The following is a 72,089-nucleotide window of genomic DNA, read 5'->3' as shown; positions in this document are numbered from 1 at the left end:
CTTACCGGTTTGAGATTAACTTATTAAGCCCACGGATGTGTTCACCCTGAAATTATGATGTGGATGGTATCAAATGAAATAAGTTTTGCAGGATCGAAATCTGATTTGTGAGCATGATTGTGAAGTTTTTTTTTCCTTTAGTTATGAGGTGTAATGTCTGACGTTATATAGATCTAGGCCTAACCGCTAACGTTAAGTGTCTGAGGCTGGGATGGGCTAAAAATTGCAGGATATAGGCCTATTCTTTGCCTTCTAAAGGCTTAATTTTCCTGTAATGTTCGCTTTTTCGTATCTGTGGGCATGGCAGTGCTACTGCTCCTAAATAAAAGGCTAAGCCTTAGCCAGTCTGAGATAATTCCTCAATCTCTTTTAAAAATATTTTTTAAAGAAAAATAAAAACATTGCCAAGATAGTAATAATGTATCTATAATAAATACACTGATAGGTCTGCTGTTTTGGAGGAGTTTTTCAAAATTTTTTGATTTTTTTTGTCCCCACGGAGCCAGACAAAGTCTCAGCTGAGCATATCCCTGACAGAAGTAGACCTAGTTTGGTCTAATCTGTAAAGCTCCTAGACACTTTGTTCTGATGTATTGAGCACTATATAAATGTGGATTATTTTTATTATTAACAGTGAGTGGAATGTTAAGTGATACGTTACTGACCATTTATCAAAGCCTCTGATGGCTTATAATAGCTTGAAACCAATTAATATTCAATGCATGTGCAGTTTGAATCACAGAAATTCCTTTTTCTAATTTCAGTGACCATCTTTTGTTGGCCCAGCCATGACAAGTGGAGTGAAATCCCCCCGGAACGCCAACAACGATCCTGGCCCTATGGTAGATTTCTCCTTCGCAAACCTCACATCGCTTCTCGGTAAGTATTTCATTTGAAAGGTTGATTTTATTTCAGAGCACATCTCCAAGGCCAGTGGCGGACCCTGATCAGGAGGAGACAATCGACTGGAGGGGCACTGTATTGTTTTTTTAACAATGCTGTGCCCCTCCAATGCTTTGTCTCCTCCGGGTCACGGTCCGCCACTGTCCAGGGCCCATTAACATAAAGCTTGGTGATTGATCATAGAACTGGTTTCTATGATTGATTTAATTGATTATTGTGTGTGATCAATCGTAAAAAAATCAGCTAGACAATCAGTCACTATCTGGGGGTCTGTTTTAATCAAACTCGTGACAATAACAAATTTGCAGTAATAGTTAAAAGCTACTGAAATCCTTCAAACTGACTGGCTGATAGTAAATTTAATATAGAAATTGTGCCAAACAAGACCCAGAATTGCTTACCATCAATTACAAAGCTCCATTATAGGTGAAATTGCAAATATTTATGATAAAGAAAATCCTACTTTTTTGGGCTGGCAATGCTTGTTATACTATGCCTGTCCATTTTAGTAAGGGATGGGATGAGATGAGGGTGTTTTAGTAGCTATAGTTTAAAATCAAGGTTTTGACCAATTTTTTTGGGGGGTACAATTTCACTCATTGATATCTAGTCGATTGACCTGGGAAGTGTTTCACAGAAAGACTTGTAAGGCATTTTATCTGATAGCCCTGACTTATCAGCCAATCAACATCAAGGAATTTGTTTGATCAAAGGATTAAAAAAAAAATTTATCAAAATTAAAGAAATAGGGAAAAATGAAAAATAAGTCATCACTATTTTTAAAAATTGATATGCCCCCCCCCCAAAAAACAGAAAGGTCATTGCTCCAATTACATTGGATCTTATGGGAATTTCCAGGGATCTTCTTGGCATGTCAACGGCAAATTCGACCTGCCCTTGTATAACTTTTCCCCTTCATAGATGACAAAGTAAATCAGCCATGTTTTGCTTGTTTATATATATTATAAGAAAATTTTCACTTCAAAACTTTCTTGCCTCAATCCTTTTTGTGAAAGTAGATTCATCTCACCTTCTCTGCTTTTTAAATCTCTCTTTCAGAAATTGATGGTGAAGTGCCGAGGAACAAGACATCGTGCAAAACCTCGAATGGAAAGTTCAGAAGTACCTCACTCAAGTTTAATAATAACAAGTTGGCAGACTTGGAAGGGCTTGATAAAGCAGTGGATCTGCTAGAGAGTCCGTCGGATCTGGAGTTCCTGGACCTCTCATTCAATGAGATCTTAAAGCTGGATAATGTAAGTGATCACATTACATAGCCCAAGCAGTGAGTGACATTGGGTCTGATTACAATGTAGCCCATTCACCACTTTGTCTTTTTTTTCCAGTTATTGGACTATCACCAGTTTATATGGTTCATGATATGGGTATAAACAAAATTTTCACTTGACAAAGTGAACAAAATAATGAGTAAAAGAAGTTGAATTAGCTATCTGGGCATTTGAGTAGTAAGTTGATTAAGTGGGTATTGGACTTAGTGCTGTGTAGACCAAATGGCAATTAGACCAAATCAATAGTAGGCCAAATAGGTTTCTCTTGAGCCTGAGAAATATATTTAGACCAAGTGAATACAAACTTCTAATCTGCGGTTACATAAGTGATCCAGATCACATTATTGATAGCTCACCCCAGGTGAGATTTGTCCCAATTCAAGACTTATTTTCATTTTGCTGCTGTGCTGAAATAATTACCCACCCAACACAGTACCAAATTAACCCCAAACTTGAAAAGGATTTTGTTTTCTGTGCTCCAAATGCCTTGGCCTCATTGTGCCACCATCTTAAAGGCTGAAGCCATTCCCTTGTATGCATTGATCATCTTCAGTCAGCTCATGTCGGACAACTGTTAAATGCGTATTCCTATATCCTCCGAGGGAGGGCGCTATGAGATTAAGGGCTATATGCTTCCCATTTTTGTCCCCTCTCATTTCTCCTAAAAAAAATTTACATGTCATTATTCTTTCTCTCACTGTCTATCTCTCTCTAGGACATTCTGCAATATCCCAAATTAAAAATACTCTATCTCCATGGCAACATGATCAGCAACTTGGAGGAAATCAACAAGCTGGCTGCCCTACCGAACCTCTACAACCTGGCCATCCACGGGAATCCCATAGAAAACGAACCCGAGTTCCGTCCGTACATCCTCTCCCACTTGCCACACCTCAAGAAATTGAACTCCGCCCCAATCACCAAGGCAGACCACAAAGACGCGGAGAGGTGGAAAACTATTTGTGGATCCAAGAAGAAAAGGAGAAGACGGAAGGATACTGATTAGAGAATTTATTCAAATGTTTCTGTAACATTCACTCTAACACTGACACCTTGGCTATAGGAATGTACATATTATCAGGAATCTCACATTATTTTCATAATTATGAATATTTTTTTTTATTATCATTATTAAAGGCCAAGTCCACCCCAGAAAATTGTTGATTTGAATCAATAGAGAAAAATCAAACAAACGTAATGCTGCAAATTTCATCGAAATCGGATGTAGAATAAGAAAGTTATGACATATTTAAGTTTCGCTTATTTTTCACAAAACAGTTCAATGCACAACTCAGCGATATGCAAATGAGAGAGTTGATAATGTCCATCACCCACTATTTCTTTTGTTTTATTGTTTGAATAATACAATATTTCAATTTTGACAGATTTGACAATAAGGACCAACTTCACTTAACCATAAACTGTAGAAATAAAGGTCATTCCTCATGTTTAGAGAGAAATAGAACTTTGTTTCACTTGACAAGGAGGAGAAAATTAGAATATTTAATATTTCGTATCATAAAATACAAAAGAAATAGTGAGTGGGTGACATCATCAGTCTTCCAATTTGCATACCAACCAAGATGTGCATATAACTGTTTTGTTAAATTAAGTGATAAATGTCATAACTTTCTTATTTTACATCCGATTTTGATGAAATTTTTAGTGTTTTGCTTGTTGGATTTTCTCCTTTTTTCAAATCAACTTTTTGTTGGGGGTGTACTTATCCTTTAATTTAATTTGTTTGGAGTCACCTGTGCCTTGGGGGTGAAAAGCAAACTGAATCACTATGACTCACAGGTGTGTGTTATAAGGAGTGTCACTCATTGAAAAAAAATACATGTCCATCTATACTCCATGTAGGTTTCAGTTCGTGGGGCTAGTGGGAATGCAGGCATTTTGTGAATTTAAAACGTTGGGCAAAAAGCATTTGGCAATCCTCAGGGTTCTTGCACCATTGTAAAATACCTGCCAGCTCGCTGCATTGGCGCAGACACACTTACAACTGTGCATTATTTGTATGATAACATATTTTGTTGGCATAATTTAAATAAATTTTATTAGCCTCTGCACAATTATAGATTTCATTGTATTGCTTGGAAATGTATTCAAGTTTTTATAAACTTTTTTTTGTAGTTCTGTTTTATTTGTCTGTGTGTTAATTTTGCCAACTTGCACATGTATTTTTTTATGCTTGAGAGGAATTTGAATAAATGAACTGAGCTGAACTGAATTATTAGTCTGACATAATCACACTGGTAATGGTACATTGTTTTTTTTTTTTTACAGTAATAGTTATTCCTTCAACAATAAATTTTTCAACATTGTGCTGCACTCAACCCAGGTGAGCTGAATGGGTACCTGGCAGGATTAATTCCTTGAATGCACCAAGCACCTTAAGAAGCTGGAGCTATAGTCAGGGTAAAATATAGTGCACCATTGAATAGGCAACTAGATAATCAGTGCCTCATAAATGATATTATTATTATTATTTATACATTTGAAGTAATTGGCATCATTTGCATATTTTCTGTTAGCATCTACACAATATATAGATTTCATTATATTGCTTAGAAATACATTGTTCTTAGCCAGTTTTTTTTTGTCTTTGTGTATGCCATCTTGCACGTGTATGAATTGTAATTTTTTTTAATGCTTGAGAAGAATTTAGACAAATAAACGTAACCTAACTGTATTGTTTGTTTAAACATGCTGAATATATATATCAGTAGATGAACCATTAAGAAGAATCTTTGATAACATAATTAACATCATGTATACGGGATAAGCCCGTCAGTCATAAGGACCATAAGTCATAATACTAACTGGTCATAAGGACCGCTAGTCATAACGTGTAAAATCCTATACCCAAAAGCTCGCTAGTCATAATAGGCAAAAGGGGTCGCTAGTCATAAGGTCATAAGGACCATGGGTCATAAGGTCCGATTTTCATAATGCAAGATAAGGGTTGCTATTCATAATGGACCATAAGGGTAATTGATCATAAGGATCGCCAGTCATAATCAACAATGAGGGTCGGAATTCATAATACTAGATGAGGGTCGCTAGTCATAAAAAGGAAGAGGCTACATTGATCATAAGGGTCGCCAGTCATAATAGGGGATGAGGGTCGCCAGTCATAATGGTAGAAGGGGTTCGCCAGTCATAATAATGGATGAGGGTCGCCAGTCATAATAGGAGAAGGGGTTCGCCAGTCATAATGATAGATGAGGGTCGCCAGTCATAATAGTAGAAGGGGTTCGCTAGTCATAATGGTAGATAAGGGTCGCTATTCATAATAGTAGAAAGGGTTCGCCAGTCATAATGATAGATGAGGGTCGCCAGTCATAATAGTGGATGAGGGTCGCTATTCATAATAGTAGAAGGGGTTCGCCAGTCATAATAATGGATGAGGGTCGCTAGTCATAATAATAGATGAGGTTCGCCAGTCATAATAGTGGATGAGGGTCGCTATTCATAATAGTAGGCAGGGGTTCGCCAGTCATAATGATAGATGAGGGTCGCCAGTCATAATAGTAGAAGGGGTTTGCCAGTCATAATGGTAGATGAGGGTCCCTATTCATAATAGTAGAAAGGGTTCGCCAGTCATAATGATAGATGAGGGTCGCCAGTCATAATAGTAGAAGGGGTTCGCCAGTCATAATAATGGATGAGGGTCGCCAGTCATAATAGTAGATGGGGTTCGCCAGTCATAATACTGGATGAGGGTCGCCAGTCATAATAGTAGAAGGGGTTCGCCAGTCATAATAATGGGTGAGGGTCGCTATTCATAATAATGGATGAGGGTCGCCAGTCATAATAGTGGAAGAGGGTCGCCAGTCATAATAGTAGAAGGGGTTCGCCAGTCATAATAATGGATGAGGGTCGTCAGTCATAATAATGGATGAGGGTCGCCAGTCATAACAATGGATGAGGGTCGCCAGTCATAATGGTAGAAGGGGTTCGCCAGTCATAATAGTGGATGAAGGTCGCTATTCATAATAGAACAAAGGGTTCGCCAGTCATAATAATGGATGAGGGTCGCCAGTCATAATAGTAGAAGGGGTTCGCCAGTCATAATGGTAGATAAGGGTCGCTATTCATAATAGTAGAAAGGGTTCGCCAGTCATAATGATAGATGAGGGTCGCCAGTCATAATAGCAGAAGGGGTTCGCCAGTCATAATGGTAGATGAGGGTCGCTATTCATAATAGTAGAAAGGGTTCGCCAGTCATAATGATAGATGAGGGTCGCCAGTCATAATAGTGGATGAGGGTCGCTATTCATAATAGGAGAAGGGGTTCGCCAGTCATAATAATGGATGAGGGTCGCTAGTCATAATAATAGATGAGGTTCGCCAGTCATAATAGTGGATGAGGGTCGCTATTCATAATAGTAGAAAGGGTTCGCCAGTCATAATGATAGATGAGGGTCGCCAGTCATAATAGTGGATGAGGGTCGCTATTCATAATAGTAGAAGGGGTTCGCCAGTCATAATAATGGATGAGGGTCGCTAGTCATAATAATAGATGAGGGTCGCCAGTCATAATAGTAGAAGGGGTTCACCAGTCATAATGGTAGATAAGGGTCGCTATTCATAATAGTAGAAAGGGTTCGCCAGTCATAATGATAGATGAGGGTCGCCAGTCATAATAGCAGAAGGGGTTCGCCAGTCATAATGGTAGATGAGGGTCGCTATTCATAATAGTAGAAAGGGTTCGCCAGTCATAATGATAGATGAGGGTCGCCAGTCATAATAGTGGATGAGGGTCGCTATTCATAATAGTAGAAGGGGTTCGCCAGTCATAATGGTAGATAAGGGTCGCTATTCATAATAGTAGAAAGGGTTCGCCAGTCATAATGATAGATGAGGGTCGCCAGTCATAATAGCAGAAGGGGTTCGCCAGTCATAATGGTAGATGAGGGTCGCTATTCATAATAGTAGAAAGGGTTCGCCAGTCATAATGATAGATGAGGGTCGCCAGTCATAATAGTGGATGAGGGTCGCTATTCATAATAGTAGAAGGGGTTCGCCAGTCATAATAATGGATGAGGGTCGCTAGTCATAATAATAGATGAGGGTCGCCAGTCATAATAGTAGAAGGGGTTCGCCAGTCATAATGGTAGATAAGGGTCGCTAGTCATAATAGTAGAAAGGGTTCGCCAGTCATAATGATAGATGAGGGTCGCCAGTCATAATAGCAGAAGGGGTTTGCCAGTCATAATGGTAGATGAGGGTCGCTATTCATAATAGTAGAAAGGGTTCGCCAGTCATAATGATAGATGAGGGTCGCCAGTCATAATAGTGGATGAGGGTCGCTATTCATAATAGTAGAAGGGGTTCGCCAGTCATAATAATGGATGAGGGTCGCTAGTCATAATAATAGATGAGGTTCGCCAGTCATAATAATTGGTGAGGGTCGCTATTCATAATAATGGATGAGGGTCGCCAGTCATAATAGTGGAAGAGGGTCGCCAGTCATAATAGTAGAAGGGGTTCGCCAGTCATAATAATGGATGAGGGTCGTCAGTCATAATAATGGATGAGGGTCGCCAGTCATAACAATGGATGAGGGTCGCCAGTCATAATAGTGGATGAGGGTCGCTATTCATAATAGTAGCAGGGGTTCGCCAGTCATAATGATAGATGAGGATCGCCAGTCATAATAGTAGAAGGGGTTCGCCAGTCATAATGGTAGATGAGGGTCCCTATTCATAATAGTAGAAAGGGTTCGCCAGTCATAATGATAGATGAGGGTCGCCAGTCATAATAGTAGAAGGGGTTCGCCAGTCATAATAATGGATGTGGGTCGCCAGTCATAATAGTAGAAGGGGTTCGCCAGTCATAATAATGGGTGAGGGTCGCTATTCATAATAATGGATGAGGGTCGCCAGTCATAATAGTGGAAGAGGGTCGCTAGTCATAATAGTAGATAGGGTTCGCCAGCCATAATAATGGATGAGGGCCGCTATTCATAATTATGGATGAGGGTCGCCAGTCATAATAGTGGAAGAGGGTCGCCAGTCATAATAGTAGAAGGGGTTCGCCAGTCATAATGATAGATGAGGGTCGCCAGTCATAATAGTGGATGAGGGTCGCTATTCATAATAGTAGAAGGGGTTCGCCAGTCATAACAATGGATGAGGGTCGCTAGTCATAATAATAGATGAGGTTCGCCAGTCATAATAGTGGATGAGGGTCGCCAGTCATAATAGTAGAAGGGGTTCGCCAGTCATAATAATGGATGAGGGTCGCCAGTCATAATAGCAGATGGGGTTCGCCAGTCCTAATACTGGATGAGGGTCGCCAGTCATAATAGTAGAAGGGGTTCGCCAGTCATAATAATGGGTGAGGGTCGCTATTCATAATAGTTGATGGGGTTCGCCAGTCATAATGATAGATGAGGGTCGCCAGTCATAATAGTAGAAGGGGTTCGCCAGTCATAATGGTAGATGAGGGTCCCTATTCATAATAGTAGAAAGGGTTCGCCAGTCATAATGATAGATGAGGGTCGCCAGTCATAATAGTAGAAGGGGTTCGCCAGTCATAATAATGGATGAGGGTCGCCAGTCATAATAGTAGATGGGGTTCGCCAGTCATAATACTGGATGAGGGTCGCCAGTCATAATAGTAGAAGGGGTTCGCCAGTCATAATAATGGGTGAGGGTCGCTATTCATAATAGTTGATGGGGTTCGCCAGTCATAATAGTGGAAGAGGGTCGCCAGTCATAATAGTAGAAGGGGTTCGCCAGTCATAATAATGGATGAGGGTCGTCAGTCATAATAATGGATGAGGGTCGCCAGTCATAACAATGGATGAGGGTCGCCAGTCATAATGGTAGAAGGGGTTCGCCAGTCATAATAGTGGATGAAGGTCGCTATTCATAATAGAACAAAGGGTTCGCCAGTCATAATAATGGATGAGGGTCGCCAGTCATAATAGTAGAAGGGGTTCGCCAGTCATAATGGTAGATAAGGGTCGCTATTCATAATAGTAGAAAGGGTTCGCCAGTCATAATAATAGATGAGGGTCGCAAGTCATAATAATGGATGAGGGTCGCCAGATATAATAGGATTTATTTATTGGAAACATTTCTTAATAACTTTGGCGCAATCTCAAAATGTATCACTGCAAGGAAAAGACTCCCTGCAGATTATTCAAATCCAAACGTTAACATATATATATCTCAATTAATTATGATATGAAATTATTTGGGATAAGATGAGATAGGCCTATCCAGCCATAATGATTATGCATTCTCCTTTGGCGACTTGCTGTTTTGAAATTGACTGCGGTATGGTTTCGAATTGGGAGGGGGGACTCGGGTTAGGTAAGTTCGAAATGTTTGTGTGTGTTTGTGGGGGGGGGGGTTAACATTGTACTGGTTTATTGAAAAGGACGGCAAGGGGAGGGATTGAGCCTCTCATGGTCCCGGTTTCCTGGGTCAGTCAGAATATCAAGGAAAAGTAATATTACATTTCAAGATATTGAAGGTCAAGTCGCAAGAAAAATGTTGACTTAACGTTAAAAATTTCTTATAGATTTATTTATTTAATCATTTATTAAAACATCTTTATACAGGATAAAATGTTCAAATAAAACACTGTTTTTCAACACGGTCCTGTTACATCAAGAATATGAAATAACAATAAAAATGCATACAAACTTAATTAAGTTAAAATACTGAATATGCTTAATTTAAAATAAAAGTTGCAAAAAATAGAGAGAGCAGGAAGAGAAATAGTGTGGTTTAGTATATGGCAGAAGTAGAGAGAGAGAGAGAAAGAGAGAGAGGGGAAAGAAAGGAGTACAACAGCATAATACAGAATTAACTAGACAGTTAAGTATACAATAAAATATGGATAAAAGGTCAGTCTACTGTTAATTTAAAAATACTTGTTTTTGTACGACCTCTTGAAATGTAGGAGGTTAGAAATATTCTGGAGTTCATTTGACAAGGAGTTCCATGTCTTTATTGCACTAAATTTAAAGGATTGCTTGAAACTTTCAATATTTGGCTTATAGGTAATACAGCATTCAGTGAATCAGCATTACGTGTATCCATGTCTATCAGTAAATAGTTCAATATCATTACAGAGTCTAATAGGGGCAAGTCCATATATACATTGGTAGAAGCTAAAATACATAAAAAAATCCCTCCTTGTATCAAAAGATTGTCACAATTTCAGTTAAATCTGTACAACTAATAGAAAATCATATTCTTTCATTACAATACGTGCCGCTCGCCTTTGCAGTCTATTAAGTTCCCTGTTTTTCAATGAACAATTACCCCAAACGGAACGAGCATGATCTATACATGACTGATTATTTTTTTCAATAAAGTATTATGTAAGTCTGGTTTAAGAGTTTTACTTAAATGTCGTAAAGCATTTAACTTATTGATCTACATAGATGTTTGACATGAACATTTCATATGAGATTATTATTAACTTCAACACCTAAATATCTTACAGAATTAACTTGTTTGAGTTGCCATTAAGCTTTATATAAAATTTTCCTTTGTTTTTTTAATAACGAGTTGAAATAAGCATAATACTTATTCTAGTAACATTGATCTTTAAACAATTGTTTATATACCACTTATCAATTTCATGTAAACATACCTGTAAATCGCATTGAATTGTTATGTAGTATTTTATGTAGTATGTATTTAAGTTCCTGTTATCCTTTCAGTCATTCACATTCACTTGTTTACAAACTCCCCCAATGTCATCTAAGAATCCAAAAACCCCAATGCCATTTAAATCCTAAACCTTGACCATTAATGACCAACCTCCAGTGATGTCAGCTAACTTCAAGGAAGAAGTAGGACTCACACTTCCAGCCCGAGTCACTTGCACAGAGCATCACCACACCCCTTATACCAGAGAAAGTTTGATAGACAGTTAATACCTATAGACCAATCAGAACAAGTTAACATCCCCCACCTTGAATTGTTACACCCCAAAACTAATGATATAAATAAGACTGCTTGATTATTGAAGAATAGAATACAGAAGAATACTAGACCCACGCTCATCCAGATAGAGAATCGGAAATGTACACAATTACATAATCAGCAAAAATATTACAAACATGCAGCAGCACTGGCGTAAATCCCGGGGGATGGGGATATACCCCCCCCTTCAAGGAGGGGGAGATGGCCCGAACAAACACCCCCCACACACACACACATACACACACTTTCTACGAAAGAAATGAAAAAAGTATCACAAGAGATAATTGTTCTATTGGTGAAAATTCTTCCTAAAATACCGCTAAACAAATAAAACAATATTATTTAATCATAAAATGCAAATAAAGAGCCAGTTCACCATTTCCAAACGAAATACTAATGTCATTGAAGAGAAACCCCGGTTTCTTCAAATTCATCAATGTTGGGTCTTTGGGAAGGGATTAAGATGGAATGTCAAAAAAATTGAAACATATAATAAATCCATTAAACCATCATCATGATGGGATAAAAAAAGATAATATTGGAGGGGGTTGCCGTATGGACACACAGTGGCGTAACTAAGGGGGGCATGGGGGGCAGGCCCCCCCCCCTCCAATCAGCTGAACAAAAAAACAAACGGGGAAAATGAGAAAAGAGGGAGAATGGAAGAGAAACGTAGCGGTGAAGAGGAAAATATTATTCATTATAATGTTATATTATATGATAATTGTTACATTACATAAGAAACATTGTAATCATACCTTTATGAAACATAATTTGCCCAGGGCCTACGTCTTCATTGTTCCTGGTGCTCGCATTGTCTGTTTCACGAGATATATAATCCTGTTGTACTAAAACATCCCGTTTTCAAGTCAATATAAACCAAATATGTTTCCTAGCACTTGAGTTATCACTGTTTTATTTAGTGACATAGCTTCTTTTTCATGACTCAAAAAGTGATTGCCCCATGTTAAGGTCTTCGTATCTATGAAACATTTCCTTCCATTATTACGTTCGCTTTAGTGGATTGGTGAGATATGACAGCTCTTCATGAATTTCTAAAATCTGTCTTTAAAATATCCCTTCTCCTAATCTGAATAACAAAAAAATTCAGCTCTCGCTCGCATGATTTGGTTAATGAAATACGTATATGGTCCTAGTTAATTCCTACAAAGAAACCTTAGAATGCCCCACTATAGGTCTATATTATTTAAATTTTCAGCTCGCGCTTCGCGCTCGCAATATTTGTCAGATGCGTTTGATAATCAAAATTGCAATGACTGCAAAAAGTGTTTCATGTGTTCAGATGTAATTCTAATAAATCAGCAAGCGCTTAGCACTTGCATAAGATGACTATGGTGAGATATGCATACTCTAAGTGGATTCCTAAAATATATTTCTTAAAATCTCGCTGTTTGTGGTCTAATTGTGGTCAGTATAACCATGATAACTGGCAATCACTCAGTGATTCAAATATTTTGCTGGCGCCCCCCCCCCATGCCGTGACCCACGGTACGCCACTGTGAAAGTTATCAAACCATTGTCCTCATCCACTATTATGACTGGCGACCCTCATCCATTATTATGACTGGCGAACCCTTTCTACTATTATGACTGGCGACCCTCATCCATTATTATGACTGGCGAACCCCTTCTACTATTATGACTGGCGACCCTCATCCATTACTATGAATAGCGACCCTCATCCATTATTATGACTGGCGAACCCCTTCTACTATTATGACTGGCGACCCTCATCCATTATTATGACTGGCGAACCCCTTCTACTATTATGACTGGCGACCCTCATCCACTATTATGACTGGCGATCCCCATCCATTATTATGAATAGCGACACTCATCCATTATTATGACTGGCGAACCTCATCCATTATCATGAATAGCGACCCTCATCCATTATTATGACTGGCGAACCCCTTCTACTATTATGACTGGCGACCCTCATCCACTATTATGACTGGCGATCCCCTTCTACTATTATGACTGGCGACCCTCATCCATTATTATGACTGGCGATCCCCATCCATTATTATGAATAGCGACCCTCATCCATTATTATGACTGGCGAACCCCTTCTACTATTATGACTGGCGACCCTCATCCATTACTATGAATAGCGACCCTCATCCATTATTATGACTGGCGAACCCCTTCTACTATTATGACTGGCGACCCTCATCCATTATTATGAATAGCGACCCTCATCCATTATTATGACTGGCGACCCTCATCCATTATTATGACTGGCGAACCCCTTCTACTATTATGACTGGCGATCCCCATCCATTATTATGAATAGCGACCCTCATCCATTATTATTACTGGCGACCCTCATCCATTATTATGAATAGCGACCCTCATCCATTATTATGAATAGCGACCCTCATCCATTATTATGACTGGCGAACCCTTTCTACTATTATGACTGGCGACCCTCATCCACTATTATGACTGGTGACCCTCATCCATTATTATGACTGGCGAACCCCTTCTACTTTTATGACTGGCGACCCTCATCCATTATTATGACTGGCGAACCCCTTCTACTATTATGACTGGCGACCCTCATCCATTATTATGACTGGCGAACCCCTTCTACTATTATGACTGGCGACCCTCATCCATTATTATGACTGGCGAGCCCCTTCTACTATTATGACTGGCGACCCTCATCCATTATTATGACTGGCGAACCCCTTCTACTATTATGACTGGCGACCCTCATCCATTATTATGACTGGCGAACCCCTTCTACTATTATGACTGGCGACCCTCATCCATTATTATGACTGGCGAACCCTTTCTACTATTATGACTGGCGACCCTCATCCATTATTATGAATAGCAACCCTCATTCATTGTTATGAATAGCGACCCTCATCCATTATTATGACTGGCGAACCCTTTCTACTATTATGACTGGCGACCCTCATCCACTATTATGACTGGCGACCCTCATCCATTATTATGACTGGCGACCCTCATCCACTATTATGACTGGCGACCCTCATCCATTATTATGACTGGCGACCCTCATCCATTATTATGACTGGCGAACCCTTCTACTATTATGACTGGCGACCCTCATCCATTATTATGACTGGCGAACCCCTTCTACTATTATGACTGGCGACCCTCATCCATTATTATGACTGGCGAACCCCTTCTACTATTATGACTGGCGAACCCCTTCTACTATTATGACTGGCGACCCTCATCCACTATTATGACTGGCGATCCCTATCCATTATTATGAATAGCGACCCTCATCCATTATTATGAATAGCAACCCTCATTCATTGTTATGAATAGCGACCCTCATCCATTATTATGACTGGCGAACCCTTTCTACTATTATGACTGGCGACCCTCATCCACTATTATGACTGGCGACCCTCATCCATTATTATGACTGGCGACCCTCATCCACTATTATGACTGGCGACCCTCATCCATTATTATGACTGGCGACCCTCATCCATTATTATGACTGGCGAACCCCTTCTACTATTATGACTGGCGACCCTCATCCATTATTATGACTGGCGAACCCCTTCAACTATTATGACTGGCGACCCTCATCCATTATTATGACTGGCGAACCCCTTCTACTATTATGACTGGCGACCCTCATCCACTATTATGAATGGCGACCCTTATGATCAACGAACCTTTTTCCTCCTTATGACTGGCGACCCTCTTCCTTTATTATGACTAGCGACCCTCATGTTTGATTATGAATGGCGACCCCCATCGTTGATTATGACTAGCGACCTCTATGAACAAAGCCCCTTATGAATAGCGACCCTTATGACTATTATGACTAGCGGTCCTTATAACTAGCGGGTATTATGACCAGTGGTCCTTATGACTGGCGGGTGGACCCCATGTATTCAGTATATTGTATTCAGCCTAATTAGCATATTTATGAAAAATACTTATTCAGTATATCGTAGGAAGCCTAATTAGCATATTATCTATGAAATCCAATACATATTCAGTATATTGTTACTTCGCATATTTTTGTGAGCAACCGATAATGTAATCAGCCTAATTAGCATATTTATGAAAAAAGATACATAAGTATACAGTATAATTTAATAAGCTTGGTTAACATATTTATGAAAAAAAATCAACCTTTCATGTATCCTTGTCAACAATATTGGGAGCTTTTTATTAAACAAATAGTGATTTTTCACTGACAAATTTGGTCTGAGCCAATCAGAGACAAGGATTTAAGTAGCTTATAAAAATAGTCTGTGAGAATTACCATTTGCTTTGAATATGAAATACTTCCCTTGTAGACATGTAAAATTTGTTTACAACTTTCAGAGTTTTTGGTAAAATCATTTTGTTTAAAAAGAATGGATATGTGTACAAACCTGTTGGATGCTTTATCATGGGCAAGCTTCTTTTATTAGTCTAATTATCATGACAATCAAATTCCAATTGTATTAATTTCTGTATAAAAAAAATCGAGACATTACATGCAAATATAACCTAACAACATTTAGTAAGCCACTTTACCCAAATATATCATGTAATTATTAAAAATAGTTCTTGTAATAAGGAAAAATGGATGCCTTTAAAAGCAGAATGTTTGTGACATTGGGCCACCCACCCAGGAAGAGAAAAATGATATAAGAAGTATTATCACCCGTATCAGACATCTGAGCTGGTCATTTACAAAACCGTATTGCCCTACGTTTTCTGAATATCGGGAAGGGTAGGTATATTGTTTGTATTTTCCTCGGTCTCAATGCGCGTATTTACTTTGCATGCAGAGACGACGCAAAATATACCTTTGTATTTTCCCTGGTCTCACATCCGGGCATTTGAGGATGCGTATAAAGAGATACGCTTCATAAGGATCCGCGCACCAACAATATACGTCATAATAAAGACATCACTGGATCCGAGCGCTTGCAAGTACGTCATAATGGTAAAGTGCAGAGCCTAGACCCTTATATTAACAAGACACAATAGAACTCTATTTTTAAAAGAAATATCACCATTATCATGATTTTTGCTCTAGATATCTGATTTGGATGATAATAAAAATATTGACTGGCTCTTCTTTCGGGGAACATCAAATATATTGCCCTTAAAAGAACCATATTGCCCTCGTCTAAAGACTCGGGCCAATATGATTCTTTTGCTGGCAATATATTTGATGTTCCCCTCAAGGCCAGTCAATATTATATAAAGACATGTCATGATGATTTGTAGATGTAATATGAAAAAAGAACCTTCACTCAGGTTAAATAGCAATATAATACAGGTATTGCCTACCTAGAGTTTGAAAATAATATTTCCTCACCCCGACGGTTATATTTTTCCCAAGGGATTATATTTTGCCCGAAGTGCACAGCACTGAGGGAAAATATTCTCCCGAGGGAAAAATATAGCTTCGGAGGGGAATTGAAATGTTTTTTATTCAAACGATAGACCAGGCAATATCTGTTATATTATATAGTCTATGTGGATTCGCCATCGGGGGATTAATTACCACGTGGTCTACATACCAGTATACACCAACTTTGTCTACTTTCCAATGTTCTCATCCCACTTGGTCTAATCCTGTTTTGTCTACAACCAGTTGGTCTACAGTACCTAGCCATTTGGTCCATATCCCTTAATTACCTCATTAATCTGTCTAATTTCCATTTTGGGTGCTACATAACTATAGTTGGAATATACTTGGCCAAAAAGCTATTTCACTTGCCTGAAAAAATCCTTGAAATAAGAAGTTTTACCACTTCAAAAAAAAGTTTTGCGGTTTTATAAACCATTGACCTTTTACTCTCTTTTGGCATGAACTTATCTAATCTACCTTGTTTATTGCATTTCTTTTTCCAAAGTGATATATCTTGCCTGCCATGACCAAAATTAGGGTCAATATATCAACCCTAATTTTGGTCATTCTACTGTGAGAATTTTGCTTTCTACTGTGTGAATTTTGCTTGCCAAATTCGGGCAAGTAGTTTTGGTCTTTACTTAAAACACTTGCCAGACTCTAACTTTTACTTGCCCCGGGCAATCGGGCAAGTGCTTATGTAGCACCCTGCGTATACCTATTTTGTCTAATGTAAACTTGGTCTAATGCAACTTAGCCTATATGGTTAGATGAACCATTTATGAACCAAATTTTCATTTGACAAAGTGAAATATAATAAGGAGATTAAGTTGAAATCAGACCTATTAATGGTGTCATGATAATGGGAATATAACTAAGTGGATATTAGACAATAATAGACCAAATGGAAATTAGCTGATATTGATAATAGTCCAAATGGGTTTTGCCCATGTGATAATAGAATCTGAGAAGTTGACAAACTGCTTGTAAACCAGGTGAAAATAGACTTAAACAAGGACCCTGATCGATGAAGATAATCGAAAATCAGATAGGATAGCATTTTGATTTCAAGCGGGCTATCCTTAAAATCTAATTTTGTTCAAATTTAATATAATATTTTTTGTATTTCAATATTGTTATATCATTCTTTGATTATTGCTCTATTTGTATTATGTATTTTTGATTGTGAATAAAACCAAACAACCAAGCAAGCTAGTTATTTGTGTAATTCAAGGGACTTCAAGTAAATTACATTTGGTATTATATATCTGTAAGCAATGAAAATGTATAGATATAAAGATGAATGTCCCAATTTTTAGCATGTATAATTTTTTTAAATTTCATTTTGTTATCACTACCACTTTGTACTTGATCACCTAAGAAGATGGACGATTTTTAAGAAAGATTAACAATTTTTGGAATGATTATTGTTAAGGACAAGTCCATCCCAACATAGTAAATTTGAAATAAGAAAATCAAACAAGCATAATTTCATTGAAGGATGTAGAAATAATATAGTATTAACATATTAAATTTTTGTTTATTTTTCACAAAACAGTTATTTTTTGTGAAAAAATTCTGTGAAAGGCAGTGAGCAAGTGCAGTGAGCGAGTAAAGCGTGCGAGTGAAATATATATGATCTTTTAGAAAAGGAAAATCTCATTTTCTGATAGATCTTGACAGGCTATTACAAATAATATCACATATTTCACCCTCAATTCCTTCACCTTTTCACATTTTTCTTTTATATTCATGGTTGTCAAACTTTCTTTATGGCGGTGCATGGGGGGGGGGGGGGGGGGGGGGAGATCGAGCCCCAATAGAAATAATTAACTCTAGCTAGCTTATATTTAAAGAAAGAAAATGAATGTTCCAGGCAGGCACATCCATTCACTGACTTCTCAGAATATTGAATTTTTCATTTGATTTTGATGGCCGAAACTTTCAGCATCAAGTCATTTGATATTCCTTTATGCCTTTTTAATATTTTATTTTTTAAAATCAATGAAGTCGACCTTTGTTAGTAATCTTGGGGGAAAAAGGAACAAAAAATTGCATGACCCACAGGAATGATTCCTATTAGACCACCTCTACCATTTGGCTAATACTTTTGATTATGTTTTAAAATAAACATTGAAACAAAAAAGTTATATTGGCCAATAAACATTTTTTTTTTCATTCATCAAATTTTATCTTTGCCTTCCTTCTTGATAAGTGTTGATAAGTGTTGTTACTCCCTATTTTTGTGAGTCTTTTATTTTAGTAACCTACATTGAAAACCTCTACGATTTACCTAACAATTACAAAAAGTACAGAAATAATTTGGCACGAATTTATTCCATTTCATTTCCTGAGTTGGATGTTATTTTTCATTCAATCAAGCAAGCAAAAGGAAGAAAATGGATGGCGCCCTCAACATGTCATAGAACTACATACCTTCAAGAAAAAATTTGGATGGATCGAGCTCCGAGAAGTGTCTGAAGTTTATTAAGGTCTACGATTCAACTATTATTGAAGGAAAGGGTGGAGTAGGCCTAATAAAAAGCTGATATGAAGGTTAGTTAGTAATGAAGGTTTGAGTGACTTTTATAATGAAACGATAGTGAAAATAACAATGTAATTTTGCCGGTCCGGTTGAGCAGTGCCTCACTGCACTCCCAACGGATCTCTCGCGGTGGGCTGGTGGGGTAGCAACGGTAAACAACTCGTCCTAGTCCGTGTTTATATCGCCATTGGCATTAGACGTGGAGGGGGTGTTTCAACTTTCAAAACTTGTTGACTTTTGTCTAGGACTTGGCCAAATCAGATTTGGGAGGCATAGCGTAGGGCATATAGGCACCACTCCCCCGAACAGCTTGAGCTTATAATAGGAATGCTATCTTAGTCATGACTCATCATCACATGATATCAAAGTCAAACTTCATTCTGCTGACAACAGCGATGCTGCGCTGAGCCTGAGTCATAAAAATTGTGATATCGATGAATCAATTAAATTTCAATTTCAACTCTTAGCTGGCACTGGGGGGGGGGGGGTGGCACAGGACATTCTTAGAGTTTGACCCTGCTGGGTGGGCATGCCATTAATCATATATTTCATTCTTTTTTTAACTTAGGGCATATCGGCATGCCATATTTTTAGGAAATATATTTCATTCTTTGTTCGTAAACTTTAAGTATCACTTTGTCGATAGACTAAACTGAAAAAATAAATGATCATGTTTAGGCTTAGTGGCTTAGCTGATCAGGGCCGGGGACATGACAATTCAATGTTTATGTTAAGCCTAACTTAGAATCATCTGCATGTGAATGACCTCAAATAATTTTTTTTAAAGAGAATATTTTGTGATTTTACATGAAAATTCATTCAAACTGTGTATTTCTTATGTTTAAAAATTTTGAAATTGAAGAACGCTACTTCATATTAAGCATGAAAATTTTAGGATACAATGTATGTTGTAGCAGCTTCCTGATTTCCAATCACTAAATTTTTATAGAGTTGTGCTTAAAGGCCCATTTTAAAGAGAAATGATTTTTTTTTTCACATCCTCATTTTGTCTCACCTTGGTAGAGTGCGGCTAAGTATGGTTGAATTTCTTGCTGAAGTAAATTAATGCCCGTGACTTGTTGTTTATATATAAAACTTTTGCCATAAGAAACTATGACAAATAACAAAAATACTTTGTCAATCTAAATTATGTAATTGACACTTAACATTTATTAAAGACCTCTTTAAAAAAAATGCCATAGGGCCTATTTTTTTTTCTAATACAATTCAAACCCACAACCCTCTCTCTAAAAGAAAGGAATCAGAACCAAAGCACCATGGTGCAGGCAAAAAAAAAATATATATATATTTTTGGGGCTACCTTACACAACCTCCTACCAAAATCTGCAACACTGAATAAGCTTTAAAGGGGAAGTTCACCCTGAAGAAAACTTTGTTGTAAAAATAGCAGAAAAAATAGTAAAAATTATTGGTGAAGGTTTGAGGAAAATCCGTTAAAGAATAAGAAAGTTATTGGAGTTTTGGATTTGTGACGTCATAACGAGCAGCTGCTTCATGTGTTATGTAATATAAAATGCATGAATTGCAAATTTTTTATAGTTCCTGATGACTTAATTATGCTTTCTATTCATGATCAGGTGTGAAATGATTTGTCTATTGATATACAATAGGTACAGTGAAAACCATTTTTAATTTTCTGAGAAAATGACATTTCATTGATTTTTTACCATTCGCTATGTAGGAATGCTGCTCGCATATGACGTCACAAATCAAATAATTGAAATTCTAATAACTTTTTAATTATTTGATGAATTTTTCTCAAACCTTCATCAATATTTTTTATTATTTTTTCTGCTATTTTTACAATAAACTTTTTGTCAGGGTGAACTTCCCCTTTAACATTGCAATGAATGAGTTTCTATACTTTTTTTCACAGCTCTTTTGAGCATTTCAGGGCTGAAATTGCCACTAGTCCCCATGTATTTTCCCCCCTCTATAGCTTTAGCCACTCATTTAGTGAACGAGGTTATGATATAACCTTGTTCTCTGTTACATCTCCATGTGTGGCAAAATAAGGTTGGCAATGTTTGGCTTATTTTCTCTATTTTCGTTAGGACAAATGCTTGATTCTTTTTACACTGTCAGTTTCCATTAATTACAGTTTTTTATCATATACATGTAACTTGGCTCTTAAGTAAATTTGATTCTTTGAATTAGTTTTTCTTAATAAAAAATTGAGATTGAAAAATGAAAAATTTCTAGCCATATTACTTTCCACCAATAGAGGGTGTACACAAAAATATGCCAAAAATTTCAAGTTTTTGAGCGCTCTGGTGAATACAAAAATTATTCCCAATTTACTAATGAAAAATTACTTGCAACTGTATGGAAATTAATAATTTTGTTTACAAAAATTAATGATTTTTTGAAAGTGTGTGCTTTGTACATCATTGGCATACCATAGTCCTACCTGTAGATTCCCCACAGGCAGGATGGTTGCAGTGAGAGAGTGGTTTTTGCTTTGATTGATGAGGATGAATGTAATAATTTCCAAACTTATTATCTTATGTTGTAGAGAGTGTTTCAGCTGTCGGACAAGACCCATGGTCCGGGTCCTGTCAGGTTCTGTTGGCAAACAACTCTTGGTAATTACCTCGCCACCTACGGTGCTGATCACAACGTTCATATTTACGATCGTCATGGTGAACGTAGAGATGAAATCAACCTACCTGGGTGAGTAAAGTACATAAAAAGTCTCCTCTTTTTGGTCTTGCCCTTTAGAGGGAAAGGCAAGAAGGAATGATCCAAAACCGGCAAAAAAATATATTTTTGTTTGTTTTCGGGACCTACTCTTTGGAACCTACTGCGAAAATGTGCAACATTGGATAAGCTTTAACTTTGCAGTGAAACAGGAAAAAACAAATAATGTGCTTTTCCAGAGCACTTATCTGGGTACATTCATATTTTACATACATAACAGGTACTTAAATAGCACTTTACCAAAAGTACAGGAATTATAATATGCCTTCTAAGGATATCATTTCCACTGTAGAAACTACTTTTGGGAGAGTTTGGTACAGTACTTGTCTACACCTTTTTGTCAAAATTATTTTATGCTGTGCCTAATCTTTATAATCATGCTTCCAAATTAGAAACATGCCCAGTGCCCAGAAGGTGCATAGTTGAGTTCTGTGTGGTTATAAATAGTGACAGTGATTTTTTTTTCTAGAGGGTGGATTTCTGTTTGCGTTGAAGATCAGGCTAAGCGAAAAATCTTTTGATGCAGACAAACAGTTGGCACATCAAAGGAACCACACCCCAACAGATTAAAACTTATATTGAGAATTATCTCTTAACATTGTAAAATGAAACCTACACTTTTCATTACTGTATTTGTTATGATAATCATCATTATCTGTCTATTTTTTATTTTTTAAACTAATTCTTTGTCAATTCAGATCCTGCACAGGCATCGGCTGGGACAGAGACGGAGACACATTAGCCCTGATATGTGACAAAAGCAGCGTGGTGTTTCTCTGGGACGCCAACAGCCATCGCAAGTCTCAGGTCGACAGTGGTTTCAAGGATTCATTGACCTATCTGCTTTGGTCAAAGTCTGGCCCTCAGCTAGCCATCGGGACAACCAAGGGAAATCTTCTTATCTACAATCATCAGACTTCAAGGTATTTTGTTACATTTTTTCAATTTGGAAAAGATCTAAATCAACTGTTTGGGTTTTATGCTGTGTTATGTTGATTAAAGAGAAATTCCAGTAGTTGCAGTAAACACTGATTTCATGAGAAATTCTGTAAAACAAGGCTTAATTGTCAGTATATCATCGAGGATCGAGATCTGGTACAGTCACATAAATTGAACTTTGTGAAATCTTGAAATCTACGCTGAAAAATGTTCAGACTGAAGATCCCCAACACAGATAAGCGCACATGGGACAGTGTATAATTATTGCTTTGAATGTCGGGCCCGACGCTCTACCCGAATCCTGTGCTTATTTGCTGATTTCTCAGCAATTACACAATTTATTCCAGAATCCTTTGGCACATACGTTTTATTTATACAAACAGACACTTTGGTGGTCATTTCATTGGATTCTAGCATTTACCTTTAATGAATAGTGATAAGAACACTGGATCTAATTGGAGGATGAATAAATATAGCATAGGTTTTATATGAAATATCTAAACTGTACTGTTCAGAGCTCCTTTATCAGAACAATTTACAAAACCAAATATCTTAATTGCTTCATAACCTTTCATAATTTTATATTCAGAAATAAGAACTTGATTTTTTCACTGGCAAGATAATCAATATTTTTTGGGGCAGGAATTACATGTGCAAGGTCAACATGAGTGACATTAGATTTGACATTGAGGATCTCAGACCAGAATTACAGTTCTCAATTGGAGCCCGAAAACCTTAGTGTATTTATGAACACAGCTTTTGTTTCAATGGATGACACAAAATTTATTTCATATTTCTTCAACTCAACTGAAGAGTAACTGCACTGATTACAGGTTCATCTATTTTTGTGATTGAAAAATGTATTTATTTTTGTATTTCTTATTTATTAGAATATTTTTTTGAGTGAATTTTGATTTTTTCTAATGAACATTTTAGGAAAGTGCCCATACTTGGCAAGCACACTAAGAAGATAATCTGTGGGGCATGGAGTGCTCAGAACCTTCTTGCATTGGGAAGTGAGGACAGAACTATTACAGTTAGCAATGAAGATGGTGACACCATAGCAACGGTAAGTTTACAAGAACGATAGTTTTAGAGCTTGCCAAACTTTGGAACAGCAAGTTAGCATTTTATCTCCAAAATGATCATTTTTACATAAAATATTAAAATTTTCAGTAAATAGATGTTTTTTCAGTATAAGATTTTATCAATGATAATTTCTTGATTTCAAATTTGTTTTATTTATTTTGCATTGTTTTTAATGTTCAATCAATCCTGTTTGTCTTACATTCTTGCGTATCACGATGGCCTTCCATCAACATTAATCGTCTGATAAATTTCCTTGGTTTTTATTGGCTAACAAAAAGCAGACGTCTCAATATTTGTATGAAATTTGCCCGGGTATTATATAGCTGTCTACCCTCCATGCTTGATTTCAACTTTCTCTTCACTTTCATGCACAACCTCTATGATGCAGCAGTTTTATCATAGATTTGCAATTCAACATTATTTGTAGCTATGGGGCAATGCCGTGAAATTATCACCCTTTTTGTACACCAACCCCCATTTTTCTCAAGTCTTACTCTACTTCATAAACTGACCAAGTCATGCTCCTTTGAGAATATTACAGACTGTCAAAAGAACCAGAAATCAGAGACAGAATATTCCATGAAGATCCCACATATATGGGGTTGGATGTACATGTTTTTTAGAATTGCCCTATGTTTTCTTGAATCCATTCATCAGAACTATGCTTTTGTTTTTTTTTTGTTTCAGACTGGAGTGCGATTAGATCCATCCGACATTCAGTTCTCAGAGATGAAGGTTGATGAGAGAACATCATCGGGAGAGTCAACTGTAGGTTTGAACTGTATTTAAAGGGAAGTGAAACCTTTGGAACAAGTAGGCTTGTGTCGAAACAGAAAAATCAAAGAATAAGAACAGAGAAAGTTTGAGAAAAATCGGACAAACAATGAAAAAGTTATGAGCATTTGAATATTGCAATCACTAATACTATGGAGACTCTCCCAATGGCAATGCGACAAGGATGTGTGATGTCACATGTGAACAACTTTCCCTTTGATGGACTATAAAATACCCTCAAAATGTCTCTCTTTGCTTTTTCTTATGATACAAACTCTTTATCCATGATGTATTCTTTTAAAATCTGTATTACATGCTTTCATTTAGAAAGAACACATGATCTCCTGATTGATGTGATAAAAGAGGCAATTTAAGTAAAACATATGCTAAAGTAATTAGTCTGGTCAGTTAGCGGAATTATGTGGACACGGTGGACAAAAGCGTGATTTTTTCTCCAGACCTTTGTTTATGTATGAGAATTAAGAATGGGGTATGCTCCAAAAAATCTGGCTGCAGGAACAGTGAAAAAATGGGTGAAAATGTCAGAATTTATGAGTTCAGATTTGTCTGATATATAGACTAGCGCTAGTGCAAAACTCAATAGCAGTGTATTATTTTGCATTGGATTAGTTCTTGAATTCAGACCCTTTTTGAACAGATCTTCTGTTTGTCCTCGCATCTCAATGCACCAAATATCTGAATGAAGATGCTAACCAAGCCGAAGGGTGACGGTGGAGGGGGTTGAATGTTGGTGTGTGTGTACATATTTTGGTCTTGGGGTAAAGGTGTGCAAGACACATTTTTTGCATGTGTTGGAAATTGTGTTGCCATGGTAACAGTGTATTATTGCAAAAATAAGGTAAAAATCTTGCAGTTAGAACCACTTCCTCTGTTCTTAACCGATTCTCATGAAATTTGGCACACACATTGGTCTTGAGGTGAAGATGTCTAAGACACACTTTTGTGTGTCTTTCAGAAATCTTGTTGCCATGGTAACAACATATTATCTGGTGAAAATTGGGAAAAAATCTTACAATTCAAACTGCTTCATCAGTTTTCAATCAATTCTAATGAAATTTGGCACACACATTGGTATTGAAGTAAAGATGTACTAGGCACTTTTTGTGTGTGTTTCAGAAACTGTGTTGTCATGGTAACAAAATATATGGCAAAATTTAGGTAAAAAACTTGCAATTTGAACTACTTCATCAGTTTTGAACCAATTCTCGTGAAATTTGGCTCACACATTGGCCTTGGGGTAAAGATGTGCAAGAACCTTTTTTTTGCATTTGTCAGAGAGTGCATTACCAGGGTAGCCACATATGATAGCCAGAAATGTAGGAAAACTTCTTCCCCTGTTTTTAGTCAGTGCTCATAAAAATTGGAAGAAATATTCATCATAGGGTAAAGATTCATATTAAATTCTAAATGTCTTCTCTGCATTAAAATGTGGGGGTATTAATCACCTTCATTAATATTTCTGGGTTTGAGGGGAAGGGGCAGGATTAGTCCTTTAAATCTGACATCAAAGAAGGTTAAAGGCAGTGGCCATTAGAAACATAAAAATGATAAACACTCTTAAAAAAACGCATCCCCTTAAGGGCATATAGGCTGGAGGTACACTGGGTGAATATGAAACCTTCTGCTGAAGCAGAGGAGTTCCAACACTGGCAAGCAAAACAAAATGTGTACCCCTTCTACTTTCAACAGCTGATTTTCCAAACCTTAGTTCCACCTCCCCAAGATGTGCACCCCTCCCCATACCACTTTTAGTTCTACTTCCCCATGCTCAAACCAGTCTACACCTTTGTCCCTCAGGGGTCAATGCATTTTTAAAGCTAGACATTACTCCTTTTTTTTGGGGGGGGGGGGTCTTTAGAAAATGACCTCATTAAAATTACAGTTAAAGGATTATGACTAGGAACTTACCCCCCCCCCCCCAAAAAAAAAAAAAATAGGGGGCTGATAATACTTTTTAGCAGAAAATGCCCCCCCTTCAAAGGTAAGAAGAGTCCTTTGCACTTCAGACCATTCATTTGAAGCTTAATGCATTCTGATTTGATAAAAAAATTGTTTACAGTACCCAATTAACCATTGTTTATTTATATTCTCCTACTCAGTCTTTTATTCATATTCATATTTCGTTCCTACTCTTTCTTTTTAACTTTCACATCACTCTTGATTTTGAGCTTCACCATGCCATCTCCTTCTGTTTCCTGTCTCTCTAAGTATATTTTTTCTGACATATTTTAAAGTGTACCTTTAATCATGCAACTAATTATAGAAATATAAATATATACAAAAATATCTGCACTTGTTTTAGAAATTCACTTGCAAATCCATGACTCAGTAACATACCATATCAAAAATATACCTATGTGCACAATAGATGCACAATAGATTTTAGCCTTATATTTTCTTTCATTCAATTTTTTTCAGTATATTTCTGTGACAGCCCCTGCTTCATGCTTCAAATAAAACATTGATTAATTGGACACCGGAAACTTTTTTTTTCAAAGCAGAATGGTTGAGGCTTTAAATTAATATGCTGAAGTGTAAAGGATTTCCCCCCTTTTTTTTTTGGGGGGGGGGTAAGTTCCTAGTCGTTATAATTTCATTTTAATCTTTATGTGGCAATTTTCTAAAGCCCCCCCCCCCAAATAAACAATGTAAGGGGTGTTTTTTAAGAGTGTTTAAGTTCCTCATGGTCATGGCCTTTAACCTTCTATATTTTATGTTGTCAGTTTTTAAGGACCTTCTCCGCCCCCCCCCCAAAAAAAAGCCTATAAATATTATTGAAGGTGATTAATACCCTGCGCTATTATATGACGTTATAAAGGGGAATCAAACCCAAATAAACACTTGTTTTTAGAGGAAAATGAAAAATCAGACAAGTTTATAGGTCAAAGTTTGAACAATATCGGACAAACCATAACAAAGTTGTGAACATATTAAAGTTATAAACATTGGTAATCACTACACCCATGAAGACTTCAAATTGACCGCATATGTGATGTCACAGTGATTTAAGAAGGCAAGGACCACTCTTCCATGTACTGGAATAATGAATCTTTACCCAAAATGAATATTTGTGTCAACTTTTATGAGCACAGGCTGAAAACTGAGAAGTAGACTGATCCACAATGAGTTTTCCCCATATTTCAGGCTAAATGTGGTTACCAAGGCAATGCACTCTCTGGCAAAAGGTTCTTGCACATCTTTACCTCAAGGCCAATGTGTGAGCCATAATTATTTCATGAGAATTGGTTCAAAACAAAAAAAAAACTGATGAAGTAGTTCAAATTGCAAGGTTTTTACCTAAATTTTGCCATATAATATGTTGTTCCCATGGCAACACAATTTTGGAAACACACACAAAAAGTGCCTTGTACATCTTTACTTCAATACCAATGTGTGTGCCAAATTTCATGAAAATTGATTGATAACTGATGAAACAGTTTGAATTGTAAGATTTTTTCCCAATTTTCACCAGATAATATGTTGTTACCATGGCAACAAGATTTCTGAAAGACACACAAAAGTGTGTCTTAGACATCTTCACCTCAAGACCAATGTGTGTGCCAAATTTCACGAGAATCGGTTAAAAACAGAGGAAGTGGTTCTAACTGCAAGATTTTTACCTTATTTTTGCAATAATACACTGTTACCATGGCAACACAATTTCCAACACATGCAAAAAATGTGTCTTGCACACCTTTACCCCAAGACCAAAATATGTACACACACACCAACATTCAACCCCCTCCACCGTCACCCTTCGGCTTGGTTAGCATCTTCATTCAGATATTTGGTGCATTAAGATGCGAGGACAAACAGAAGATCTGTTCAAAAAGGGTCTGAATTCAAGAACTAATCCAATGCAAAATAATACACTGCTATTGAGTTTTGCACTAGCGCTAGTCTATATATCAGACAAATCTGAACTCATAAATTCTGACATTTTCACCCATTTTTTCACTGTTCCTGCAGCCAGATTTTTTGGAGCATACCCCATTCTTAATTCTTATACATAAACAAAGGTATTGAGAAAAAATCATGCTTTTGTCCACCGTGTCCACAAGTAGGGCATTTTTGACGCTAACAGACCAGACTAAATGGGGAGAGTTGTTCACAAGTGACATCACACATCTTTGTTGCATTGCCAATTTGAGGATCTCCATAGCAATAGTGATCACAATATTCAAGTGCTCATAAACTTTCTCATTATTTGTCTGACTTTTCTCAAACTTTCGCTCATCTGTTTCTTTGATTTTACTGTTTTCACACAAGCTATCTTGTTCCAAATGTTTCATTCTCTTTTAACACGATCAAAACCCCTCATGTAAAACTGAAACCCATATTGGGTTTTCACTATTTCAAGACACTTGGGGGAGCTGTAAGCCTCTGCTGGGGAAATGACCTTGATACAGTGATAGAGGGACAGAGGAAGGGACAAAGCAAAGCATGATTGGCAAGATTTTACAATGAAAAATATAATCACCAATTATGGGTTGTTTTGCTTCAGTCAGAGTCTAAAAAAAAGTAATTGGACTGGAATTCATTGCTTGTTGATTTCTCTGCAATTACAGAGTTTCTTCCAGAATCCTTTGGCTTAAATTTTTAATTTATGCATACATGTATGTGCCTGGGTAGTCCTTTGATTAAATTCTGTATCTCAATTTGAAAAAATTACCACAACTGGCATTGATCTTTAAAGTCTGCCTAAAGCTTTGGTAAGTGTTCATTAATTTACAGATGTTGACTGCTGCAGGGACGTTTCCATCCTAAAAATAAGTATTCAAAATGAACTGATATCTACTCTGCTTTGTGAATCCCTTTCAGATAAGCGTCATCGTTGGAAAGAAAACATTATTCCTGTACAATTTGGATGACAGAGACAATCCAATAGAGCTTGCCTTCCAGCAGAGATATGGTTCAGTGGTTGCATACACATGGTGAGTCTTCTATTGCCTTCAAAAACATTATTTGTTTTATTTCAGAAGCTTTCTTGATAGGTACACTCTAGCTCGTAGTTTTGATCATTCAATCTTATATATCTTTGCTGCTATTCTCACAAAGAAAATAATGCATGGAATATTTCATTTATGCAGTCAAAAGATATTCTTAAGTGGTATTTTAAGCCATTGAATACAAATTTGACCTGATTCTCCCTCCAAATTTTAACCTTTTTTTACAAAAACATTGCATTTGTATATTTGGGGTCTGCTTAAAAAAAACAATGCAGTTTGTCAGATGTGGGCAAATTAGATGAGATTGTTATTGTAACGGCCGCCGCTCTCGCTTATTTCTTCCATTCCGACCTCTACGTCAGGATGGTGTTCAGTCTGTGGTGGATCACCTGAGCTTTTCTCTATTTCCATTTTTGTCTATCTCAATATTTTCCGAGCATGCAGTTTCCAAGATAATTATAATAAGAGTGGAAGAAAATGCTAGAGCGGCTCGCTATAGTTTATTTGCAATTAAGGGTCGTTTCGTCAAAATATATGACTATGGGGGTACACAGCAAAGAAATTAAGACACAGGGGTTTGTGACTCAGATTTTAGTTTCAATGGCAAAAAGAAAAATGGTGCACTTTATTATTCAAATTACATAAATATATATATACATGTACTTTACTCGCCACTGTTACAGGTAAACAATGTCTAATATTTAGATAAGCTCTAAGATATTTTTGTTATCAGAGAAATAAGGGCTAATTATTAAACTTTTATTTTGGGCATCCAAGTATAAGAATTTTCCAGATCTATAACCGGCGTCTAGCTTAAGAGAAAAACTTCTATTTCCAGCTTCCCAGTCTCGACATTCGTTTCCACGTCTGTTAATTCCGGCGTCGATATATACGAAGAGATTGATTCCTAGACTATTTACTTCAGGTCGCTCGCCCAAAATAATTATTAAGAAAATTTATATCATAGCAAGATCTATACTTTTATTAATCTGGACCTCTATTGGGGAATTCTCATATTCAAACATACGGGTCAATATAGGGACTTAATTCAATTCATATCGAGGTTTCCAGCGTCTGTTTACCTTTCCAAGTTTTCCAAGTCTTCCCCGTGGCAAGCCTTCCGCAGTCAGATTTCCGTTGTTTGTGCCAGCCCCGGCGACTAAACGTATCTTATTTATATGGACAAATTGCGGACGTAGGTGAAAACGGTGCGCCGAGCGGGTTTGGATAGCACACACACGTCTACGCGCAGCGTATAATGTACAGAGAACTCGAACTGTGCTTTATCGAAGCCAGTTTATTCACAATTTCTCGTTTATTACTACAAAACATTCAATAAGTCGATACGTTTCCAAAAGGATATATCTTTTTGCACTGAAATATATACAGAACCGTTCATATCAATACTCAAAAAGATACGAATTAGTCAAAAATCTATCAAAATCGACCAGCGCTGCGATCGGACGTACTGTGCATTCCAAACGCTCATCCGCACTTATGCAAATACGCCGGCTGTGCTCTTATGCAAATTATGTACGTTCATAAACACAGCCAGCGATGAATTATTCAATCTATATCTACACCAATTCGATCATAAAAACTGCAAATCAACTTATCTCCTAACATTTCTTCATTAAAAACTCAGGCCTCATTTACAAACTAGCTAATACATTAATCATTTTCTGATTTGGAATATGAAATCTCAAGTAATTTCTAATAATAACCGAAAGACATAATACGGTTGAATGAGTTCTCGCGACAGCTATGAATAATGAGTAAACAATAGTCAGGCGCAGGGCTGATTGTTTACGTCACGATCCTTGTTGCGGGATCGTTACACAGCCCTCCTCTCTACGAAATGCGTCCTCGCATTTTCAAAACATACATGGATAACCAAGTCCTTTTTCCAAGTAAACTATTAAGCATTACATCAGCCATATCTATTTATTAACAAGAATAGTCACAAAGATTCAAACAAAAGAAAAGTTGGTATTTGGAAGATTGTCAGCAATTGCTTCTTAACTCTTAATACTCTGATAGCTCACCTCTTCTCTCATTAATCTTTTGTACTAAAATAGGCATCACCATACAATCACCATCATCATCCGATCAATCAAACATTACTTTAAGTTTTCAGCACATATACTTATAGTTCAAGAAGCAGCATCTGACTCTGCCAAATAAAACCAATTTCACTCCACTCATTCTAGTGGTGAATTTTTCTGAATTAATTTAGAACTTGGAAGAAATCATTGGTATCCAATTCCTACTATATAAGTTTATTAATTACTCTACTCAGTGGCGTTACAAAAAGTGAAAATATTTGCAAATTCATTTTACATACAGAAAAAGAAGGATAGAGTAAAGATAAAGATAAAGATGAAGAAATTGGGAAAGTAGTGGAAGTAGGAGAAAGAGAAAGGACAGTAGGAATAGATGAAAGATGGAAGAGAAATATATGATAATATAAAATGCGAAAATACATATATATTACACAATCAATAAAAATAATTAGGAGGGCGGCGACTTCGTCTTGGATAGCGACCAGATCCTTCCTCACTTCCAGTTGGTTCTTCGTCATTTCCCTCGTCTCGTTCTGTACTCTGGTCTGTGGTTTCCTCATCATTGGTCTGGTCGGTGACCTGGTTCCAGTTACATAGTTCGGTTCCTTCATACCCCTTTAGCCTGTCGAAGTGGACCACCTTTGCACGACATCTAGGATTCTTCTGGATGCGAAACGTGACCTCCGACATCTTCCTCATCACACGAAATGGACCTTCCCATTTGTTTGCGAGTTTAGGGCTCACTCCCTTCTTCCTTACATCGTTCCGTAGCCAAACATATTGCCCAACGTTGAAGGTTTCACCAAACATAGTTGCATCATAGTTCCTTTTCTGTCTTCTCAAGTTGGCGTCCCCGTCCTTCATCACAGAAGAATACATTTCCTCCATTCTGTCTCGAAGATTGGCTGCGTAGTCAGTTTCAAGTTCATTTTCCTTGTGTTGATCAACATACAAGTCCATTGGGTGAGTAACCTCTCGCCCAAACATCATCATATTTGGCGTCTCTTGAGTGGTTTCGTGTACCGCACTTCTATAAGCGGCTGTCGCAAAGGGAACATATCTGTCCCAATCTTTCTGATGCTTGTCAGGATCTATCATCGTTCCGAGCATCCCTAGCAAGGTCCTATTGAATCTTTCCACCATCCCATCAGACTTCGGGTTATAAGCGGTGGTTCTCGTCTTCTTTATACCAAGAATTTGGCAGACTTCCTTGAATAACTTAGACTCAAAATTGCGACCTTGATCTGAATGTATTTCCTTTGGCACCCCATAACGACAGATGAATTCCTCAACTAGCTTATTTGCCACAGTATGTGCTTGTTCATTGCGGATGGCGTATGCTTCCACAAACTTTGTGTAATAGTCTGCCACAACTAATATGTACTTGTTCTCATTTTCGGTAGTTGGTAAGGGTCCCATTATATCAAGTGCAATCCTCTCCAACGGACCACCAGATCGTCTCTGTTGTAGCGGCGCTCTTTTCTTTCTTCCATGGGACTTCCTTTTCCCACACATCAAACATTGTCGAATGAAAGACCTCACATCTGCCTTCATGCCCACCCAGTAATAGCGAATCTGGGCACTCCTCAAAGTTTTCATGGACCCTAAATGTCCACCTAGCCTGCCACCGTGAATCTCTTCCAGTACTTCTTGTACTCTTTGCTTTGGCAACACAAGTCTCCGTCTAGAAGTTTTTCCATCTTCCGACTCCCAGTTCCGATAAAGTACCCCATCTACCATCTCAAGCTGTCCCCAGTGCCCAAGTAATACCTTCGCTCTGAAAGGCAAAGAAGACATCTCTTCCTTGGTAGGTTTCCTGACTTGTTCCAATGCTTCTATCACCGGCTTAATACCTGTATCTTCAAGCTGAGCCTTCCTCATCTCAGCTCTGTTATTACCTGTTACGTCGGTCATCTGAATAACACAAGTGCGTCTGCAGTTAGTGTCTGAATGCTCAATTCCGCAATCATTCTCTCTTCCACACTGTCTGCACGGACGCCTTGAAAGCGCATCAGCATTGCCATGACTTCTTCCAGCTCTATGAATTATTTCAGTGTCATAAGCGGCTATGACCTCTAGCCATCTGGCTAACTGTCCCTCTGGTTGCTTAAAGTTGGTAAGCCATCTTAATGCTCCGTGATCTGTCCTTACTTTGACATGTCTACCATACAGATATTGCTTGAAATGCTTCAAGTATGTAACAACCGCCAAAAGTTCTCTACGGGTGACACAATAATTGCGTTCCGCCTTGCTAAGAACTTTGCTCCCATAAGCGATCACTCTCTCCTTCCCGTCTTGTACTTGTGACAGCACCCCGCCTATTCCCTCCTTGCTTGCGTCAGTATCCAGTATGAACTCTCCTTCGGTACTTGGATATGCTAAGATTGGTGCTGAGATCAGTCTTTGCTTGAGTTCATCAAAAGCGGCCTGGCAGACAGAACTCCATATGAACTGTCCGGCACGACCCTTCTCTGTCAATTGATGAAGCGGTTTAGCAATGGTTGCAAAACCCTCAACAAATCGTCTATAATAGGATGCAAGTCCTAAGAAACTTCGAACTTCTTTCACATTCCGAGGTGTAGGCCATGATCGCACAGCATCAATCTTCTCGTCTTGTGTTGAAACACCTTCATCTGAGACTACATGTCCTAGGTAGTCGACTTTCCGTTTGAACAGATGGCATTTCTTCGGTTTTAACTTCAAGTTGGCTTGTCGTAGTCGGTGAAATACTTCTCGTAGTCGGCATAGTTCTTCTTCTACGGACTTTCCAAATATGATCAAGTCATCCAAATATACAAGTAACGTCTGCCAGTGGAGTCCCGTTAGAACTTTGTCCATTAACCTCTCGAATGTTGCTGGGGCATTACAAAGACCAAAAGGCATCACATTCCATGAGTAGAGTCCCCCGTCAGCCAGGAAAGCGGACTTTGCCTTTGCATCTTTATCTAAGGCTACTTGCCAATACCCACTTGCCAAGTCCAGGGTTGAGAACCACTTTGCTCCTGACAGAGCGTCCAAAGTTTCGTCTATCCTAGGTAAGGGATATGCGTCTTTGATTGTGGCAGCATTCAGCTGTCGATAATCTACGCAGAATCGCTGGGATCCATCCTTCTTCTTGACGAGCACAATGTTTGAAGCCCAAGGACTGTCAGTTGGTTCGATAAGTTCCTTTGCAAGTAGATCATCTACTTGCTTCTTGATTTCTTCTCTTTGTCCAAATGGGTGTTTGCGTGGGCGTTGTCTGATAGGTCTCTGAGTTCCAGTATCAATCTTGTGTTGAACCAGATTTGTTCTTCCAATATCGTCATCTCCCTTGGAAAAGATATCTTGAAATTCTGTCAATAACTTTTCTATTTCGTGATGATACTCAGTTGGCACTCCTTCTTTACTTCTGTTTAGTAGGTCTCTTAAGTGGTCTTGTACCATTCCATCACTAACAGTGGTGTACTTGGGAACTTCTTGGATCTCATTCCTATCTATTTCTGTCATGGTAGCGATAGGTGTATTCTTCATTATGACCTTGTTTGATGAAGAAGGGTTAAATACTCTAACAGGCACCAAATCCTCGCCCATTGTGATTAATGCCCTTGCAGTAATGATACCTTTCTTCATAAGTTGGTGTTGGGCGTTTCCAGCCTCTATTAAGCCCAATGTGTTTGGTTTGATTCTTTCTTTAGTTGTTCCAAGGATCACAGCTTCGTTACCCGCTGGGATAGTAGTGGTTTCTGACGCAACTATACGACAGAATAACTTCTTGCCAGTTTCATTACTGCAGTCGACTTTTCCCCATTTTGTAGTTAGTTGGAAATTATTAAGATCAATACTGGCTCCCATCTTAGTGAGGTTATCCAAACCGAGTATTCCATCGCTACTAACATCTGCTACCAGTACAGTTATTAGTCCTTTGTTAGGGCCTATTGTCATCTCATGAGTTATTGCTCCAAATATGGCTAATGGCGAACCATCTGCTAAAAATGCAACTACATCTCGATTTTGCAGTGGAGGCCTTTGCCTTTCATCTAATTGTTCATAGACTCGTCTTGAAATGTAAGAGTCTGACGCACCAGTATCAATTAAAAACTTGTATTCTTTATCCTGAATATGTATTGGAACATAGAGACCATCAATGTTATGATTTATACTTGGTACGAAACTTGTCTTCTGATTTCTTTGGGTCTTGTCTAATTCTGGGCTTCTGGCCGACCCATGACCCGTTGGGACGACCACTGGTCGTTTGACTGGTAATGACGATTAGCTCTGGTTTGTTTTGGCCAAGGCGTGTCAACTTGGTTTAAGTTTTGTCTTTGTACATCCCGTTGTTTCTTGCGACATTCCCTCGCAAAGTGGCCAGGTTGATCACAATAGAAGCATCTCAGTATCTTCTCATCACGCGTTGGTTGGTTTGGTATCTGTTTGGTTCTAACCTTCCTGACATCTTCCACTACTCTCTCATTCTCGGGTCGGTTTTCCATAGCTTGTCCTATGGCTTTGGCAACTTCATCTTTGATTATCTTTTCCAGATCAATATCAGAGACAATCCCTCTATTATAGGCAGGCTTCTTCCACCCATTTCGCTCAGCTTCCGTCTGTAGAAACGTTTCACTTGTAATTGCTGCTCGAATCATTTCATCTAGGCTAGTTGCCTTAGCATGAAATATCCCCATGCGAATCTCACTACTGCGAATAGCATCCGTAAAATGAATTCTAGCCAACCTATCAATTCCCTGACTGTCGAAGTTTGGGTATGCTTTAGCAGTTAGTTCTCTAATGTGACGACCTAATTCTTGGAGTGATTCTCCATGACGTCTCTTACGATTCCTGAGTTCCATCAAATAGCTTTCTGCTTGCTTTGCAGAAGAGAACCTGAATGATAATACATCCTTTATTTCTTCAAAGTTCCACTTTTTCCCCCTCTGTTCTCCTAAAAGTCTCAGGGCTGGTCCTCTTAAGCTTGCGGCAAGGTACTTAGCTGATTCTTCATCATTCCAGTTGTTAATTCCACAACAAGATTCGAAATGAGAACTGTAATCTTCCCAGTCCGTACTCCCATCATACTTGTCCGGCATGATTAGTGGACGGGTGTTAGTTTCCTGAGCTTTCGTCTCGTTGAAGCTAGATTTATTATTTGCCTGTGGTTTGTTAGCTTCTTCCAGTTCCGGCATTTTCCCGACATCTGATTTTCCTTCCTCGTGTTTAGTATCTAGTTCTTGGACGTTTTCCGGTCGTCTAGTTGGTTTAAAAACGAATTCCACTTCACTATCGTCCAAGGAGTCTGACATTTCCTCTGTGGTAGAGTCTGGACCTGCACGTCTTCTCCTTCTTTTTGTCTTCTTACTCAGATTCATCATTTGGGCCATTAAGTTTGATAATTGCTTCATAATGCGACTCTGTGTCTTCTCTGTTCTATTATCTATCTTTGAGCTTATTGCATTAGACATTATTTCTTCAGAGGAACAACTTAGCTCATCTATTTCCCTCTCTCTGTGCGGTACCCCCGCCATGTTTATCCCACTTCTGACACCAATTTTGTAACGGCCGCCGCTCTCGCTTATTTCTTCCATTCCGACCTCTACGTCAGGATGGTGTTCAGTCTGTGGTGGATCACCTGAGCTTTTCTCTATTTCCATTTTTGTCTATCTCAATATTTTCCGAGCATGCAGTTTCCAAGATAATTATAATAAGAGTGGAAGAAAATGCTAGAGCGGCTCGCTATAGTTTATTTGCAATTAAGGGTCGTTTCGTCAAAATATATGACTATGGGGGTACACAGCAAAGAAATTAAGACACAGGGGTTTGTGACTCAGATTTTAGTTTCAATGGCAAAAAGAAAAATGGTGCACTTTATTATTCAAATTACATAAATATATATATACATGTACTTTACTCGCCACTGTTACAGGTAAACAATGTCTAATATTTAGATAAGCTCTAAGATATTTTTGTTATCAGAGAAATAAGGGCTAATTATTAAACTTTTATTTTGGGCATCCAAGTATAAGAATTTTCCAGATCTATAACCGGCGTCTAGCTTAAGAGAAAAACTTCTATTTCCAGCTTCCCAGTCTCGACATTCGTTTCCACGTCTGTTAATTCCGGCGTCGATATATACGAAGAGATTGATTCCTAGACTATTTACTTCAGGTCGCTCGCCCAAAATAATTATTAAGAAAATTTATATCATAGCAAGATCTATACTTTTATTAATCTGGACCTCTATTGGGGAATTCTCATATTCAAACATACGGGTCAATATAGGGACTTAATTCAATTCATATCGAGGTTTCCAGCGTCTATATGCCTTGGCTATAGGCTTGTTTCCTGCGTCTGTTTACCTTTCCAAGTTTTCCAAGTCTTCCCCGTGGCAAGCCTTCCGCAGTCAGATTTCCGTTGTTTGTGCCAGCCCCGGCGACTAAACGTATCTTATTTATATGGACAAATTGCGGACGTAGGTGAAAACGGTGCGCCGAGCGGGTTTGGATAGCACACACACGTCTACGCGCAGCGTATAATGTACAGAGAACTCGAACTGTGCTTTATCGAAGCCAGTTTATTCACAATTTCTCGTTTATTACTACAAAACATTCAATAAGTCGATACGTTTCCAAAAGGATATATCTTTTTGCACTGAAATATATACAGAACCGTTCATATCAATACTCAAAAAGATACGAATTAGTCAAAAATCTATCAAAATCGACCAGCGCTGCGATCGGACGTACTGTGCATTCCAAACGCTCATCCGCACTTATGCAAATACGCCGGCTGTGCTCTTATGCAAATTATGTACGTTCATAAACACAGCCAGCGATGAATTATTCAATCTATATCTACACCAATTCGATCATAAAAACTGCAAATCAACTTATCTCCTAACATTTCTTCATTAAAAACTCAGGCCTCATTTACAAACTAGCTAATACATTAATCATTTTCTGATTTGGAATATGAAATCTCAAGTAATTTCTAATAATAACCGAAAGACATAATACGGTTGAATGAGTTCTCGCGACAGCTATGAATGAGTAAACAATAGTCATGCGCAGGGCTGATTGTTTACGTCACGATCCTTGTTGCGGGATCGTTACATTATTTTAGACCTAAAGCTATGAACTATAAATGATATATAATTGGATGAATTATAAAAAAGATACCATGATTTATGTATGCTCAGGTATGGAGATGGCTGCATATCACAACAAATTAATGAATCATAAGAGATATTTTGAATTATTTACGCACAATGTATGAATGAATTATAAATCTGATATACGTACACACAGGTATGGAGATGGCTACATCATGCTCGGGTTCTCCAACGGTTATTTCATCGTTATCTCAACTCACATGAAGGAGATTGGTCAGGAACTATTCCAAGCCAGGGACCATAAAGACTCTTTGACTGGTATCGCTATCTCCCTTTCACTCAATAAGGCAGCATCATGCGGCGATAATTGGTAAGAATCAACTTTGTTACACACCTTTGTTATGTTTTTTCATGGTTTGGCTTCTAATTTCTATTTAGAATGGTTTCGTTTCCAGAGAGCAGTATGCACAGAATCAATTAGATTTTTTTAAAGAGAATGCTACAAAAAATCTTGTTTGTAACAGATTTTTACATAGGGCTGTACATAACTTAGCTGAAAACTTTTTGTCTTATGACCATAAATTGCTCATCAAGTTGAGTGAGCAGAAGTATTCCCTGATTTGTATGGTTGATTGATAAGATGTTTAAAGTCTGACCTACCTGCAGATGTTTATGACATGGAAGAACAAATTTGTGTAATGGTAGGTTACAACATTAGGTAGTCATGTGACAATTCACATGAGGTGGGAGCGTTGGGATGGTCAAATTGACCTCCTGTTTAGGGGTGCAAGTCAGTGTCATTTTTTTAGAAGCAAAGTTCTTATCTATTCCTTTGCCTTTATTCTCCCTTTCACTGTAGAATATGAGGCATTGAAAATGTATCATTAATGGCCTGAATTGCTTGAGAGGTACCGCAATACAATAGATTTGAAAAGCATTGGATTTCAATATAATGATGAGCCAATAAAAATTCAGTGTAAATTTCCTGAATCGAAATGGGGATATGATGGGTACAGTAATCTGTAAACACATAGAATTTCATTTTGATGATTGGTCAATTCATATAGTACCTGTGCTATATAAATGGACCATATTATTATCATTAGTAGTAGTAGTATTAGTAGTATGAAAATTTAGTATGAATGTCCTTGATTGCATTACAGTACCATGTTGTTATATCAATCATAGACGTTCAGTTTATTTTGAATAATGGCCAGTGGAAATTTATATTTGATATAAAGTACCCCAATCTAACCCAATTCAATTTTATCAAGAATGATGAAATTTGAACTTTAACAAACCCCAGCATCAAGATCCATGACCTCTCTGACCTGAAGGAACTCTATGCCATTATCAACCTGGAAGAGGAGACCAAGGGACTAACTGGGATTGAATGGACACAGGACGGTCAGCTACTGGCCATTGGAACCCAGAGAGGATTTATGCATGTTTATCTGACGAAGCTGCCCATCCTTGGTGATGCCCATGGTACTAGGCTTGCATATCTGACCTCTCTACTAGAGGTCACAGTGGTCAATCCTATTGAACAGGTGAGAGTCACACTACTCAATACATTTTCATCAATTGTAGAGTACCTCAGTGGTCCTTCTTAGGTCCAATGTTATTTACTCAGTTGTCTATAAAGTGGCCTACTTAGTTCATTCCAATCGTAGGTGAGGTACCTCAAGGGTCCACGTAAGGTACAACATTATTTCAGCATTCATGAATCCCATAGTAGGCGAAAGTCGCACCTCTTACAAATGACCTTCACAAGTAATTCTTGTCATTCTTAGATTACTTTCATGTGTGAGAGTCACCCCTCATACAAATTACCTACTCAATTTATTTGAAGAGGACAGAGTTGAGACTCCTTGACGAATGGTGAAGCAAAACCCAGCAAAACTTTTTATGTTTTATGAGATGTCAAGAAAATGTTGCAGTGGCAAGCAGCATTTTGTCCAAAGACAAAAAAAAAATGCACCAATAAATTTCTTTTTTTTTAATAGTGCAAATGAAAAAAAATGGAACAAATCATTTGTCCAGAGTTGCTCAAATTGAATGTTGAATAGTTTTTATCAAGTTTCCTTTATTTATTATTTTTTTTATTTTAAAGAAAAAAAACTTTTTGCAAATGGAGGTAAATTTAAGAATATAATCTCATTTGTACGATGAAAAGAGTCAATAATTACATTTTCAAGAGGATTTTAGTTCTTCATAGTGTGAGGGAGACACATTATGTCAGACCATTGGTTCTTGTGCCTGTTCACCAAAGATAAAGACCCAGTAAGATGTTGATTGATAAGCATATTAATATCATAGTCTGTATGTTGTTATCAGATGAAGTCTATTTCAAATAATGTGTCTGAGAGGGTGTGTGTGTGTGTTTGATATTGCCTTATAACTGGGGACGAAAGTGTGACACTTTCCTATCAAAATGGGGAATGCTTCTGCATATGGGGAAGGTCCCCATATTTATAGCCTATCAAATGACTGCAAATTAAATGTAGATATTGCTGAACTACATAAGAAAATTGTGTAAGATTTGCATGCATCCCTAATGTCCCCATTTACCAATGAATGCGACACACACACACACAATTGTCTCCACATGCATGATGCAAATTAAGTGTTTATTTTTGTACTTTCCCCATTTAGCATCAGCTACAAGTGTGTGTGTGGGTGTGAACAACTTTTCAAAGGGGGATTAAATGATACATGTACTTGTTTGATATTTCACTTGTTATTCACATTTGCACCATCGTTACGATCCCCTCACGGTCACTCTCACTGATATCTTTTTTTGTGAACATTAACATATCAGAGACGAGTGGGTCGCATGAAGGCAAGTACCTTATCTCCTCTCTCTTCCCTTCAATATCCTTTCTGAGCAACTCTAATTTATTACATTTATAATTCTTGGTCAAATCTTCTTAATTTCCTATAAAATTTCTTGAAAAAAGCCTTGAGTAGTCTACAGAGTGGATTTAGCATGATAAAAGTCCAATTAATTTGTAATATTGTTATTATTATAATCATTAATGTTATTTTTTTTCTATTATTGTTATTACTATTTTTATAATTACAATTATGAATATTATTTTTAATATTATATCATTATTTTCATTATTTTATTGTTAATACTATTATAAGTTTTCATTATCATTATTATTGCTTGATGGTGTTAAGGAAATTGAATAAAATGCCATGACTGTGCATATCCTTATAATTAGCCTCAGTGCATCTCTCAGTTGCCTTTGAGATTTATTGTGCCTTTTTTATTTTCTTCTATTTGTGCGGTAATATAGAGTTGTTCCCTTTTAAAAAGTTACCCTGCCTTTGAAAATTACCAACATTTTATTTGTCTACATTTGTCTACATTTTTATTCATTTTAGAGTTAGAGAAACACTTCTATAAGATATTTAATTGATTGATATTTGAATGATTCTTTCAAATAATGGAAGGGGGGGGGGAGCTTACTCACATGTATGCAACCTTAAACGTAGGATGTGGAGCCCTAAAAATCATGAAAATATATTAAGATTAGAAATTCCTGCATATTTTGTGCCCAATTTTATTTCTATTGCTTAAATAAAGCTATAATCTTTTTGCCTTTTCTTCCTTATGCCGATCTTTCAATGTTTTTGTGACTTTTTTTTATTCATAGCAATTTCCTTTTCCTTCACTTAATTTTACATTATCTTTAGGATGTTATACTTTGCCACATAAAAATATTATTTTTCTGAATTTATTCAGGTAAATCAGGTTTATGTAGCATGCTGCCTGCTACGCTTTGCAAATTTAATTTTGCAATTCATTGATTTTGTTCATTTTTATTTGTTTCATCGGAATGGATACGTAGTTATTATATGATAGATGAATGTGGCATGCTTGTGAATGGATGTTTGTTTTATGTTACAGATAAATTGAATAATTTAGTTAATTGGTCAAGGAGTAAAGACAAACAAGACAAATAATTGAAAATGTGTCTGGCCCTGCATTGCCATGGTAACAACATTATGACAATGTTGAAACCAGGGGAATAATGCTAAAGCTATTGTATATTCATTTTTTCATCTTAACTTTTTTCTTAAAGGTCAAGTCCATCCCATAAAAATGTTTATTTGAATCAATAGAGAAAAATCAAACAAGAATAACATCAAAATCGGATGTCAAATGAGAAAGTTATGACATTTTAAAGTTTCGGTTGTTTTTCACAAAACAGTTGTATGCACAACTCGGCAACACGCAAATGAGAGAGTCGATGATGTCCCTCACTATTTCTTTTGTTTTTTTTGTTTGAATTATACAATATTTCAATTTTTACAGATTTGGCAATCAGGACCAGTTTTACTGAACCATAAAATGTTAGAACAAAATATAATAATTCCCCATGCTCATGGAGGAAGAAAAGTTATTTCACCTTCCAATGAGGAGAAAATTAAAATATTTCATATAATAGAATACAAAAGAAATAGTGAGTGAGTGACATCATTAGTCCCCTCATTTGCATACCGACGAGGATGTGCATATAACTGTTTTGTGAAATTTAGCAAAACTTTGAAATGTCATAATTTTCCTATTTTACATCCGATTTCGATGAAATTTTCAATTGTTATGCTTCTTGGATTTTTCTCTATTTGTTTAAATCAACTTTTTGTTGGGGTGGACTTGTCATTTTAAGTTTTTCTAAGCATTTTTACCTATTTCTGTGTAGCTTATTTTGTGAACGTTTTGGACTCATTCTCATTGTCACGTCCTCTCCACTCTGAATTATATCAAATGATTCTTTTTTTTTAGTTTTATCCCTGTGATTACATTACATGATGTTAACAGTAAAGTGGCAAAACAATTAGCATTTAATTTTTTTTGCTTATTGTTGTCTCGCCTGCATAGCAGAGTAAGACTATAGGCGCTACTTTTATGACGCCGACATAAAGTGATTTCAGTTGTACATGTACCTTAGTACAAAACCGTGGACTAATTTGACAGAGTATGCAATGAAAAAATCTGCAGAGTCCACGGTTTTGTACCATGGTACAATTACAACCATCTTTGTGAACTAGGGCCATTAAAGTTATCTAGTCATTTAGAGAATCAGTTTTGATTTGAGAGATATTGTTAAACTTTACCGTACAACAGGAGCCCGCTATACCCATTGCTATCGAAGTAGAGCCGACATTCGTTGCCCTTGGACCGTACCATTTGGCTGCGGGGATGAACAACAGAGCATGGTTTTATGTACTCAGTGACAAAGGTAGGTTATCATATTTAACTCTCATAAAATCAGTGTTACTTTATTTTTCTGAGCAAATGTTTTGTCTAATTTTGTGGCCTTGATTAAAGTACAGTATATTAGAAAAAAGTAATGCACAATATATGTTATTTGATTGTTAACCCATTTCTGAAACCATTTACTTCGTTATTTCTAGGAATGAAAAAATAAGAATGTGCATATTAAATGATCATTGTTTGATATTCATGTGTCCTAAAATAGTTTTTAAATGAGTATTGATATCTTTCCAATGAGGGCATGTTACATATTACTTTCTTTGAGAAAGTGTAAAGCTCAAGTTCTTAATGGTGTTTTTTGTGTACATAGCAAATTGACAAGTATTCTTTCAAAAAGAAATTTAGAAATCTATGGAACATATTAGGATACTTTAAATAAAGACAAGAAATGAGTTTGATTAAGCACTGTACATCTGTAGAAATCACCTAGACCTTCTATGACAAGGGTCCTTTAAAGACCAGGGCTCCGTAACACAGAGGTTTGCAATCAATCACTAAATACCAATGACCAATCAAGATCATCGTTGCATGCGCACTCTATTTAAAATACTGACTGGGAACCAATCAGTGCGGTTCTTTCATACTTGCAATTCATCGCAAACCTTTGTGTTGCGGAGCCCAGTTCACACTATGCGATCCAGTGCTGCACGATTTTTTAATAAATAGTATTTTGCATTAAATGTGAAAGTTCCAAAAAGTATTATTATTTCATTTTTAAGTTCGCCATAACGTTAGGAATAATACAATCATAATTTTGCCTTGCGGCAAGCCCTGTGATCGGAGTAAAGTCCAAATCGGCTTCAAGTCGCAGCCGATGATGACGTCATTACGACTCGGTTTTGAATTTAATGTATTCCTACAGGGAGGGTCGAACTAGACCAAATATAAATTGAGTAGTCCTACCACTATTCTTAACTTTGATCGCCAAGATTTTATTGGTTGCAATGTCCATATCAAATATTACAATTTCTTTGAAATTGAAATTGCACAGAATCGCATAGTGTGTGCCGTTCTTATAACCAAACAGTCTGTGGACTTGATCGCACAGTAAAGATCTCTGAGTAACAACCTTGAATCACTTTCAATGCAGTTAAACTTGTATTAATCTGAGGATTCTGGTAATATTTTAGATTATTACAGCATACAGCCCATGCAGACAGGATGGTGTAAGTTATGCAAATGATGATTGTTTCTTCACCTTTCCATGTACATCCCCATTCATACATGTATTTTGTCACCCTTTATCATAAAGCATCGATATAGACCACACCACCCAAAATGTTATTTAATGTCCAATATCATAATATTCATAGTATCGTGATACATCTGAATACCATTACAGTATATCCAGAATATATTTGCTAACCAATACTACAGAAGCGGATCCACAAGTAACTGGGGATTAGGTCCACTTTTTCTTCCAAAAATTTTATGAACAAAATATAAAGAAAATAATTATTACTACAATGACCCCCCCTGCCAAAAAATGAACTACTACTATTAACATTATCATAATTTGAGAATGATCCATTTGCATATTTTGTTAACTGGACAAGTTTACCCCAACAAAAAGTTGATTTGAAAAGAAAGAGAAAAATCCAACAAGCATAACACTGAAAATTTCATCAAAATCGGATGTGAAATAAGAAAGTTATGACATTCTTAAATTTCACATTTTAAAGTTTTGCTAAATTTCACAAAAGTTATACCTATGCACATACATCCTGGTTGGTATGCAAATGATTGGACTGATGACATCACTCACTATTTCTTTTGTATTTTATTACATGAAATACAAAAAAAAATAATTTTCTCCTAAACGTCCTGTGAAACAAAGTTTTATTTCTCCCTAAACATGTGGAATTAACATTGTTAAACATTATTTGGTTCAGTCAAGTTGAGCCTTATTGTCAAATCTGTAAATATTGAAATATTGTATAATTCAAACAAAAAACAAAAGAAATAGTGAGTGGGGGACATCATCGAGTCTCTCATTTGTACATGTATGTGACTTAATTGTGCACACAACTATTTTGTGAAAAATAAGCAAAACTTTGAAATGTCATACATGTAACTTTCCTATTTTACATCCGATTTCGACGAAATTTTCAGCATTATGCTCGTCTGATTTTTCTCTATTGATTAGAATCAACATTTTTCTGAGGTGGACTTGACCTGTAATGATAATTAGTAAGGGTAATATAGTAGCAGTACTTGTATTTAAGATATGCTACTCACATTTCCATCAAAGTGCTTTACTAAAGGTTACATTTATTAACTATAGATAGAATTAACATAATTATAAACCATACAAAATAAAAAAAATATTAGGGGTTGACTCATTTCAAATCAGAAAATCCTGTATCTGAAAAGAACAACCTCTCATACCACTGGCCAATAATTAAGACATCTTTATAGCCAATCATATCATTATTTCATAGGCTTTTATAAAATGGTGAAGTATATGGAAAGTTTAGAATGGTTTGTTGTCATTTTGGAGTGAGGGATGAAATGTCTTTGAAGTTTTTTAGAAGGTGTGGTATTTATGGTAAATCGGCACTTGGTCTACTTCTCACTTGGTCTTGGTCTAGTTCATTTGCAAAAAATTGTCGTCTGACTTTTTTGTCTCATGGCTATTTAGCCCATTTACATGTTCCATTTTGTCTTATTTCCAGTTTAATAGGCTCTATGTTTTGTCTCATATCCTCTCGGTCTAACAGTATGTAGTCTATAATGAGTAGATAAACTACTTATGAACCATGAATTTTCATTTGACAAAGTGCAAAGTAATACTAATTAGACAAATTGGAAATGGAGCCATCTGGGCATTAGACTAAATGACAGTTAGACAAAGTGACGGTTGGACCAAATGGTAATTAGACCAACTGCTAGTAGACCAAGTGGATACAATTGGGTATTTAATGATCACAGGAGCATTTGGTGTTTGGGAGAACAGTGCTAAATTCATTTTTTTTAGGGGGACATTAAGGATGAGTTCTCATTTTTCACAAAATGTTTATGGGAGAGTTTTTTACTGCATATTGATTGTAATGAGTTTCATATTTTACATGTACATTATCATTGTTCCCTAAAATTTGAGACCACTTCAACAAAAAAGTTTATTTGAAGAAATATGGATTCATAAAGCATTAGGCTTCTTGATCTTTCCCGAGTTCCCAACTCTTGTCTTTTCCAAAGTCTCTCTCTCTCTCCCTCTCTGCTTTCACCCTTTGAGCCTTTGGTTACAATTTATTTTTATTCTTGAACATCTTAGTTGGCTTTCTGTCCAGAGTGTCTTCTTCACTGAGAAAGGGAGAGAGGGGGGGGGGGGGGGGTGGGAGGCTCCAATTATGCCCTGTGCATGGCATCAGATAGGAGCCTATGCCCGATTCCCAGTTTTCCTGTGTAGGACTATTCTATGTCTGGCCCCTTATATGTGGGATGTTCTTGAAGTGATTCGTCCTGTGTTTTGAAGTTAATATAAAAGGAAAGGGGAAATTTTGTTGGATTGAGTACTCAGTTCATGACATGAAGTAAAGATGGAAGTTGGATGTACAAAAAGGTTGGTGATTCAATGGAATTGCCTTACATAGGCTGACCACTTGACTGCTACAGTCTATAGGCCTACCATGCAATGGACTTACCATTGCTAGGGGATTTTTAGGCACGCAAATTACACAAATCGCATGAAATTTAATGTATATCATTTCATAAAGACTGTTATTGTAATAAATTATTGAATCATTCCCATCCTTCTAACACCCCAACTGATGCTTCACTCTTATAACCATATTATGTAGCTTCTGTCATCAAAATTTCAAAATTTCATCAGAACCCCCTCTCACATTTCGACTCTAAGCTGCCATTTTGAACTATAAATTTGTTGATCTGAGCCCTGATATTTATAAGTCACTGAGAAAGCCCTAACTATTTTGTCGAATAGTAATACTAATAATGATAATAGCTGGATTTATAAAGTGCTTTTTGCCAGAGGATACAAAGCACTGATATTATAACCCCGGATATAGCTCGAGCTACCATCACCGGCGCTCAATGCATACAAGGAATTAATCCTGCCGGTACCCATTCACCTCACCTGGGTCGAGTGCAGCAGTGTGGATAAATTTCTTGCTGAAGGAAAGCACACCATGGCTAGGATTCGAACCCATGACCCTCTGTTTGAAAGGTGAGAGTCACAACCACTAGACCACGACGCGCCCACACAATACTAGTACCATCTGTTGTCCAAAGTCCTAATATTTTGATATTCAGGTACTATTTTCGCATATTGGACAATAGAAAGAGCATGTACCGGTATTACATCACATGGTAAGTTATTTATATGTAAAATTAGGTAAGATATCTGCTGTAGTCTGTTTTTATTTTTTAATTATCCTAGGGCCGGAGAAATTAAAGGATCACGAATATCTGGGTACAATAAACAGCATGTCCTTGAACTCTGACTATGCCGCTGTCTCATTTGAGAGTAAGGTCCAACTGCATCTGGTAAGAATCAATTTACATTTCATTCGTTCATCAATTATTTTCCTATACGGACATCAGTTTAGTTTTGTGTGTATTTGCGTCTGTCTGTATACAGTGCATTCCTGAAAAAAAAATTAAACTAATAGTTACTGATATTTTATCATTTTGAATTTATATCAATTTAGACATTTTATCAATGCCAATATACATCTAGCTGTCTAGCAAGTTCTTCCGTTTGTTGGTCAGTACCAGGGGCTGGTTTCACGAAAGAGTCAATATGGAGAAACTTTGCCATCATCTTACAATGATAGTTATTGATGTTTTGTCATTTTGAATTTTCATCAAGTTGGGCATTTGATCAATCCCAATACATCTAGTTGTCTACAAAGTTCTCATGTGTGTTTGTCAGTACCAGGGGCTAGTTTCGTAAAAAGTCAACATGGAAACTTTGCCATCATGGAGACCTTGATTGTGATTGGCTATTGAGCCATCTTACAATGATAGTTACCGTAATAGCAGAGCTACAATGATCGCCACTCCTTGAAAACTGACCCCTCATGTTATGGCATCTTTTCTAGATCACATATCAAGCCTTTCTGGGTCCCACACAAGGTACATTTTTGTCTCACCTGCGAAGCAAAGTGAGACTATAGGCGCCGCTTTTCCGACGGCGGCGGCGACGGCGGCGGCGGCGGCGGCGTCAACATCAAATCTTAACCTGAGGTTAAGTTTTTGAAATGATGTCATAACTTAGAAAGTATATGGACCTAGTTAATAAAACTTGGTCATAAGGTTAATCAAGTATTACTGAACATCCTATTACAGTTTCATGTCACATGACCAAGGTCAAAGGTCATTTAGGGTCAATGAACTTAGACCATGTTGGAAGAATCAACATCGAAATCTTAACCTGAGGTTAAGTTTTTGAAATGTCATCATAACTTAGAAAATATATGGACCTAGTTCATGAAACTTGGACATAAGGTTAATCAAGTATCACTGAACATCCTGCATGAGTTTCACGTCACATGACCAAGGTCAAAGGTCATTTAGGGTCAATGAACTTTGGCCGAATTGGGGATATTTGTTGAATTCCCATCATAACTTTGAAAGTTTATGGATCTGATTAATGAAACTTGGACATAATAGTAATCAAGCATCACTGAACATTTTGTGCAAGTTTCAGGTCTCATGATTAAGGTCAAAGGTCATTTAGGGTCAATGAACTTTGGCCAAATCGGGGTATCTGTTGAATTACCATCATAACTTTGAAAGTTTATTGGTCTAGTTCATTGAACTTGGACATTAGAGTAATCAAGTATCTCTGAACATCCTGTGCTCATTTCAGGTCACATGACCAAGGTCAAAGGTCAATGAACTTTGGCCGAATTGGGTGTATCTGTTGAATTACCATCATAACTTTGAATGTTTATGGATCTGATTCATGAAACTTGTACATAAGAGTAATCAAGTATCACTGAACATCCTGTGCGAGTTTCAGGTCACATGATCAAGGTCAAAGGTCATGTAAGGTCAATGAACTTTGGCCATGTTGGGGTTTTTTGTTGAATAGCCATCATATCTCTGTAAGTTTATTGGTCTAGTTCATTAAACTTGGACATAAGAGTAACCATGTATCACTGAACATCTTGTGCGAGTTAGAGTAGTATTCAAAGTCAGCACTGCTGCTATATTGAACCTCGTGATGCAGGTGAGACGGCCAGAGGCATTCCACTTGTTCTAAACCTGTGTTAATTTGATCCCTCTATACCATCTATTGGGAGAGTGGCAAGAGAGTACCGGTATATGCAATCAATGGCAAATTTCTGTTGCAAATTTACAATTTACACATTCATCCAGTTGAATCTGCCTGAGTTGAATCTCTTGGGATCCCAGAAATCAGGGCCTCGTCTTACGAAGATTTACGATTGATCCAATCAATCATGACTGTATGGAAATCCATCAGTGTCATAATTTTTTCTACACAAAATTTGCACAATGTCCTTTGTAAACAAAGAGAAGCCACAGTGAATTTTAAAGAAAACAATGAATGCATGAATATACATCGTAGCTAGAAAATGTTTTTGAACAAACACGCATTTTAGATGTTGACGTTGTTGGCTTTCCGTAGTTGTGGTTAATTGGATCAATTGCAGCTCTTTGTAAGACAGGGCCATGTTTAACTTAGGTAAAATCAATTGCAAGACTTTTTGGTCACTTTTAGGACCCAAAATGGAATTACTTGACCAATAAATGTGTGTGATGATCAGAATTTAAACTGTTCTAAATAGAGAAAATGAATTTTTCTTTCATTTTTTTCCTCTTAAGATTGAGTCAGAAGGTATTGGCGACAACGAGGAGAGAGAGACAAGGTTATTTCCCGACAAGGAGAGTAGTGGCAAGATAACATGTCACACGCTCACTTCGGACTTTCTCATTTACGGAACTCACGTAAGCTTCATATTTTTTTCCATCTATTTTCCATTTCTAACAAAAACCACCATGCATCCAGCCATTATATTGTTTTGCAATCAATCACAAAAATGAGCTCTTTGATTAATCATGAACCTTGGTGTCACAGGCCTAAATGGGAGTGCAACTATATCATTGATTTAAACAGAGAAGTCTGCCTAATCATCAAAATGATTTGGATTTTCTAAAGGAGAACAATCTAAACACCCATAATGCTGATGAAAAGTCAACAATATTGAATGTAATTTGAGAATGTTGTGAAATTCTAAAGTTTTCCTTATTTTCACAAAATATTTGTATAATTACTACATGGGTCATATGCAAATAATGATGAATGGTTGGTTGGTTTTATGTACCGTATATAAATCACAACAAAATACATTGTACAAAATATTAAGATTAAATATCAAAACTTAAAAGAATGGAAGGATCACTGTATACAGAGTTATTAATATAATGGCTCTGTTCTTCCTAGATGTCCAATATGATAATGATGATGACATAGTTTGCTATTTGTTTTGTATTGACTATTTCAGGAATGGACTTCCCTTTTAAACTTGTAAAAGAGTTCCATGTATTGCTTTCCTTACCTACGCAATAATAAATAGTTTCCTTTTCCTGACTCTTCCAGAATGGTGAATTGATGTACTTCTTCATTGAGGACTGGCAATTCGTGAATGAGTTCCGTCATGTGGTTGGTATCAGGAGGATCTTTTCAGACCCCAGCGGAACAAGACTGGTCTTCATCGATGATAAGAGTGATGGATTTGTTTACAATCCAGTATGTATATTTCATCCTCAAGCAATCAGACTTTTGACATTTGATAACAGTACTATAGATGATATTAATAATAATACTATTGGTATTAATGATAATAATATGCAACACTTATATAGCGCTTTAAAATACAAGGGTTCTAAGGGCTGTATACGTTTACCCGGGTTTTAACACGACTTCTCTTACCTGGCACCCAAATAATCATATTTGAGAGTTTTTTATAGCCAGATATTCAGCTGGCAAGCAGTGAAAATACATTGAACTGGCATTGCTTGTTTTTGTAGCTTGTAAGCTTTTTGTTGGTATATAATTGTTAAATATCACTTGGTTCGGATGGGGGTCATTTCAGGCGTGGATCCAGCGGGATTAGACAATAGTTTTGAGGTGCCGATAATTGTGAAAAAACAATATGGCCCATGAAATGCTATTGGCTAATTCCGCTGCTGGGTCATTTTTAGTGAGAATATTAACTAACATCTTGAAATTTCACCTCATACTATTTATTTATTCGTAGAAACCATTCATTAGAAGGCTGTGTCAAGAATCATGTTTATTTTATAGAAATTTAGTTGTTTTTATGTATGAGATAAATTGCATGTTTTGTATGTTTGTTTGTTTATGCTCAATACAGGTTAATGACCAGACCCTCGATATTCCCAACTTCTCGCCGACAATTAAGAATGTCTTATGGGAGAACGGGTTCAACTACAAGGGTGTGTTTGTTGCCTATGACGATGAGAAGGTCTACTCGTATCTATATTCAAGGGAGACGGTCAATGGTAGGTTTGATAATGGTAACACGACATTTGCTCCTGCGGCAATTGCACCGGGATTTAATTTTGTCTAAGATATAGGGTTAGGGTTGCAATGGGGTTTTATTTTTGGTTTATGGTTAGATTTAGGATAGGATGTAGTCTTAAATCGAGGGTTGAAGTTGGCGATTCCATGGACATGTCATGGAACCTTGATAACTCTCTTCCAATCCTCGGGATTGATCAAAGCCAATGGATGACCACAAGTTCGGTGTTGGTGCTGATGCAAGGAGTAGAATTAATTGCTTTGCCGAACAGTTTTAACTATTTAAAAAATTAGTCACAAAACGAAAGCTAAACTTGAAACATGTATATTAAAGAATGTCTTCTGTGTTGTCAGATATTATAAAACTGACCATACTCTTACTATTGATCCCGGGACTAGTCACATTTGATATGTGGTGCTGCGCGGGTATAAAAATTAACCTTACACCAACACCAAACTTGACATGGCCCATTGTATTCTTGCAAGCATTTGAGCTTTGAATGCTCCCCAAGGAGTGAAGAAAGTGCATACATTGTGTGCAGCCAGCCAAAAATGTAACTGGGGGTGTGATATGTTTGAGTTCAGAGGTAGTGTTCCAATGTGTAAGCATTGTATGAACATTATTGTTATGATCAATCACTCGATGGAAGGCCTTTGTCTCAGTGATCGTTTACCCGATATCAGTTACCCTTTTATATCACCTGGGGATGTTTCAAAAAGATTGTGCATCTATTACTTATAGTCACATTTAAATGCCTAGTTTTGCCCGGTATAAAATGCATGACCCATTTGTCAGATCATGCCAAGAGGACGCGCACTACTGCATATTAATCAACAAGATAGGGCATTGCATATCATGCATGTGATGGCATTTAAGTGCTACTCTAATTAATACCTAAATCTTTGTGAAACACCCCCAGGATCAAATGTACATCAACGTCTTGCCATAGGACGTGAGTGCTGAGGCGGAAATTGAACCCTGAACTTTATGAGTGGAGCGTTGTGGCCCAGTGGATAAGTCTTCTGACTTTGAAACACAGGGTCGTGGGTTCGAATCCCAGCCATGGCGTAATTTTCTTCAGCAAGAAATTTATCCACATTGTGCTGCACTCGACCCAGGTGAGGTGAATGGGTACCAGGCAGGATTAAGTCCTTGAATGCATGAGCGCTGAAAGGCAGCTCGAGCTAAAGCCGGGGTAATAATGATAATAACAACGTGCCTCGGAATAGAATATTTCTAGATAGAGGGCGCTATATAAATGCCTATTATTATTATTATGATCTAAGCTCCTGGCACTTATCCACTAGACCACCTCTATTTGTTGTTTGTACAGGTCCTGCAGTGATACTAGTAGGTACGACGAAGCTACCATTTGCTCAGCAGCCACTGATGCTTCACAATGGCGAACTGGTATGCCAGACTCAAAGCGGCAAGACCACCAGCGTTCATCTCACCACGTATAACTTTTTAGAGCGTCCTCAGGACCTCCCACATTCCGAGGTAATTACTCCAGTTTGGCATCTTCATATTGTCGACTCTCTTTTTAATGATACTGGTGCTGCTATATAGCGCTCAATACAATGTTTCTGTTTAGGCATCGTTAAGGCGACCCTGATCGGTTGCTCAAGGAATTACTTCCTACCGGGCCACCATTCACTACACTTTGGTGGAGAGTGGCATCTGTAGAAAAACACCTTGCAAACGGATATGAGTGCTGCGATGGGATTTGAACCCACACCTTTTTGTTTTAAGTCTGGAAACTGATCCACCGAGCCGCAGCAACTCTATATTATATTTACTGTCTCGTTTTAGTCATTTGCATGCTTTTCCATTTTTATTGCCTTGATTCCAAGCCATCTTTTATTGTAAGAAATATTGAAAATATACAGCTTTCTAAGATGCAGCAGAGATTAGTGAAATCTAGCCAACTGGTATATCAGGCGATAATACCATGGTTTATTTGTCTGTTTTCAGGTCCGATCAGCTTTACAGAGGAGCATTTTGCTGCACCAGTACAAGGAGGCATGGATGCTTTGCCAAATTCTGAATAGCAAAGAAGCATGGTTAGATCTCGCCAAGGATGCCATCACACATGCTGATATGGAGTTTGGTAAGATCTCAAGATCTGGAGTATTATGTAGCAAGACTTGAGACTAAATGCAAAGTCAGCAAAAAGATATTCTTATTCATTGAAGCTGGCATATGAAGATAATATCTGTCAATTACATGTTAGTAATATGTACATTTTTCGGCATGAATTCATATCGAATTTCAGTATTTAGGGGGCATGGCCACTGCAGTTTTATGACAGCACAAATGGGAACTTAAAAGGGGCACTGTATTCATCCGTTTACTTTTTCTTTTTTCTTTTTTTTTTCTCATGTATTTCCATTGATTTCAGGGATCCGCATTACCAAATAGTTTGCCAAACCATAAATTGTGATGACTTACATGTTGTATCTCATTTGCATCTCTTTTTTTCAGCTCTGAGAGTCTACAGGCACATAGGGGAGGCTGGCATGGTGCTTTCATTGCAGAAGATTACAGTAAGTATGAGTTTAAAAACACATTAAAAAATTGAGAATCGCATGACTAAATCTTGCATTTTACATAGATTTCCTCAACTTCTCAGATAGTCACAAGATTATAGTATAGAATACTGTTTTGTATCTGATATTTTTTAGATTCTTAGTATTGAACCCATGGAGGTTTCACCCTATATTGCCCAGGCTGTTTTGAAATTGCATATTTGCTCTTAGAAAATGTTGTGTATCTGCAGAACCAAATTTGGTCTTAACCCTATCTAGGCTGGGGTATTTTTGGAGTTCATAAGGCCGGGGGGGAGGGAGGGGCCTCCCAGGCCCCCCCTTGAGATCTCGGCCGTTGACCGCGCGATCACGCCGAAAATTGGCACGCAGGTTGTCTTGGATATAATCTACAAAATTGTATAGTAATTAATCTCATGCGAATTGTTATTAAGTAATTATGCTAATTTGTGCATAATTAGCATGCGAAATCATACTTTTTCCTCTAACTCCATTAATAAAGCTCTAAATTTTCCAATTTGTTGCATAGAAACTCTTTGTGGTGTTCTTAGCAAGTTTACAAGAAAAAAATTGTGATATCAGATCACATTACGAAAATTTGTGTTTGAAAATGGATCTCATCTGACACCCCAATTTCAAATTCCAAGCTACTTTCACTCGCCCCCCCCCCCATCCCCCGATATCAACAAGGAATGGTTATCCTTAAGTAAACAACCACGCACTCTCCCAGATAATCCACCTTCCCCCAAGAAGTGACCTTCATAAGGCCTGGCAGAGAAGAGAGAGAGCAAGAGAGAGAGAGGGTGATTTTTTAAAACTTATTTTTATTTCGGCTATTGTGGGTCATTTTGCATCGTTCAAAATTTCATGTCGATCTTCATCTAAATTCCAAATCGTTTTTAGATATGCTAGTGTCCTAAAACAAATAGAATACAAATTCATTCTTTCAAGATTAATGTCAGCCAGGAAGCTCTGAAGAGTTTGTTTATACTATTACGTAACAAGGACAGCTGTAATCCCACTCCATGCTGTTCATCAGCCTGTTGTGGTGGCAGGCATTAATGGTGTTATCGGCTCTTATCAGCAGCAGCAATCACTAAATCGACCCCACCCCAGTTTAAACGCGAGAAATGCAACTTTCCCAAAAAACTGAAATTGGGGTGTCAATACCCCACTTGAGATCCCATTGACTAACACGCAAGGCATTATCAGCAGTCAGATGAACCCCACCCCAGTTTAAACGAGAGCTCTCCCAAAATCTGAAATTGGGGTTTCAAATACCCCACCTGATCTCCCATTGACACAACACGCAGGGCAATGGAGTTCCTGTGTTGTAAGCTGGTGGGGTATTTTTTAAACACAGGATTCGCGTAATGAATTTCTTTTTTTTTTTGGTCCGACATGCACTTACATAATGTTGCGTAATTTCGGAAGCGCGAACCCGGGTGACGCAAAATTGGTCTCAAAAGTTGCGCAAGACTTGAAAGTAAAAAGTCAGCGAGCAGCGCGGTCAAAAATATTTTGCGCGGCGAAAATATCGCGCAATTTGTTGAGGGGGGGGGGGCCTCTGAGGCCCCCCCGGCCTAGATAGGGTTAAAAGTTGCAAAAGACTTTGAAGAATAAAGTCGTGAAACGGTGCAATCTTTTCGTGTTACTGGGCTATATGGGGTTAGATTAATCAGCTAACAAGAGAATATAGATATTTTTACAAAGTTATTGTCATAGCAATATGGAAAGCATATAGCATAACCCTCAAAGGGTCCTCCCGCATGCTCTGTCAAGATGATTTCACCAAGTCTTAATTATAATAATAATAATGATAAATGTCATATTTTACTCAGGGTAGCCACTTCAGATCTGAAAACTGTTCTCCCAGCGAACCCTTGTTATTAAACATGATAATGTAACGATTAGCCCAACCTTAGCATGGTTACCTTGATCGGGCGATCAAGCATTCAATAAATTTTTCCTAATCTTTAAATTTCTTTCATTACCCAGGGCATCGATGATAGGAACTTACTCTCCGGCCACCTGGCCATGTACCAAGAGGACTTCAATCTAGCCCAGGACCTGTTCCTAACCTCTAGTAGACCTATCACGGCCCTGGAGATGAGGAGAGACCTGTTGCACTGGGACCAGGCCCTCAAGCTAGCAAAGACCTTAGCCCCGGAACAGATCCCTTACATATCCAAAGAATATGCTCAGCAGCTTGAGTTCACGTAAATAATTCTTGTTAATTATCATCCCATTTATCTGTTGAAGTACACAGGTCATAGTTCCATAACCCCCCCTATTTCATATAGTGTAAAAGAAAGTGTCAACTTTACATTGTATACTGATTATTCAATGTTATACATGATACAAAACAAGGGTGTCTGGTGACTTAAAGAATCAGTGGGACGTGAGCTTGAATCTCCTTCAGTAAGAAATTTGCCCATGTTGTACTGCACTCAACCCAGGAGGGCTGGATTAATATGTACATGTATATTGCTAATAAACATCCATTCTTGAGAATCTGTTCTTAATATTGGAGCTCCCATTTAGTACCATTGCATTGGTCCTGTTCTATTTAGCCTCACATTGCTGTCAATGTCACCAACCATCCAAGAGCAAGAGTTGGAGCAGATAGAAACATGAAATCGTGATCTTTAATAATGCAACATTTCTTGACAAAGGGCTATGTCCTGAACATCAGAAAAATGAATCTCTACATTTTTATATAAAAATGAATCTCTACATTTTTATGTTCATATTGTTATTCATTTTTTTTTTTTTATGTTTAAAGTTTTTGTTGTGTTACTATTTCTAATAGTTACAACTTTGTAATGAAAACACATTTTTTGTGAGGAATTGACTGATCACAATGCATTAATCCATTCTTTGTTTCTGTCTTTATTGTATACAGTGGAGATTATCCCAACGCATTGACCCATTATGAGAAAGGTATCACCCGGGAAGAGCAGGTCAGCAAATACAAAACAAGATTTTCTTCTTTTTTTTTCATCTATCATCCCCTCTCCTACACCTGGGTGTCACCTTTACAGTAATAGAATAAGGGCCAACGTGCTAATATTAGATATGTATTCTAAGCCCCTGCCCCAATAATGTACTCAACGATATAATTTGTAGTCTAAAATTTAAGTTTTGTTTATTTATTATTGCTTGAACTTTATCAACCATTTAGAGGTAGTTTGCAATTTTGCATTTTATTCTTGAAATGAATAATTATCATAAAACATGACATTGTTGAGACATTGTAATGAAGGACATGTATCTGTGTATCTTACACAGCCAACTTTTTACTAGTTTTAGAGCTACTGGCATGGTATGCATTTCTTTATGCACTTATACTTTCTTTATTGGAAACAAAAGATAAAGAAATGTATTAGGATTATGAACATAGAAAAGTGAGGTTCAAATTATTTGAATACTATTATGTTATGGCCTCAAAAAAAAATTTGTTGACTTGGCGTAACAGGCCAATGAAAATTTGGGTAGGTAGCGTGGGTTTTTTTGGGGGTCGTTGTTGTTTATATTTGCATACACGAAAGTAGCAATTTATACACATACAGTACATACAGTGGCGTAAATAGATCCTCAGACGTTGGGGATGATCTGATGAGAGGGATAGACCACAATATGTTCAAATAATTCTCCCACATATACACACACTAATATATATGGACACAGAACGAGCCAGAAATTGTTGAAATCTTGAAAGCAAAGAGCATCCGGGGTTCTTCGCATTGCGATATCGTTATTTACGCAATCAATATCGGATAAAATTTTTTTAAAAGCATAGGGTCGGGCGGCCTAAATTATCTTAAGTTTTGTTATGTTATGTTACATTATGTGAGGATGTGTTACGTTATGTCTTGTTATTATTTTGCTCCAGGAGCGTGACCACGATGAGACCTGCGCGGCAGGGGTAGCGCGTATGTCTATTCGCATCGGCGACATTCGACGGGGGGTTTCCATGGCGATGAAGATGAACAATCGGGCGGTGAAGAGAGATTGTGCTTCTATCCTTGAGAGTATGAAGCAATACTCAGAATCGGCTCAACTCTATGAGAGGGGAGGATATCCAGATAAGGCAGCTTCTGTGTACATCCGATGCAAGAACTGGTAAGTAACAAGGGACCCATCTTGTCAGTTTGTCTATAGATGCATTTTCTAGATGAATCGTAGGTTTGATTTCATAGAGACTTGTTATGATATCAAATGCACTATTTCTATGATAAGTTTACTATCGGCCAATCAAATTGATGGATTTCAATAGCTTTAAACTGTTATAAATTCAACAAGTTTTATGAAATGGGCCCCTGCTCTATTTGACAAATTGAAGCCAATAAGAAAAGTGTAATTTCCATGCACTCAAAACCTACATGGAACCCACCAAGAAGAATGCACACCAATAGACTACCCCCTCAGTATGGAAACACATAATTAATCAAAACAGGTAAACAGATGTAGATGATCTGTGAAGGTTTGCATGGTGGTACAGATAACCTAGACAGAGCTGCCAAGTAGTCCTGATTTTCAGTATTTAGTACTGAAAAGTGAGAAGAATACTGATAGTTTCATGTAAAATACTGATTTTTAAAGTTTCAGTTGTATGTGTGGTCCTATGTTATTTTTTGAAAATACCTCACCGAAATACTGATTTTCAGCTTCAAAAATACTGAAATGTTCCTTTTCAGGTTGGCAGCTCTGCATAGAGGAGGCCTACGGTTCACCATGTGGATGGTCCTAAAAATGGACTGTTTGATGGGAGAGTGATAGAGATGAAAATAAAAGAGACTAGAAAGAGAAAGATGGGAGAAATAGAAAAATGGGACGGAAACATACTTCTCACTCCCATTTTCCTCTTTCCCACCTATCAATTTTTTTTTATCTCATACTACCATTGAACAATCCTGTTAAAGCCTGTGAATAGCTTTGGTAAAGGGTCAATAATGTGATTGATAATCGAATATCATCTAATATGACAGTCTTACTGAAGCGTAGAGACCGTTAGATATTTTTCCAACTGCACTTCTCTGAGAAAATTTCAAATATTCAAATCCTGGATATATAGCGCCCTCTCTCGACGATGCTTGTTTTGAATAAAAAATATGGGCATTCAAGCACTTATAAATTTAGTAATTAGATATCCAAAAGTTACAGACAAAGAACATATCTTGAAAGTTTCAGCCCATTCCATGATTTGGAATAGGATTTAATTGAAAGACAAAAACACACAGATATTTTAATTTGATCGGGTGACCCGATCAAGTTAAATTTCCATGTAAAATCGCAAAATTTATCCTCTAAAACACATTTTTATTTCATATCCTCCACATCATAACTGTTATAGGGCATATCCATTCATATTAGCTAGCAATGAATTGGAATAGTGATAGGTGCATTTTGGTGGATTTACAAAAACTATACACAAGCTTTAAGGACCTACCACATGATAAGAATAATCTGATAATAATCCATATTTTATTGTTTGAGAAAGAAACCACAATTAGAATTCCTGCAAAAATTCACATTGCCCAATTGAATGTGGGCTCGGCAGCCACTGAAAAGCACCAGATCGACGTTGCTCTATCCGTTTGATAAAGCAATGAATGCCAAACAGGGTAGCAGATATCCCATCTTTTGATGTCTATTGGTCTGACACAGCCAGGGCGTGAACTCCCCACATCCCACTTATCAAACCTCCTCATTGTCAGATATATTTATTTGAAGAATAATAAAAACTTCTGATTTTTTTATTGATTGCAGGGCTAAGGTAGGGGAACTTCTACCCCAGATCACGTCTCCTAAGATTCACTCTCAATATGCCAAGGCTAAAGAAGCCGATGGCAAGTACAAAGATGCAGCTTCAGCCTACCGAAATGCCAAGGATTGGGACAATGTCATCAGGTATGACCAAAAAAAATTATATTTTATTATTCAAAATAAAAATCTGAAGTTTTCTACAAGTATACTTCGACTTTCAAAATTTTCTAGTGGTATAGAGAAATAGTGTACAAATAATACATATCATCGAGTGCAAAAGCCATCATCGAGGGCATTAAGAATTACACAGACAGTGTACATATACCATTGGTACAGTTCTAGGCTACCATGCCCAAGGCAGGGCCGACGGCATTTTATTTTCTTGTAAACAATTATATTTCAATAGGTTTCATAACTTGGTCATTGTTTGCCTTGCTAGTCTTATATTAAGATTGTGGGTGGATGAAAGTAGCCTGCCTTGTAACTGTCTGACATGTCCCAATTGTATTTTCTTCCTGAAATGACGATTTATTGATTTTTTTTCAGAATCCAACTGGACTATCTGAAGAACCCGGAGGAGGCTGTCCGTGTCGTCAAAGAATCAGGATCTGTGGAGGGAGCCAAGATGGTCGCCAAGTAAGGAAACTTTCTGATGAAAACACAGTCACATTTTAACAGGGTCAAACAAGATTTCTTTAAATAAAAAAAAGTTTATTTTTTTGTCTACCTTGCTAACCATGTACCTGGACATTGCGAATCATGTGAGACTTGAGAAAAAAAATTAATGAAATACCTACCAAGTCACTTGTCTCACATATTAAAGATATTGCATGAGACATCAAGAGTGGGTAGATGTGCACTTGCTGCAATTATGAGATCAACTATCGAGGGTAAACTTTTTTCTCATATCAGCATGCACTAATGTAATTAAAGTATATATTTTGGCTAAATGAAAAACAAAAGAATCTACTTCAGTTCAAAGACTCTTGTGCATTGTGTTCCTATGTTTTTTTCTACTTTAATTTGTTTAAGGACGGTCTACGTGAAACACTTTTCTTGTACCTTGTTTTGTCTAATATGTTTTTTCTTCCATTGAATTCCCTCTTATGGTAGGTTTTTCCAGAAGCTGAATGACTACTCGTCGGCTATCCAGTTCTTAGTGATGTCACAATGTAACAATGATGCGTTTCAGCTGGCTCAAACCCATAACCAGATGGAAGTCTATGCAGACATCATTGGTGAGAATCCTTGGATTCCATGTCCTATGCCTGTTCTTTCTTTTTATTTATATATATTCATCTTTTCCTTCCCTCCCTCCTTCCTTCCTTTGTGAAGTCTTACCTGCCTTATGAAACAAGATCACAGGCCTCATTTTATACTCCTGCAAAAAAAATAATTTGAAGGGGCATATAGGAATCAGCTTTTGCTCGGTTGGGTGAGTGATTGCTCCCTTCCAAATCTTGTGGATCACACTACTTCCTCATTTTTTTTGTCCAATACTTATGACATTTGGCACCCACATTGATGCTTGTTTTATAATGTGCATTGGGCACTGTGTTGTCATGGTAATGGTATAGTATGGCAATGAATCAGAAAAAATATGAGAATTGGCACATTCACTGGTCAGTATAGCCATCAAAGATGACCACCTGGGAATGTATAACATTTACAATCACCCTCCAGTGTCTTTACTAGCTATCTAATATTTGAATCTGATCGGATTGTGTATAACAGGTGAAGATGCTAGCCATGAAGATTACCAAAGTATTGCCCTCTACTTTGAAGGGGAGAAGAATCATCTGTTAGCTGGCAAGTTCTTTTTACTGTGCGAGCAATACCAGAGAGCACTCAAACATTTCTTGCGTTGCCCCAATAACAGAGACGATAGCCAGGCAATTGAAATGGCTATTGAAACGGTAAGTATCAGTGGATATCATAAGTTACAGTGTTATAGCATAGATGTTGGTCTTCGGGTGCACATATAGTGTTCATGAGAAACAAAGTTGGATGACTATTTAAAGAGTGGTCAGGGCTCTTTTCAGAAAATGTTTATTGATTAATTAGAATAAATGTATTTCACTTATAGGAATCGGACTAGCTTGGAAAGCAAAGCAAGGGAATGTAACCAATGTGGAAGTATTTTGGCCATTGATATGAAGGTCTTTACCATTCTCTGTGGATATATTGTAAGATGGAGAGATGATCAGCTAGCCCATCAACTGATTGACTACCTAATGGGAGAGACCAATGGTTTCCCCAAGGATGCGATTTATCTTTTAAGATTATATATGGTTCTTAAAATGAAGGTCTTGTTAAAAACTGATAGCATATCTACAGATGCTAAGTGTCTCTGTAGATTGTATATGACACTTAAAATGAATGTCTTGTTAATTTTTTTTTTTTGTAGGTTGGTAGATGTAGAGATGATCAGCTAGCCCATCAACTGATCGACTACCTAATGGGAGAGACTGACGGTATCCCCAAGGATGCCAAATATCTGTTCAGATTGTATATGGCTCTTAAGCAGTACAGAGAAGCTGCCAGGACTGCTACAATTATTGCCAGGGAAGAACAGATTGCTGGTAAGCTGTCTTTCATTCACGATAGGATTTGGTGCTTTTAAGGTGGCCATTTTGGTGAAATAAGCAAAATTTCTACAAACTTGTTATTGTTCAATTTAAATCTAATCTCACATGCTCTTGGGATCATGGACTTCCCCTCCCAATTCTGTCGGGGCAAGACTTGATAAGCTTGCTTTTCTAGCCCCATCCACATTATTAAACTGTCTGTTTTGTATTGTATGTCCAGTTCTCATTACAATTTCGTCATTCTGATTTTGATGATCTGTGATGTGAAATGATCATTGAGATTAATAAAGCTTTCAGAATATACCTACTTTGGTGTGACCCAGAGCCACCATCTCTGGTGCAAAGGCACAAGGTACTGAGAGGACTTTAAACAATTGCTTTGAAATGGGGTCAGGATGCTATATCTCAATATAGAATTGTGGGATGGGATATGCTTCAATTGAGAGATTTTCAAATGCAATTTGGATGTGCCTATCTTTTTTTATGCTTCTACATAATTGGTTGCTGTGTATTATTCAAAGGTGCTCAGTTTAAGTGTCATGAGGAAAAAAATGACAACAAGTACCTCAAAAAAATTTTTTTCCTTAAGATCCAAAAGTGTAACAACAATTTGTTTGTGACGTTAATAGTGGGTTAGTCCATGTAAATATTGCTTACAGATTTCTACAAATAATTTTAAAATCAAATTGACACATCCTGTCTGGACACAGAATATCTTGGTATTTTTCTTATTTTTATTGTTAATTTTAATTCATTTCTTTTTTTTTTGGCAGGTAACTACAGAAATGCCCATGATGTTCTGTACAGTATGTACACAGAGCTACGGTCACAGAAGATAAAGATTCCTACAGAAATGGCTACCAATCTCATGATTCTACATAGCTATATCCTTGTCAAGGTAAATTACAACCACTGTTCCACACCACTGCTCCTTGATTCTATTCATTTTTGTCTCGCCTGCATAGCAGAGCGAGACTATAGGCGCCGCTATTCCAACGGCGACGCCAGCGTCGTCAACATTCAAATCTTAACCAAGGTTGAGTTTTTAAAATGTCATCTTAACTAAAAAAAAGTATATGGACCTAGTTCATGAAACTTGGACATAAGGACATAAGAGTAATCAAGTACAGTCCGACCTCTCTTATCCGGACACGTTGGGACCAGCACCAATCCGGATAAGGGATTTATCCCGGATCTGGGAGTCCCAATATTAAATACACGCAGCTGCGCTGCCGGCTGCCTCCCCAGGCCAACGGCGGTAGCTACACTATTGTAGTGGGCGTACGGTAAAGACAATATTCACTGCAGAGTCAGTGCAAATTATAGGCAGTGTTTTTATGGAAATGAAATCGATCGATGGCCAAAACTCTTGGATAATTTACCTGCTAAAATGACTGAGGTATACATCGAGCATACCTCGAAAGAAAGAGAATGACTCGATGAAACCAAGTTTTAAAATTAGATCATCGCAGCGGGTATCGCAGCTTCGCAATGTCAGCCATTGTTACACTGACTGTAGGCTCAAACATGATAGATGGCGCTGTCCGTATTGAGGCCTAAAGTTAGCTAGCAAGACATTTGTGTTGTTTTTCCCGCGAAGCAAAAAGAGAAACGTGATGAAATGTTTGCGCTGCGGCCTGATTTACTGGAAATTATCATTCCTAAAGTTCTTTTGGTGATTTGGATGAGATATTTTCATGAAATATATGTTTGGTGTAGGGTGACTATGTTGGGAAATAGATGTAATCAAAGTGAGTTTACGTATAGGATTGAGTTTAGATTGAAATCTTATTTCCTCACGTACCGGTACTAAATTTAAAAAAAAAAAAAAATCTCGGCAAGTGTGCGTCCGGATAATAGAGAGATCCGGATAAGGGGAGGCCGGATAAGAGAGGTCGGACTGTATTACAAAGATTCAAATGTATTTATATATTGTTTTGGCCACAAGACGATTTTGTTTTGCTATTTGCTTAATATGATGTATTGAAACATGATATTTATTGAAGAATACACTTACCTTGTGACTGTCTAATCTTCATTAAAGAACAGTTTGTGAAGGGATTTTGTTTCTGACATTTTTTTTTTTTGGTCTGTGTGATCAGATACATGTGAAGAGAGGTGATCATAAGAAGGGTGCCCGGATGCTCATCAGGGTCGCTAACAATATAAGCAAGTTCCCAGCTCGTAAGTACTTGTTTAAATACCATTACACTATTGCATGGTCATCGATATCATGTGACACAGAAATCGTCAAGAATGCTGCCGTAGTAAATTCTTTGTACTGCACACATGACGTTATAGGCAGTCCACCTGTACATAAACAAAAGAAATAAAGAAGTTGTATTTTTCATATTTGTCATTCAAGACCCAAACTATTATGTGTAATATATGTAGAGTTGACATGTGTCTTTATTTTGTGTTGTTATTCAGATGTAGTTCCAAACATGACATCGACTGTGACCGAACGCCATCAATTTGAAGATCTGTATTAATTTTGTGTTGTCATTCAGATGTAGTACCAATCTGGACATCCACTGTGATTGAATGCCATCAATTGTGAAATCTGTGTTTATAATTTTGTGTATTCATTCAGATGTCGTACCTATCTTGACATCCAACATGATTAAATGCCATCATTATAGAAATCTGTTATTTGATGTCATAATGATTTAGTACCCATCTTGACATCCTTTATGTTTGAATGCCACCGATGAGGAACTATGTATTTATTTTGTGTTGTCATTCAGATTTAGTACCTCTCTGGACATTCAATGTGATTGAATGTCATCTATTAAGAAATGTGTGGTTATTTGATGCTGTCATTCAGTTGTAGTACCCATCTTGATATCCACTGTGATTGAATGCAATCGATAAGACATCTGTATTTATTTTGTATTGTTATTCAGATGTAATATCCTTTTGAACATCAACTGTGATCATTTAGATGCAGTACCCACCTTCACATTCACTGATTGTATGCCACCAAGTTAGAACTGTTTATATTTTGTGTTGTCATTCAGATTTAGTACCTATCTGGACATTCAATGTGATTGAATGTCAACGATTTAGAAATGTGTTGTTATTTGATCCTGTCATTCAGTTGTAGTACCCATCTTGACATCTACTGTGATTGAATGCCATCGATTCACGAATCTGTATTCATTTTTTGTTGTCATTCAGATGTTGTACTCATCTTGACATCTACTGTGATTGAATGCCATCGATTCACGAATCTGTATTTATTTTTTGTTGTCATTCAGATGTAGTACCCACCTTGACATCCACTTTGATTGTATGCCACCAACTTAGAACAAAGTATTTATTTTCTACTATTCAGATGTCATATTTAGACATTTTTATTTTTTGGTTTAATTCAGATGTAGTCCCAATCTTGACATCCACTGTGATTGAGTGCCATCGATCAGGACTGAAGAACTCCTCGTTCAGCTATGCCGCCATGCTGATGAGACCGGAGTATAGGAACTCCATTGATCTCAAGTATAAGAAGAAAATTGAAGCCATTGTCAGGTAAGGAAATTGCTTGAATGAAAAAAAGTCACAAATTTTTAAAGAGATGTCAAATGAAAAAATAAAGGGGTGGGGAATAGATTATTACATATTTTGTTATACATCCTTCATTGAACAAATCCCATTATTTTAAAGAATAGATGGAATGTAATTTGTATTACTAGTTTTTCTTATAACTCCATAAACTTTCCTTTGTGGACTAATGAAAATATCTGTTTATTACAATGGATTATTTGAAGCTTTTTAAGATCAGCTTTTATTCTTAAAATTGGTAACTTCGGTTTGTTGAGATGCAACTAACAATGATAATGATGATACATGTATTTGGTAATGGTGATAATAAAATTTAAAAACAATCATTTCTAACATCATGAGATTAAAACAAATCTATTCAAATAGCCACTATTTCATGAAATTGTGATTTCTGGATTTTTTATCATTTCATTTGTACTCTTTGAATAATCAATATAGGGTGCATTTGGTCAGGTAAAGGGAGGAAAGATGGTTAGATACTTGAAATATATTTTTACTTGATTCTTTAGTGTTTGTTATCTTGTATTTTGTGTGATCTTACTCTGTAAATGATATGATGACTGTTCGTTTTGGTGCAGGAAACCCGACAAGACGGAAGAAGACGAACCTACAGCACCTTGTCCAAACTGTAAATATCAACTAGAAGAAACTGAGCTATCATGTCCTGACTGTAAAAACACCATCCCATACTGCCTTATCACGGTGAGACTTAACTATTTCATGCACTCTGATACGCACTAGCGTACCGGGGGGGGGGGGGAGTCACAACCCATGCAAAAGACGTATCCCTGCCCCCCCTGACGAGTCACAACCCATGCAAAGGACATATGCAAAGGACATATCCCTGCCCCCCCCCCCTGACAATCCTGAAGACCTTTTTTTTTGTTTTGCTTGTCAAATATTTTTTTCTGGTACGAAATCCTATATTTGTGGTTGAAGACCTTGTCAAATTTTTGGGCGGACGAATTTGTCCCCCCCCCCTGTGAAAAACCCTAGGTACGCTACTGCTGATACGTATAAATTTTATTGTATGCCTCTGCTTATAGGTGGTTGCTCGTAGGCAGTATACACACTTCCCGGTTGTCTGTCCTTTCATTTGGGGTCATGAGTTTAAAAGTCAGGTTCTTGTATATCAAAATATGTTTTTACAATAATTGAAGAACTTTTTGAAGCTTCATATTCAGTCTTGTTCCATGTTTGCATGTAAAAGGGATAATGATCACAATGATCATTTATAGCAAAAAAAAATTTGTGTGTGATATATGAATAATGGATCTAGCATTTCTTGTTTCTTTTGAAGAGTACCCACTCGACCATGGTAATGAAGCATGTCTTTGGTAATATTTCCATGTATAAACCAGTTAGTGAAATCATAAATTATCAATGAATAAATTATTTGTTTCTCGCTGTAGGGTCGTCACATGGTTCGCGATGATTGGTCGGTCTGCCCCAAGTGTGATTTTCCAGCCCTTCATTCAGAACTCATCAGGTATGATGTTAATGATGATGGTGATGATGATGATGATGATGATGATGATGATGATGATGATGATTATTATGATGATGATGGTGATGATGATGATGATGGTGATGGCGATATATCATCACATATCATCAAAGAGCTGTTCCAGTGTGAACAATACACATAGCATGGAGGTCAAGGGGCGTCAACACCATGGCATTTGCCATTTTCCCAACTTCTTGTGTAAAAAGATTAAATCTTTTTAGAAAATGATGAAAGTAAGGGGTCATTTTCCCTTTCAAAAATTGAATATGATAATAAAACTATGCAGGTTTCACTTGGGTTTGGGTTATGGCAAATCAACTAAGTGTTTGTTTTATTTGTTCCCTAATTAGTCTCATATTTTATTTCTCAATCTCAGTTTCTTGGAATCAGAAGACATTTGTCCTATGTGTTCATCAAGCATCAAGGCTGCACAGGTGAAAAAGATAGCAGATCCATCTATGTATCTTCAACCTCAAGGGGAGGAATAAGACCAATCTATTGGACTGGACTGTAAGGTTATTTGGACTTGTTCTACGAAGTGTTGGTCTATTTCTTAGATAGTCTAATAATTTTGGGGCTAAACCTTGTTTGGTAAGACTATCATTATGCACATGACATCATAATGTTATAGCGCCCTCCTTCAGAGGATATAGGAATATGCGTAAACAGACTTATCAGAGATGCTCCAGCTGCATATCACCAACACATGCAAGGCAATGACTTCAGCCTCTAAGATGCTGGCACAATTACATCAATGCATAAGGTTTATTTGGTCTATTATCGATTTGGTCTAAATGCCATTTGGTCTACAAAACACTTGGTCTAATACCCACTTAGTCTATTTATCATTTAGTCTAATGCCTGGCTGGTCAAATTTCCAATTCATCTACTTATCATTTTTACTTAGGAAGAAGAAATTTTATTCAATAAGAGTTTATTTACCCATAGGCTAGGTGGTGTGGGTAGTCAATAGACGAAATTGGTATAGCTTAATTGGAAATTAGGCAAACTGGTTACTGGGTTAGATGGCAACATTAGACCAAATGGTTAGTAGATGAAGTGGTTTTAGTCAAACTTGGATTAGAACATGTGGGATGGACCCAAATCGAATGCAGATCAAGCAGGTATACACTGTAGATCCATCAGCACTTTACCTGTTACTTGACCATCTTAATTACCAGGCTTTTCACCTTGAATTAGATTAAAAAAACCTGAGCCCGTTGCATGAAAAGGTACTATATTTGTAGTCACTCTGCCATCTAATGCTAACTGCCATGGTAACAATGCTAATCAGCCAATCAATATCAAGGATTTCAGGGAAATTAACATTGGAAGGTGCTGTTACCATAATACTAAAGTAAACTTTACAGTATGTCGGAATGGCGTTTTATTAAGCTATTTGTAACGTACAAATTACTTAACCCATGACCAGGGGCCTGTAACACAAAGCTAAACATTGATCGTAGAGCATTTTTCTACGATGGATTCCATTGACTATAATGTACAATCAATCGTAAAAATCAAGCGTACGATCAATCGTTAACCTTTGTGTTACGGGACCCAGGTACCCTTCATCGTGCTGACCTAGCACCTAAGAACGTCTATGAATAAAGTCATGTGCAACTTATACACAGTTTCATGGAATGGCCATGAGACATTGTAAACAAGAAAATAGGTAAATTAATTTTATAATCAAATGTTGCTATAAATCTCTAACACACCTTGTACAAATTGTTAGAATCGAGTGTAAATACGAAGCAAATCTATTTATGTATTCTGGTTATCATCTTTATGCTCTCAAAACTCATTTTACCCTTCTTTTTTTCTGTACTTCACATATTCTGAGCAAATAACTGATGAAATGCCAAATATATCAACCTAGTGATTTAAATGGGATGTTATGAGGTGGCGAATATCTTCTCAATGTGCAAGCCTTCTGAAGGTATACATAGAACATGATGATGATGTGTATGTTACTACCAAAACTAAATTCTTGCTTGACGTGGAGCAGTAGAATAGTGCTGTCAGTCCATTATCCTTTGATTGACCGGGCATGGTGGCTGAGTGGTAGAGCGTCCGCCTCATGAATGGGAGGTCGTGGGCTCAATCCTTTGCCAAGTTATACCAGAGACTTCAAAATAATTGAAGCTTCTACTATCTTGCTAGGTGCTTTGCATTTAGATTGGAGAAGGTTAATAGTAGCATGTTAGAAAGGGCATGCAGGAAGAGTAGATTCCTAAGTGGCTACACTGGGTAAATAAGACATTATTTTTTAATTATTAACTGCCAGTGAACGTGATTCCTTCATTAAGGTCTCTGCAATGTATAACTTAATTTTGTTGCATTAACAAATGGCATTTAAATTTGTTGAACATCTCATTCCATTTGGCCAAGGGTCCACAAGGCCTATTTTGTATACGCCCGTCTTGAAGGGCGTATACAAAATACGCTTGGTGTCCGTCTGTCTGTTCGTTCGTTAACTTTTCCTTGTAAACGTGATAACTTCAGTTTAACTTTATGGTAGGCTCACATAATTTGGTATGTATAATACTAGCATGTATCCAAGGAAGCCAATTGATTTTGAGGTCAAAAGGTCAAAGGTCAAGGTCACAGTGACCTATTTTCATTGTACCCTTCTGCAGTCCTTGTAAACGCAATAACTTCAGTTTAACTTAACCTAGGCTCATATAATTTGGTATGTATAATACTAGCATGGATCTCAGGAAGCCTTTTGGTTTTGAGGTCAAAGGTCAAGGTCACAGTGACATTTTTTCATTGTACCCTTCTGCAGTCCTTATAAACGTGATAACTTCGGTTAACTTAACCTAGGCTTATGTAGTTTGGTGTGAATAATACTAGCATAGATCCTAGCATTTCTATTGATTTTGAGGTCACAAGGTCAAAAGCGAAGTCGTCATCTTCCACATTTCTTGCTTGACCAAAAGCTCCATTTTCCGCGTCACAGACGGGCGTATTATGTGTTCGCCTTAGCGACACTTTTGTTCTCATATTGTTTTCCTCATAATTAATTGTCCAGTTTACATTAAACTAATTGGCGAGGTCGGTAGTCTTTAATTGGCATAGCCAAATAACTTGATAACATAAATACGATATGAGAAAATCTTTCTTTTAGACCCCCCCATGATACTTTTTTCCATAGCAAGCTACTTGAGATCTCAAAATGGTTTTCTAATAATGAGATCTTCATTGTTAAAAACGATGGGAAATATACCATGAAAGTGCACTTTTCAGAGTTGAATTTGTAAGATTTTTTTTTCATTTTTGCTAATTTATTCTCTATGATTGTGCATTATTATCCTTTCGTTTTAATTTTCAGTTCAAAACTTATCCAGAGTTTGTATTCTAAGTGCTTACTGTATTCAATTGTTATTGCTGTGTGAAATGTAGACATGTATTCTTGAGGGTATGACTCAGTTATGTGTTGTAAATGAAATATGAAGATGTACATTAATTACAAGCAAATTGTATCATTGTCAGAGTTAATTTCTTTAGGTCTTTCACCCCTCAGTGTTCATGCTGATTGTAAATGGAATAAATTACATTAATTCAAACTTAATTAAAA

General features: G+C 37.2%; 2 protein-coding genes across 4 annotated transcripts in view; both read left to right on the top strand.

Moving 5' to 3' along the window:
- Positions 1–3,360, top strand: part of LOC121413757 (leucine-rich repeat-containing protein 51-like) — a 3,934-nt gene extending 574 nt beyond the window's left edge. Inside the window, exons 2-4 of the mRNA XM_041606698.1 lie at positions 765–879; positions 1,963–2,159; positions 2,908–3,360. Of these exons, the coding sequence (XP_041462632.1) occupies positions 789–879; positions 1,963–2,159; positions 2,908–3,198 (579 nt within the window). The 5' untranslated portion in view covers positions 765–788 and the 3' untranslated portion in view covers positions 3,199–3,360. The remainder of the gene's footprint in view (positions 1–764; positions 880–1,962; positions 2,160–2,907) is intronic.
- Positions 3,361–18,957: 15,597 nt separating this feature from the next.
- Positions 18,958–70,767, top strand: LOC121413739 (WD repeat-containing protein 19-like). 3 transcript variants are annotated; one of them, XM_041606669.1, is made up of 31 exons: positions 18,958–19,082; positions 21,608–21,765; positions 22,491–22,715; positions 23,668–23,800; positions 24,508–24,588; positions 29,437–29,549; positions 38,908–39,081; positions 40,018–40,261; positions 43,852–43,966; positions 45,132–45,167; positions 48,401–48,507; positions 50,815–50,937; positions 51,590–51,739; positions 52,368–52,515; positions 53,869–54,035; positions 54,510–54,645; positions 55,020–55,081; positions 57,080–57,300; positions 57,987–58,044; positions 58,977–59,206; positions 60,854–60,994; positions 61,397–61,486; positions 61,964–62,088; positions 62,585–62,766; positions 63,258–63,432; positions 64,212–64,336; positions 65,541–65,622; positions 66,816–66,966; positions 67,578–67,701; positions 68,412–68,488; positions 68,883–70,767. In XM_041606669.1, exons 1-31 carry the CDS (start codon positions 19,077–19,079, stop codon positions 68,992–68,994), a joined length of 4,071 nt encoding a protein of 1,356 aa, XP_041462603.1. In that variant the 5' UTR covers positions 18,958–19,076; the 3' UTR covers positions 68,995–70,767. The 3 variants fall into 3 exon arrangements, with proteins under 3 accessions (XP_041462603.1, XP_041462611.1, XP_041462621.1); XM_041606677.1 differs by lacking the exon at positions 45,132–45,167; XM_041606687.1 differs by lacking the exons at positions 45,132–45,167; positions 67,578–67,701; positions 68,412–68,488; positions 68,883–70,767 and having other exon boundaries at positions 66,816–66,970.
- The last annotated feature ends 1,322 nt before the right edge of the window (positions 70,768–72,089 follow it).

Source organism: Lytechinus variegatus, chromosome 1 (assembly GCF_018143015.1).
Source record: "Lytechinus variegatus isolate NC3 chromosome 1, Lvar_3.0, whole genome shotgun sequence".
Lineage (NCBI taxonomy): Eukaryota > Metazoa > Echinodermata > Echinoidea > Temnopleuroida > Toxopneustidae > Lytechinus > Lytechinus variegatus.
Note: the sequence above shows the minus strand (reverse complement) of the source record. Positions and strands in the feature narration are given on the sequence as shown.

Bases quoted from the DNA above. Each gene is read 5' to 3' on its own strand.
- LOC121413739 (XM_041606669.1), top strand. The intron at 22,716-23,667 runs GTATTTTGTTAC...TGAACATTTTAG, and splicing joins TACAATCATCAGACTTCAAG to GAAAGTGCCCATACTTGGCA. The intron at 60,995-61,396 runs GTATGACCAAAA...ATTTTTTTTCAG, and splicing joins GATTGGGACAATGTCATCAG to AATCCAACTGGACTATCTGA.